The 71,954-nt window shown below is 38.5% G+C and overlaps 2 protein-coding genes across 6 annotated transcripts; both read left to right on the top strand.

The window, feature by feature from the left end:
* The first annotated feature begins 2,435 nt into the window (after positions 1-2,435).
* LOC149813621 (phragmoplastin DRP1E-like) lies at positions 2,436-27,556 on the top strand. Of its 2 annotated transcripts, none has more exons than XM_089992392.1 (15): positions 2,436-2,727; positions 2,831-2,894; positions 3,042-3,149; positions 3,963-4,064; positions 5,753-5,803; positions 5,912-5,973; positions 23,476-23,566; positions 23,715-23,779; positions 24,322-24,516; positions 24,603-24,722; positions 24,811-24,881; positions 26,172-26,397; positions 26,519-26,569; positions 26,684-27,052; positions 27,166-27,556. In XM_089992392.1, exons 1-15 carry the CDS (start codon positions 2,590-2,592, stop codon positions 27,292-27,294), a joined length of 1,842 nt encoding a protein of 613 aa, XP_089848518.1. In that variant the 5' UTR covers positions 2,436-2,589; the 3' UTR covers positions 27,295-27,556. The 2 variants fall into 2 exon arrangements, with proteins under 2 accessions (XP_089848518.1, XP_089848519.1); XM_089992393.1 differs by having other exon boundaries at positions 2,438-2,727; positions 26,172-26,268.
* A 31,899-nt stretch (positions 27,557-59,455) lies between these two features.
* Positions 59,456-70,171, top strand: LOC149813622 (protein TOPLESS-RELATED PROTEIN 2-like). 4 transcript variants are annotated; one of them, XM_089992249.1, is made up of 27 exons: positions 59,518-59,783; positions 60,078-60,486; positions 61,152-61,377; positions 61,532-61,711; positions 61,850-61,963; positions 62,040-62,198; positions 62,300-62,477; positions 62,565-62,688; positions 62,810-62,919; positions 63,091-63,229; positions 63,369-63,478; positions 63,585-63,654; positions 63,735-63,808; positions 63,885-63,980; positions 64,296-64,391; positions 65,000-65,127; positions 65,383-65,617; positions 65,715-65,882; positions 65,963-66,070; positions 66,153-66,302; positions 66,912-67,022; positions 67,091-67,273; positions 67,366-67,494; positions 68,127-68,222; positions 68,321-68,503; positions 69,156-69,328; positions 69,516-70,171. In XM_089992249.1, the coding sequence occupies exons 3-27, from the start codon at positions 61,298-61,300 to the stop codon at positions 69,724-69,726; spliced, it is 3,405 nt and encodes a 1,134-aa protein (XP_089848375.1). In that variant the 5' UTR covers positions 59,518-59,783; positions 60,078-60,486; positions 61,152-61,297; the 3' UTR covers positions 69,727-70,171. The 4 variants fall into 4 exon arrangements, with proteins under 4 accessions (XP_089848374.1, XP_089848376.1, XP_089848375.1 ...); XM_089992253.1 differs by having other exon boundaries at positions 69,519-70,171; XM_089992248.1 differs by lacking the exon at positions 60,078-60,486 and having other exon boundaries at positions 59,456-59,783.
* The last annotated feature ends 1,783 nt before the right edge of the window (positions 70,172-71,954 follow it).

The raw sequence follows: 71,954 nt of genomic DNA on the forward strand, positions 1-71,954 counted from the left end.
GGGTCGGCGATATAAACCAAAAAAGAAAATCATTTTGGGTCTTCCACATGAATCCTTCTCCTCCAATCATTTCTATCCAATGACATGTCCTCGGTGAGGTTCAAAGCATTCATATCCTTTCCTATCACCTCCATCCATGTCTTCCTAGGCCTACCCCGGCCTCTTTTAACTAATATATTTTCACATTTCTCCATCCTTCTAACTGGAGCATCATTAGGCCTTCGCCGAATATGTCCAAACCACCGTAAATGATTCTCTCTCATCTTATTTTTAATGGGTACAACACCTACCTTCTTACGTATCTCCTCGTTCTGAATCTTATCTTTTATTGTATTTCCACACATCCATCTCAGCATACGCATCTCAGCTACACTCATTTTTTGAATATGATGTCTTTTGACAGCCCAACATTCCGTACCATATAGTAAAGCGGGCCTAATAGTCATCCTATAAAACTTTCCCTTCAACCGCAATGGCATTCTACGATTGCACAACACTCCAGTTGCACTTTTCCATTTCATCCACCCAACCTTGTTAAAAAGATTTGTCAACCATTCTAAACCTTTCTCTCCCAAGCATTTCCAAGCCTCGATAGGTATACCATCTGGGCCAACTGCCCTTCTTGATTTCATTTTCTTCAAAGCCTCTGTAATTTTTTTCTTTTGAATATTGCGCATGAAGTCACGATTCATCTCATGAAAAGGAATGGACAAGTCTCCAAGATCATGAGCATGCCTTTCATTAAATAGCTTATCAAAATAATCTTTCCATCTCTCTTTAATCTCCTCATCTTTGACTAAAACCCTTTGCGTTTCATCTTTGATACATCTAACCATACCCAGATCCCTCGATTTCCTATCTCTCATCTTTGCAAGCCTATAAATATCCTTCTCGCCCTCTTTGGTATCCAACTTATCATAAACCTCCTTATATACCTTATCTCTCGCGTTCCGAACTACTTTTTTAGCTTTCTTCTTTACTATCATATACTTCTTCAAATTCTCATTATCACGACTCTTACTTAGATTTCTATAACACTCTCTTTTAACCTTAATAGCTAATTTGACATCCTCGTTCCACCACGATGTATCCTTACCTAGCAGTGCACCGCCTTTAGACTCACCTAATACCTTCTTAGTCACCTTTCTCATGCCACCCGCTATCTTTTTCCACATTGATTCTGAATTCTCCTCGAGACACCAATCAACTTCCTTAACTACCTGCTCTACAAACATTCCTTGTTTAGCTTCTTTCAGTGCCCACCACTTAATTCTAGGATCTATCATATGTCTATTCCTTTTGCGGCATTGTCTAATTCTCAGATCTAAAATTAAGACTCTATGTTGTGTAGCTACACTTTCTCCAGGTATAACCTTACAATCGATGCAACAACCCCTATCTCTCTTTCTAAGTAGGAAAAAATCTAACTGGCTCGTATTAACCCCACTTTTAAATGTTACTAAGTGAGACTCCCTCTTCCTAAACCAAGTGTTTGCTAAGATCATATCATAGGACAAACCAAAATCTAAAATCCTTTCTCCACTTTCGTTTCTTTCTCCTATACCATAACCTCCATGGATACGCTCAAATCCATCCCTACTAATGCCTACATGCCCATTAAGGTCACCGCCGATGAAAAACCTTTCTCCATAAGATATCTCTTGTACTACTCCATCTAAATCTTCCCAAAATTAACGCTTAATGGAATCATCTAAACCTACTTGAGGTGCATAAACACTAATAATATTAATAATATCCGTACCTAATACTAATTTAATAAGTAAAATCCTATCACCCTTCCTACGGACCTCAACTACATTATCTATAAACTCACGACTCATAACAATCCCTACTCCATTCCTATTCCTATTTATTCATGTATACCAAATCTTATATCCCCAAGGTTCTATTACTTTTGCTTTCTCACCTACCCATTTGGTCTCTTGTAGACATAAAATGTCAATCTTTCTCCTACACATAACATCTACTAACTCTACCAACTTACCCGTTAAAGACCCTATGTTCCAAGTGGCTAACCTAATTTTATGATCTTGGACTAACTTCTTTACCCCCACCCGTCCAACAAAGTGAGGGAACCCTTGCCTATTTGACACCACACCCGGGCGCTGGTGTGACGCGTCGCTTCTGGGCGACGACCTAGCAACCCTTGCCCATCTATCTCTGCCTCCGAGCCTATAGAGTACAACGCGTCGCTCAGTAGAAAACGCCTTAACGAAATGCTCATATTGGTTCATATTCATAGGGTATAACTATGTTTTTATGCTGACTGTCACAGGCTTACCGCAACCCTCCTCCTTTATCCGGGCTTGGGACCGGCACAGGCGGAGTTTTTTTTTTTTTTCCTTATCCAATAAAAAAAACTTCATCATTTGTTTTACTCACCGACGTTTTAAGCTGACATTTTTTCCTTACTCGCACGCTCCACGGACAAATCAAAGGTAGCGTTGGACTCACGTTTACTTCCCAAATCTCTCTCTCTCTCTTAAAGGGGCGAGCGAGAGAGCGGGAGAGCAAAGAGGCCATCGATCGATCGTTTCGTGGAAGGGGTTTCGTTGGGGGAGAGCGGAGATGACGACGATGGAGAGCCTGATCGGCCTCGTCAACAGGATACAGAGGGCCTGCACCGTCCTCGGCGACCACGGTGGTGATGGCGCCCTGCCCACCCTCTGGGAGTCCCTCCCATCTGTTGCCGTCGTCGGTGGTCAGGTGGGTACTCGTTTTTTCCGGCAGTTTCTGCCTCGTTTCCTTCCTGGGGATTCCTCCCTTTCTGATGGTTTTGTGGTTTTTTTTCGGGTCGTTGCCGTTTCAGAGTTCTGGGAAATCTTCGGTTCTGGAGAGCATCGTCGGCCGAGATTTCCTTCCGAGAGGATCCGGTGAGATTTTTTTCAGTCCTCTTTTTCACTTTTTTGTTTTTCTCTGGAATTCCATCTTCGTTGCGTTGCGATCGGTTGAGGGTGGAGGTTTTTATGATTTTTTTGAGTGATTTTTCTGTGTTTTGTGCGGAATTTGAATGGTTGTAGGTATTGTGACGAGGAGGCCTCTCGTGTTGCAACTGCACAAGACGGAGGAAGGGCAGCCCGAATACGCGGAGTTCCTTCACTTGCCGAGGAAGAGATTCACCGACTTTGGTATATATATGATTTTCTTGTTTTTTTTTAAGAATGGAAACTGAATTCGCTCTTTCTTCAGCTAGTTTTACGTTTTCAAATAATTGATGGCGGGAATTTGCTGTACTTGTTGTTGTTAAGAATTACATGAATCGGTTTATTTGAAGAATGGCGGGAGTTCTAGTGGTCGGTTACTTTGGGCCTTTGGCATCAGTGACTTTTCTGAATGAGCAACGGTAAACACGTCTACAGGTTTGGATTAAGCAAAAAACGACTGCAACTATGTGTTCTTAAGAGTGTTTGGGATGTTTTGGAGCAACTCACACGCAAACAAGTGTGAATTTTAACATTTATATGATACCCTTTTTGCAACTTCTATTGTGATGAAGTTTGGACAGGATCTTTGTTATCTTTTTCAAGGAGATACCTGTTTTAGATCAAAATCAGAATCTCATTCTATAAGTGAAATTCTTAATGTGTTTTCGATCCTTGAGGATATTGCGACTAGAGGTATTTTGTTCTTCCCGCTGAGGCAACAATGTCATAAAGAGGGGTCTTAAAATATCACTGCACTCTTGTCTGATATTCTCTTTGGATGGATACATACATTGGTGGGCGCCAATCAATTAAGTTTCTGTATTTCCTTGGATTCATTTCCATTGTAGCGAGATGATACTTAGGCTGAATAATCAATTATCTTGTGAACTGCATAATCATTCTTTCACATTTCTTACCATTATTTTCCCTTATAGAGTTTTGTATTCCTACGTACATAGTTGTACATGCTTAGTATGGCTTGGTTGTATCTGATGACCATCTGAATGGATCATGCAGCTGCTGTGCGCAAGGAAATTCAGGATGAAACCGATAGAATGACTGGAAGATCTAAAATGATCTCTACTGTTCCCATCCATCTCAGTATTTATTCTCCAAATGGTATGTATTGTAATCATGCTGCTGGTCATTGCAAACAGTTGACTTGTTGATGTTTTATTTTTTTTCCTGTTAGTTTTGAACTTTGTGTCCATGCTAATCAGATAGATCAATGTGAAGATTGAATTTTATAAGCTGCATCCCCTTAAACTCAAAATCCTATTTAAAGGTAAAATATCTCTATATGTTCAAAATATTGGCAAAATCGATGTCATCCCAATATTTGGCCTTATGAGATATGATACCATTGCAAATATACCTGACTATGTTATGCTGTTAATTGATAATTTGGATTATTTCACACACATTTTCGATATAATAATATGTTGTGCTGTTGGGATATATTTTCAGACGTTTATTCACACTCTGTCTTGTGGTTATTATTCATTTGATTATGGCTGGAGTATTGGATTGATGTTAAATAATCTGCACCTACTTATGGGTACATGTTCTGTTTTCCAGACGAGATAACGGCCAAAATGTTATCTTTTCAAAATGACTACAAAAGAATGGCATAAAGCATCTTATGAACATTAATGGAACAGCTCAATCTATACTAGAATTTGAAACTATGGAAGGATGGGACTGGTTATGTTTGCATAAAAGTATCAACTGTGGTTTCCAGCAATAGAAGCTATGATGCGGCTTTGCTATCATTGCTGTATGCTTTGATGAAATAAAAGTGCACATCTCAAAAAATTCCGTGTAAACATTGAGGTAATGAGACACATAAAAAATATAAAATCATTATATTTCTTAAACAAAATAATGAAAGCGCTTCCACTCCTTCGTATGGTTTGATATTTCCGGTATAATATTTGATGAGCTTAAAATTAAGCATACATCATGTATCTCCCTTTTACTTGCATGCAGTTGACACCCAGTGGTACATTTTTTGCTTGTAAATCCAGTTTACATTAAATATTGCAGACAAACATGCATACAGTTGTGTATATCTGCAAAATGTTTCGTCTGTTTGTTTGATATGGATGACAACTATATTAGAGATGCATCATTGAGATGATCCACATAATGCAGGAAAATGAGATCTTGAACCTCAGTCCATTTTGGTTGATTATTCTGATTCTTTGCTTTAAATGGTTTCAGCATTGAAGTGATTATGTAGGGATAGAAATCAAATACTATAATTGAGGAGTGGAAGGAAGTTTGCTGCGAAATGAAAGCCTTTGATGACTTCTTGGTTGTTATCTGGGGCCTTATCTTTATGAGAAATCGTGACAGCGTTTGGATCATTCATCCATTGTCTGTTGGATTATTTTTGGCCGGATATATGATTAGTCATTACATGATTGTTCAGTTTACATATCTGCAGTTGTGCATGTATGGATCACAGTTTCTAATAACCTTTTTTCTTTTGGGGGTTTTTGTACTTTGAATTTTCCCTGAATTGGTTGGTAAATTATTCTTTGGTCTACCGAACAACTGTGCATAAAGGCCATTAGGAGTTACAATAGCTGTTTTATTGGATTGATCTGTTATCACCATTATGACATGTTTTTATAATTTACAGCCCTCTAACCAAAATTGACACAAAAATAGCTGCTTGGACTTTTCTGTTTAGCTTGTTTGTTGGATGATTACTACTTTGGTCACGTTTACTATTAACACACTTTTCTTTTTCCTCCACAAATCATTAACATGCCTTTACCTTGGCTTACTTTATTTGACAGTTGTCAACTTAACATTGATTGATCTGCCTGGTCTTACCAAGGTTGCTGTAGGTAATGTTTCTTTATCTGAGCAGTTGACTAATATTCATTTACCTTGCGTGTAATGTGAAGGAATCTATCTTTGGTGCTTTTAGTTATAGAGTTTTTTTTTTCTTGCAGAGGGACAGCCTGAAAACATTGTTTCAGAAATTGAAAATATGGTGCGATCATATGTTGAAAAGGTAATTGCATGCCACATGTTTATCATTATTTGCGACAGTGTGTACAACATTGTCTATTTGCTCTAAGTAACGTGTTTTTGTTTGCAACTTGTTAATCTGAGTGGATTTGGTTAAACTCTAAGATGAAAATCGAGGTGATCAATTGATAATTGAACCAATTTAAGAAAAACATCAACATTATATGAGCATTGACAAGTTTGAGTTGAATTATGCCTTTATCACTGAAACAGATCGGGTAGATCCAGATCCATATGCCCAATATGCTAGGCAGATGGGCTTGGTGGGGACCACTCAAGGGGCATCCTCCCCTAATTTTGGGCAGGCTAGAGGAGCATGAAGGTGAGGTTATGAAGGTGCTAAGAATAGAAAATAAGGTGATTAGGGCTTGGTTATTTTTGGAGGTATGAATTCCAAAAATAGCCTAGTCAAACTTAACCAGAATTATGAGCTTTTTAATATTTCCTGTAATTTGTGTAGAGAACTTATGAGGGCCTCCTATGCCTGTATAAGGCCATGTATTTTCCTTGTTGAAGCATCCAAAAAATGAAATCGGAATTCTCTCTCTAATTCTCGCCCCCTCTCTATCTCTCTCCCTCTCTCTCACGTCTCTCTCTCTCTCAAGGGCTATCCTTTCTCTTCCTCTCTCTCTCTCTCTAGTTAATTAACCTTCCATAGGTCGTTGAAGCCTAGCTTGATTAGTCTTTGGGTGCTGCCCAAGGTCTATTCAAGTCGGTGCACCCCAAGCTCGTTACGATGTGATCCAGCTTTCTCAAGCCTGCCTTGGGTGTGTTGACCTCATTCTAACGAGTTCAACCTTCTTGGGATGACCCGCACATGATCCTGAGGTCTGTGTAGGTCTGAGTCCCTTTTAGTAATCTCCCAAACCAAGTTGAACCCATGGGAACCCAGTCCAACGTAGCTAAACCCTTCAAACCCTAAAAACTCGTTAGCCTTTAACAAAATCCCCAGCACAAATCATATGGAGTCTGGCCCTGATTATTAGACCCAAGGTACTAGAGTGTGTCCTTGGTCAACCTTCCGAATTTCAGAGTCCAGTGCCCTTAAACAACAACAACAACAACTACGCCTTTATCCCAAAACAATTGGGGTTGGCGATATGAACCAAAAAAGAAAATCATTTTGGGTCTTCCACATGAATCCTTCTCCTCCAATCATTTCTATCCAATGCCATGTCCTCGGTGAGGTTCAAGGCATTCATATCCTTTCCTATCACCTCCATCCATGTCTTCCTAGGCCTACCCCGACCTCTTTTAACTAATATATTTTCCCATTTCTCCATCCTTCTAACTGGAGCATCATTAGGCCTTCGCTGAATATGTCCAAACCACCGTAAACGATTCTCTCTCATCTTATTTTCAATGGGTGCAACGCCTACCTTCTTACGTATCTCCTCGTTTCGAATCTTATCTTTTATTGTATTTCCACACATCCATCTTAGCATACGCATCTCAGCTACACTCATTTTTTGAATATGATGTCTCTTGGCAGCCCAACATTCCGTAGCATATAGTAAAGCGGGCCTAATAGTCGTCCTATAAAACTTTCCCTTCAACCGCAATGGCATTCTACGATTGCACAACACTCTAATTGCACTTTTCCATTTCGTCCACCCAACCTTTATCTTATGATTTACATCTCCATCAATTTCTCCATACTTTTGAATGATAGATCCCAAATATTTGAAACAATTATCCACCGGTATTTCTTGCTCACCAAGTTTCACTACACTCCCATCACTACTTTGTTGCTTACTAAACCGACATTTCATGTATTCTGTCTTACTCTTACTCAACTTAAAACCTCTTGCTTCCAATGTCTGTCTCCACAATTCTAACTTAGCATTAACCCCAACTCTAAACTCATCAATCAAAACAATATCATTAACAAACAACATATACCACGACACATTTTCTTGAATCGATCTCGTAAGCTCATCCATCACTATAGCAAATTGGAAAGGGCTTAAAGCAGATCCTTGATGTAACCCAACCGTTATAGAAAAATTGGTTGTCACCCTTCCACAAGTGCGGACATTGGTTACTACTCCTTCATACATATATTTAATTATACTAATGTACTTGATAGAAACACCTTTCTTCATCATTGTCCACCAGAGAACGTCTCTAGGTACTTTATCGTATGCCTTCTCCAAATCAATAAAAACTATATGCAAATCTTTGTTCCTCTCTCTATTTCTCTCAATAAGTTGTCTACGAAGATGTATAGCTTTCATAGTTGATCTTCCAGGCATAAAACCAAATTGATTTTCCGATATCATGACAACCTTCCTCAACCTAGACTCAATCACCCTCTCCCAAAGTTTCATAGTATGACTCATGAGTTTTATATCACGATAGTTTGTGCAATCTTGTGTATCACCTTTATTCTTATATAGAGGCACCAAAGTACCCTTCCTCCACTCATTAGGCATCTTATTTGTCCGCCAAATCTTGTTAAAAAGATTTGTCAACCATTCTAAACCTTTCTCTCCCAAGTATTTCCAAGCCTCGATAGGTATACCATCTGGGCCAACTGCCCTTCTTGATTTCATTTTCTTCAAAGCCTCTGTAATTTCTTTCTTTTGAATCTTGCGCATGAAGTCACGATTCATCACATGAAAAGGAATGGACAAGTCTCCAAGATCATGAGCATGCCTTTCATTAAATAGCTTATCAAAATAATCTTTCCATCTCTCTTTAATCTCCTCATCTTTGACTAAAACCCTTTGCGTTTCATCTTTGATACATCTAACCATACCCAGATCCCTCGATTTCCTATCTCTCATCTTTGCAAGCCTATAAATATCCTTCTCGCCCTCTTTGGTATCCAACTTATCATAAACCTCCTTATATACCTTATCCCTCGCGTTCCGAACTACTTTTTTAGCTTCCTTTTTTGCTATCATATACTTCTTCAAATTCTCATTATCACGACTCTTACTTAGATTTCTATAACACTCTCTTTTAACCTTAATAGCTAATTTGACATCCTCGTTCCACCACGATGTATCCTTACCTAGCGGTGCACTGTTAAAATGTAAAACTGTACATATATGTATATATAATAATATTATATTATTATATATATATAAATACATTTTTAATTTCTTTCTTTTCTGTATTTTTTTTCCTTTATTTTTATTTTTTTGTCTTTATGTCATCTAGTTCAGTTTGAACTAGAATGACTGTTGCTAGTCAAGTCCTGTCCAAACTTGACTAGCAATAGAGCTGTTGGACTGACACATTCCAACAGCTCTAAATAGAGCTGTTGGACTGTGCCCAACAGCTCTATTGAGTCCTCTTTCAGCTGTGTATATAAAGGGGTGCAGCCCCTCTTGTATTTTACCCCAATGCTTCTTAAGCAATTGGTTTTTCATATCAATAAAGAATACATTTTTATTTTTATTTTGTTTCCAGTTATACCCTTTTTAAGGGTTATGCTTTAGTGTCATTCTTGACACTTGCTCTTGTTAATCAAAGCACGTGTTTCGAAGATCCCCATTTCATTTCATGGTATCAGAGCCGCGGAAGTACTAAATCTTGAGGAAAAGCTGCCTCGGTTTCCGTGCCCGTTTGCAAAAGTGTTCGCCACTTGAAGAGAAGTGTTTTATCACTTCATTGGAGAAGATTTCACATCTTGTTGTATTGTTTTTTTTTCTTTCTTTCTCATTTTCCTTCTTGTTTCTCTTCTATCCCTATTCTTTCTCTCCTTCTAATCGATGGATGACAATGATAAAGTCACCGTCATGCCTATGAAACTAAGCGATACGAACTATGTAACATGGGCTTCAATCATGAAGCACCATATATGGGGAAAAGGCTTATGGGGGATTGTGGATGGTTCCGATTCGGAACCTAAGCTATCTCTTACTAAAAAGGAGGGAGATAAAGAGGTCCCTCTATCGGAAGAAGAGAAAATCAAGGCTATTGCCTCATATGAGAAGAAATGGAAAGAATGGAGAATATCTCATGCGAAGATAATGTCATGGCTTATCAATAGCGTTGACATTAAAAAATGCTCAAGTCTTGCCAAATTTGATCATGCCGATAAGGCATGGGAATACCTTAAGAATATGTATTCCCTTAAAGATATTGCACACGTGTGCAACCTCCAAGAAAAAGTTCGAATGATGACACAAGGAGACAAAACTATTCGTGAATATTACAATGGGTTGTCCGAACTTTGGGAAGAACTTTCCCTTTTAGAACCAAAGTGGCATTGTGCCGAAGACATCGAGCTTCGTCAGAAATAACTCGATGCTGAACATTTTTACCAGTTTATCACTGGATTAAGGCCGGAATTTGAAACCACTAAATCGGCCCTACTTCACCGGGGAAAAATTCCTTCTATTGTTGAAACTATTGAAGAGTTAACAATGGAAGAAAATCGTCTCCGGAAAGGTTCTTTAAAAATTGAAGATGATTCCGTTTTAGCCGTGTCTAGACCAGGGAATCATGTTCGATCATATAGGCCTCCTCACTTTAACCGACAAAATGGTGACTATGATAAGAAGAAAGTTATTTGTCATCACTGTCATGAACCGGGACACTACAGGCCACAATGTCCCAAACTTAAGGAGCTGAGAGAAAAAAGAGCTGCAATTACTGGATCGGAGCCTAAAGATCAGGATGCACCAGTTTCCCTGGCCCAACTAATGGAGATTCTTCAGCCTCTCATCAAAGGTGCCTCTTCCTCATCTGAAGCTTCAACCGGCGCAGCAGCCTCATCTTTTTCTGATTTAGGTAAAATTTCTTGGCTTCTTGACTCTGGTGCATCTTTTCATATGACCCCAAATAATCAAAGTCTATCCAAATGTGTTAAAAATAAAACAAGTGTGTCAAAGGTCTTTACTGCTGATGGGACTTCTCTTGAAATAGAAGGAATAGGAAATTTTGAAAAAATTTATAAAACAAAAAATTTTTTTATTCCAGAAATTAGACATGTTCCCAAATTAAATTTAAATCTTTTATCTGTATCTCAAATTTCTGATTATGGGTGTAATATTTCTTTTTCTTCTCATGGTTGTTGGGTACAGGATCGCCAGTCAGACAAGCTGATTGGGGAAGGCCATAGAGAAGGAGGACTCTATTACATGGATTTTTTGGAAATGCCGAAGAAAGCTTTTTGTTATAATATTCAAAAAATAGAGTTGGAACTGTGGCATAAGAGACTTGGTCACCCACATATAGCCAAAATCCAACATTTTCCAAATCTAGGAAAATTTTGTAACTCTGAATCATTTGATTGTAAAGATTGTATTCTCGGCATAATGAAAAGATTACCATTTCAGAACAGAACCTTTTTCTCTTCAAGACCACTTGAATTAATACACTCGGATGTTTGGGGTCCTGCACCAGTAATTTCTAAAGGAGGATTTGTTTACTATGTTATTTTTGTCGATGATTTCTCCCGACATACGTGGATGTACTTTCTCAAACATAAGTCTGAAGTATTTTCATACTTTCAAACTTTTCATAATATGGTTAAAAACAAATTTCAAAATGATATTACTATTTTTCGCACAGATTCAGGGGGAGAGTTTTTATCCACAGATTTTCAAAATTATCTTAAATTGCATGGCATCACACATCAAAGATCTTGTCCTTATACACCTCAACAAAATGGACTGGCAGAACGAAAACATCGTCATATTATAGAAACCACTAGAACTTTATTAATAGCAAATCAAGTCCCTAAAGACTTTTGGGCAGAAGCTGCCTTAACTGCCACCTATCTCATTAATAGGATGCCATCTTCTTCGTTACAAAATATCACTCCCATTGAAAAACTAATGAACATTTCTCCAGACTAAGAATATTTGGGTGCAAATGTTTCATATTTACTGACAAAAATGATAAACTTTCCCCTCGTGCGATTCCCTGTGCCTTTTTAGGATATGCTGAAAACCAGAAAGGTTATAGATGTTTTGACTTCAAAAATAATAAACTATATGTGTCTAGAAATGTTTCCTTTCTTGAAAAGGAGAGCTTCTTTGATTTTAGAAAATTAAAAGACGTCACTGAGTAGTCCTTTTTGCTAGATCTAACATCAACATCTGATGAATATGACCTTGATTGTAACTTTGATGATGATCAAAGAATTATTGATCTTAATGTTGAAAATGAAGAAGTTCATAGAGATACTAGTATTCAATATTCCAGGCGACAAGAGTCTAATACTCCATGTGCACTTGAGAAATATTCTAACATTCCAACTAGACAATCATCCCGAATCTCGAGGCCTCCAGAAAAGTTTGTATCATACGAGTCTTTCTCACCCACATATAGGGCAGTTATTGCATTAATTCACTCATATGAAGAACCATCCACATATTTTCAAGCAAAAAATGATATCAAATGGATAGAAGCCATGAAAGCTGAATTAGATGCACTTGAAAAGGCTTCTACATGGAATATTCAAGATCTTCCTCCAGGGAAGAAAACTATAGGATGTCGATGGGTTTATAAAATTAAAACCAAGAGTGATGGTACTCTTGAAAGATATAAAGCCCGTTTAGTAGCCAAAGGTTATGCCAAAGAATATGGGATTGATTATGAAGAAACCTTTGCTCCGGTGGCTCGTATGACTACTGTCCGAACCTTAATTGCCTTAGCTTCTATCAAAAAATGGTCTATTTTTCAAATGGATGTCAAAAATGCTTTTTTAAATGGAAAGCTAGTTGAAGAAGTATATATGGAACCCCCTCCTGGTCTAAGTATTCCTAAGGGTAAAGTCCTTCGCTTAGAAAAAGCTCTTTATGGACTTAAACAAGCACCAAAAGCTTGGTATGATAGGTTTAGTCGTGTTATGATTGATATTGGTTTTCAATTCTGTTTAACTGACACTGCTTTGTTTATTAAGAATTCTGATGCAGGGATCATTGTGCTTCTTCTCTATGTGGATGATATGATCATCACCGGAAGCGATAAACAGGGAGTTAAAACAATCAAAACACTTCTTAAATCTCATTTTGAAATGACTGATTTGGGCTTGTTGAGATATTTTTTAGGCATTGAAGTTGCTTATTCTCCTAGAGGATATTTATTATCTCAGACTAAATTTGCTTTTGATATTGTTTTCAGGTCTGGTATTACTGATGATAAGAAAGTTGACACTCCAGAAGTTGTTAATGTTAAAATGAAGATTGATGATGGAGAACTTCTTGCAGACCCTACTCCTTACAGACAGCTTGTCGGGGCACTTTCCTATCTATCCATTACCAGACCAGATATAGCACATGCTGTTCATACAGCAAGTCAATTTCAACATGCTCCTACTTCTGTTCATATGGGAGCAGTCATGCGTATTATCAGATACATCAAGTCCTCTCTTTCACGAGGACTTTTCTTATCTTCCTCCTCTTCTCTTGATTTAATTGCATATACTGATGCTGATTGGGGAGGTGATCCCAATAACAGACACTCAACCACTGGCTTTTGTGTCTTTTTAGGGGAATCATTAATCTCGTGGAGGTGTAAAAAGCAGCAGAAGGTATCTCTCTCATCCACCGAAGCTGAATACAGAGCCATGGCAACCACGACCATGGAAGTAGTTTGGCTCCGACGACTGCTTGCTGACATGGGAGTTGAAGCAACAAAGGCTTCACAAATGTGTTGTGACAACAAAAGTGCGATCTACATTGCCAGTAACAGAACATTCCACGAACGCACCAAACACATCGAAATGGATTGTCACTACGTCAGAGAGGAATATCTACACGGGATAATTGATCTGCCATATGTCACTTCAGAATATCAGTTAGCAGACTTCTTTACAAAGCCTCTCGCTGCTCCCCGATTTCACTTTCTCCTAGACAAACTTTCGCTCATTGTACCGTAAGTTTGAGGGGGAGTGTTAAAATCTAAAACTGTACATATATGTATATATAATAATATTATATTATTATATATATAAATACATTTTTAATTTCTTTCTTTTCTGTATTTTTTTTCCTTTATTCGCCCTTAGACTCACCTAATACCTTCTTAGTCACCTTTCTCATGCCACCCGCTATCTTTTTCCACATTGATTCTGAATTCTCCTCGAGACACCAATCAACTTCCTTAACTACCTGCTCTACAAACATTCCTTGTTTAGCTTCTTTCAGTGCCCACCACTTAATTCTAGGATCTATCATATGTCTATTCCTTTTGCGGCATTGTCTAATTCTCAGATCTAAAATTAAGACTCTATGTTGTGTAGCTACACTTTCTCCAGGTATAACCTTACAATCGATGCAACAACCCCTATCTCTCTTTCTAAGTAGGAAAAAATCTAACTGGCTCGTATTAACCCCACTTTTAAATGTTACTAAGTGAGACTCCCTCTTCCTAAACCAAGTGTTTGCTAAGATCATATCATAGGACAAACCAAAATCTAAAATCCTTTCTCCACTTTCGTTTCTTTCTCCTATACCATAACCTCCATGGATACGCTCAAATCCATCCCTACTAATGCCTACATGCCCATTAAGGTCACCGCCGATGAAAAACCTTTCTCCATAAGATATCTCTTGTACTACTCCATCTAAATCTTCCCAAAATTAACGCTTAATGGAATCATCTAAACCTACTTGAGGTGCATAAACACTAATAATATTAATAATATCCGTACCTAATACTAATTTAATAAGTAAAATCCTATCACCCTTCCTACGGACCTCAACTACATTATCTATAAACTCACGACTCATAACAATCCCTACTCCATTCCTATTCCTATTTATTCCTGTATACCAAATCTTATATCCCCAAGGTTCCATTACTTTTGCTTTCTCACCTACCCATTTGGTCTCTTGTAGACATAAAATGTCAATCTTTCTCCTACACATAACATCTACTAACTCTACCAACTTACCAGTTAAAGACCCTATGTTCCAAGTGGCTAACCTAATTTTATGGTCTTGGACTAACTTCTTTACCCCCACCCGTCCAACAAAGTGAGGGAACCCTTGCCTATTTAACACCACACCCGGGCGCCGCTGTGACGCGTCGCTTTCGGGCGACGACCTAGCAACCCTTGCCCATTTATCACTGCCTCCGGGCCTATAGAATACAGCGCGTCGCTCAGTAGGGAACGCCCCAACGAAATTCTCATATTGGTTCATATTCATAGGGTATAACTAAGTTTTTATGCTGGCTGTCACAGGCCTACCGCAACCCTCCTCCTTTATAAACAGTTATACACAGGCGGAGTTTCCAGTGCCCATAAACGAATTTTATAAATCGGACTTTCTGAACAAGTATCCTGCTTTCCTAGTCCTGTCCTGAATTTTTCAACAATTTAAAAAAATCTATAACTTGTGTTTGGAATCATCCCACAAAATTTGAGATTCTTCTGCTGCACCAATTAGGTGAACCGGTTTTTTTCTCATACCCTATATGAACCCAGCTACTCAGTGTTCCCGAGTTGACTCATTTTAGCCCAATTGAGTCTTACCCCTTTCCGTGTCTGAACCCTAGTCTCATGCACACATCAACTGGTATCAGAGCGAACATTCCTACAAATCCGCTCGTTTAGTAAATATCAGAGCTGGTTCACACCAAACGCTGCAAGTTCAGGATTGAAGTGAGGTGATCAGGTATACTCAGCTGAGTGTGGAAGTGTTGTTTGAATATTGTCACTGACCAAGCCTGAACGTGGGTTCTACTTTGAAAAATCGTAGTTCCATAACCATCTAGTGTTTGACTCTGAAATTTTGTTTACTCCTTCACTCATCTGTTACCTGCACTAGGACCAATTTTCAGAATTTTTAGACTCATCTGCTGAGAATTAAAATTTCTATAGTGAAACGTGTTCGCCAACCCTGCCTTAACCTGAACCTGTTCAGACCACCAGAACCCGACTTCTTCAAAAATTCATCCGACCTACAACTTTGGGAATTTGCCCTTGAAACTTTGACTGTACCTACATCAAGGTGTTATCTAGACCTGGTCAAATTTTTAGGAATTATGGGCCCCTAATTCCTTGGATAAAAATTCTGTTCCGAGACTTTATCTACAACTCCTGTCTTGATTGTGTTGTGGTCGTCAGCTAGAAAACTGAGCCCTGTTCAAAAATCCATATTTTCCAATTCCCTTGGTATTTACATCCGAAATTTTGTCCATAGTTTCTTCTTCGTGTCAACCACCTACTGACCAAACCTGAGAATTATTGTTGCCCTATAGCTTGAGATAAAAATTCTGTACCAAAACTTGTTTGCTAGATTATGTCCAGACTGAACCTACAGTTTCTAAACCAGTTTCTGCCAGTGACCACTATACCTGGCCTGTTTCTACTTTGTAATGAAATAGTTGAAGATACAAAGATAATGCCACTAAGGGCTTATAAGATCACAATGTGCACAAGTACTAACCAATGCCACTAAGGGCTTACCAGATCTCAATAACAATGTGCACAAGTCCAAGTAGGACAACACAATAGCTAACAAAGGGAACAAAGAAGATAAAAAAAATATATCTTTATTGAGGAGATGCTTAAGCTCAAAGGCATAAAAGAATAAGGGGGAAACAGCCCTTATTTATATTCAACAAAAAAGGCGAGTGAGACTCTGAGAGCCATTGGGGGCTCCCACATAGAGACGTTAGGAGCCCCCAACGTCTCTATGGTCAAAAAGACCATAGAGCCTCCAAGGCTATTATAAATCACAAAAATAAAAATACAAAAAATAATAAAAAAAGCGAATTAACTTTTTTCTAAAACAGTTAATTATTACATATGTGAATTAACAAAAATGCCCCTAATGGGAAATATCTATTACAAAGCTATATATATATATATATATATATATATATATATATATATATATATATATATATATATATATATATATATATATAACACCCCCCTCAAACATACGGCAAAATGATCGAAAGTTTGCTAAGAAAAAAAATTTGAGGTGCAGGGAGAGCTTTGGTGAAGAAATGTATGAGTTGATACTCGAATGTGACATATGGCAACATAATAGTTCCTCTCAGGTATTCATCACGCACATAATGACAATCTATGTTTATGTGTTTTGTTCACTCATGGAAGGTGTGGTTATTTGCAATGTAGATTGCATTCTTATTGTCACAACACACTTTCGAAGGTTTTGAGATGCCACTCATATCTCTGAAAAGACTTTTTAGCCACACAAACTCTATTGTTGTTGTAGTCATTGCACGATATTATGCTTCGGTTGAAGATAATGATACTTTTTGCTGCTTCTTGCACCTCCATGATATTAGATAATCTCCTAAAAAGACACAGAAACATGTGGTTGAGATTTTCTCTCCAATCAACACTAATATAAGCAAACAAATCTAGGGAAAAAGATGAAGATACAAAATCTCTCTTTGTTATGGTGTTTTTGATATATCTGACAATTCTTGACAAAACACTCATGTGCACAGTTGGAGTATGCTGAAATTGACTGACAGCGTGAATTGCATGTGCTATGTCCGGTCTAGTGATGGACAAGTAAGTGAGTGACCCGATCAGTTGATTATAAGGTGTATGATCTTCAAGCCTTAACTTACCATTGGTCACTTCAGGGGTTTCTACTTTCTTGTCATCTAAAATATCAGACTTAGCACAATTGTCATTAACATGCTTTTCATCTTTGGTTTTGAATTCCAGACAAAAAGATTTAATTATGTTCTGATTCCCCATAATTATGACAAAAATGCCTCTTTTTTTCTTTTCATATCTCCTTTTCCTTCGTACACACGATTCTTTCCATAATTATTGTTATAAAAGTGTGGGGGTTTGTATGTATGAGTGTTGGCACCAGGTCTTGAAACGGCCAATACATTGTCCTTAACTTCTTTTGCTTCATTTTGAGACCTTAATCTAGTTCCTTTCATTCAAACTTAAGCTAAAACCTCTTGAATAAGAGGAAGCTCATCTTGTCTTCTATGTATGATGTTGCTTCTCATTTGTTCAAACTCGGGTCGCAACCCTCTCATAAATTGAAAGAATTGCTCATTGTTTATTTGTTTCTTTCTAGCTTGAGCATCATTGGGAGTTTCCCAAACGAGCTCTAACTTAGTCATTTGATCCCATAACTTCTTTAGAGAGCCAAAGTACTCTCTAATACTCTTTTCTCCTTGTTTACAGTTGTGAATCTTGTCTTGAAGCTCCCATCGAAATGCAATGTTGCATTGAGTATATGTTTGTTTAATGAAGAGTCATGCTTCATTGGCTCTTTCAAACTCCAAAATTGTTTCACATGTATCTTCGTTCATACATCCCATAAATAAGGAAAGTACCTTGGCATGGATAATTTTTCATTCCTTCAAAGCTTTCTTATAACCTATAAGAGCTTTTTTCTTTTCTTCTCCTTTAAGAACCTCCACTCTCATGTTTCATCATTTTCTTTAATGGATTTTGTGAGGGTGAATTGTGGTTCTATTGTGGAACCATCAACATACTCCCACAATCTTTTACCAATAAGGATTCTTTTGATGGTGATAGCCCATAAATTGTAATTCTTTCCATCAAATTTTATTGGAACTACCGTCACCACTTCTTTTTCGGCCATAGAACCGAAGAACACAAAGCAAGAGAAAAGAAAGAGAAAGAGAAATAAATACTTGAGCAGACTTTCAACTCTTTTTGAAGCACCAATGTCTCTATGCATTCATAAGAAGACCAATCTTCAAGAAGGTTGGTAGGCACGTTTCCTGAGGCACGACCCAATCTTCACGCAACATCAATATACGCTTGAGAAAGAGTTGAATAACACAAAGGAGTCCACTAGCTCTGATACCATATCACGAACTGAAGAATATGCCTTGATGTGCCACTTATGGGCAAAATAACACTTCGAGAATACGACCTCTTATGGGTCAATACACGAAAACACAAGAATGAGCCACTAAGGGCTGAGAAACACTCATAAAAATAATGAATATTATTGGGGAATAATCCCTTTGAGAATTACATACACATGAGAGAGGGCAGACCCCTTTATATACAGCTAAAGGCTCATAGAGTGCCGTTGGGACCTACCCTACAGCTAGAAATCTATCCGTTGGATAGGGTCCAACGACTCCCTACGAAATACCTAAAATGCCCATCAAGGCTGAGATTTATTACAATACCATAAATAAAAAAATAAAAAACAAAGATACTTTTTTATGTCATACATGTGAAAAGACCAAAATGCTCAATGAGCTATAACTATACAGAAAATGTACAGAAATGAGTAAACATATATATACATTTAACAAATCCATCTTTAGTCTTGTCTGAAACCTATATCATAGAGGTGGGTTGGAATGGCATGACTGACTTGCACAAGTCCATTGACAACAACTACTCTACCTTTAACCGAAGGTTTGATAGCTTGGAGGTTACTCTCCAAAACCTGCACCAAGCATGCTCAGAGAGACTAATTGAGAACTCCCCACCCAAGCCCTCACATGAGAAGGGTGTGAAGAACCATAGATGAGCACACGGCCTTTTTGAAAAGTTCAGAACTACATAAAGGAACAACCATATGGTAGTTGTATTGAATGTTGCAACAAAAAGATTGCAGTCTATGTAACACAAACTCTTCTAACAGGGCACCGCACCCGCGTCGCACCCGCACCCTTGCAAGAGCGACACTTGGACACAACTTCCTTTGTGTCAGGTGAAGTCAATTACACTGAGATCCATTTCTGTCCAAAAGTAGTTTCAGTTAACCCTAAACCAAGTCCAGTTTTATCTATATTATATATATAAATACATCTGCACACACACACAGTATTAACTTAAACCTGTTAAAATTTATATATATATATATATACCCTCTCCGCACCCAAGTTTTTTTAAAGTGTCGCATCTGCACCCGTATCCACACCCCCACCCGCACCTATGTGACATAGGTCACAGTTGATTTCCTCAAATCGGCCGCTGTTGATGCATCATCTATGAGAGTGAGTGCTGCCAAAGTAGGCGCTGATGCAAGAATTGCAATGCCAGTAGCAGCTGCAGCAACTGCCCCTACTGTTGTAGGGGTGGAGGTGCAGTTGCACGGTGTGTGCGCGACTCCTGCGTGCATGGCACCACTGCCGGCCACCTGCGGCAGTGGCCTTTGGAGACTCCAAACCCTATGCGACGGCTCACGGGAGTCGAATATCCCGCCAGCAGCTCAGCCACCGATGGTGATTCCTCCCTTTGCATCACCATCACCAATGCTACAACAGTGCACCACGGGCTGAGAGCACGTCCAGCTAGGCTGGCAGCTCGACCAGCCTGCAACACGCTGCTACAGTCACGGGAACACAGTCCTGTGCACAACAGCGGACCAAAGGCCCCAATCTACAGATGACTGGGCACGCCCTGTTGCACAGGACCCCCAAAATAAGCCTCTCCTTGCTTGTTCTGTACAGCAACGGAATGTAGCAAACTTGACTGTCGTTTAGTGCAAGGAAAATCGAGAACCTGCAGAAGCTTGTCACTCGTCAATCTTCTCTCATTATGAAATGCGACCAACAACATATTTTCCTGCTGCGTGCAATCACAAATGCACATTATACCAGCGAAACTCTGCTGGAGATGTTCTTGTCCTTTGCCGTGCACAAACATCGAAATTGATCGTATTGATCAGCAGTGAGCCAGCACCAAAATTCCTTGTTGAAACTTCTCTCGCAGCTGGTCAGCACTCATTTTTGCTGCATCTCACAAGTTTAATTGCAGTGATTGTTTGTGCAAAATTAGGACTGCAAGCAGAGGCATGCCCCTTTACAGGTGCAACACATCCTGCCTAGATTCACAGGCAGCGCGTTCTGACCCAGTACCAGGATCAGAAGTCCCGTAAACTGTCACCCACAACCTTGCTATGGTGACAGGTGCTACTAAAATTCTGTATGAGCAAGTGCACATAACAGCGGTGCCACCACTACTCAACAACACGATGTCACAAAAGAGGGTTGTTGTCGCATTAGGGAGGCAGATGGTGACCATCTGCAGCACTGATGCATGTGCTTCCATGCAGATACACTGCACTGATTCCTTGCAAGGGTAGGTGACAACAAACATAAGCCCAGCTGGAAGGACTTTGAGAGTGCAAGTCATCGTGTTTGGAGTAGACCCATTCACTGTTTTTTATCTCGGTGAAAACCGACAGCAGATCCACCATCAGCAAAGTGGGCTCCTTACGCTGGAAGCTCACATACGTAGACAACTGGTGTGCTGGAAAGGCACGGGTGGTGCGTGGTGCTAAATGCTGGAAGATAGTCTGCAAAAATAATAAAAAGGTGTGCGAAAAGATGGTATAAAAGCTGAAGAGGGCCATCGAGGAGTGGAGATTACTCCGAACAAGGTGGAACCCAAGAGGCCAATTCGGGTTCTCAAAACAAAGAAGTTGCGAATCAATGAGGAAAGGGTCAAGAAGCGCCTGGTGGGATGTGATGATGAGGAAGCACCAACCTGAGAGTTTGACTGTAACCTTCGAAAGCGGTACCCTGGATTTTTATTGCCTAGTGGGCTAGGCAAGACTCAATGGAGAGGGGATGATACAAATCAGGTAGATCCGGATCCATATACCCAATATGCTAGGCAATTGGGCTTAGTGGGGCCCACTTAAGGGACGTCCTCCCCTAATTTTGGTCAGGCTAGAGGGGCGTGAAGGTGAGGTTATGAAGGTGCTAAGAATAGAGAATACGGTGATTAGGGCTTGGCTATTAATGGAGCTCTGAATTCCTGAATAGCCTAGTCAAACTTGGAGTCCAAGGGACTTAACCAGAATTATGAGATTTTTAATATTTCATGTAATTTGTATAGAGAATTTATGAGGGCCTCCTATTCCCATACAAGGCAATGTATTTCCCTTGTTGAAGCATCAGAAAAATGAAATCAAAATTCTCTTTCTATCTCTCTCACTCTATCTCACGTCTCTCTCTCAAGGGCTCTCCCTTCTCTTCCTCTCTCTCTCTTTGGTTACTTGACCTTCTATAGGTCGTTGAAGCTTAGCTCGATTGGTCTTCGGGTGCTGCCCAAGGTCCAGCCAAGTCGGTGTGCCCCAAGCTCACTGTGCCAGTGTGCTCCAACTTTCCCAAGCCTGCTCCGGGTGTGTTGACCTCATTCCAGCGAGTTCAACCTTCTTTGGATGACCCACATGTATCCTTGAGGTCTGTGTAGGTCTGAGTCCCTTTTCCTAATCTCTCAAACCTAGTTGAACCCGTGATAATCCAATCCAGCTTACCTAAACCCTGTTGACCCTAAAAGCCTATCAGCCTTTAACAAAATGGCCCAGTCCAAACCGTAGGGAGTTTGATCTTGTTTATTAGACCCAAGGTACTACTCTGTTTCCTTGGTCAACCCTCCAAATTTTAAATCCAACTGAGTCCCCCAGTGTCTAGAACTGAATTTTACAACCTGGATTGCCTGAACCCGTAGCCTGCTGTCCCTGTTATATCCTGAATTTTTTAGCAACTTTAAAAATCCGTAACTCTCTGTTCCCGTGTCCTCTGGCCCTGAAAATTGGACCGAACCTACCTTAAGGTGTCTAGAACCATCCTACAAAATTCGGGAATTTTCTACTGAACCTATTTTTCTCCCAGACCCTCTATGAACCCAGCCACCTTCCTGTCTACCCGAGTTGACCCATTTTAGCCCAATTGAGTCTTGACTCTTGCTCCTTTCCGTGTCCGAAACCTTGGCTCACGAACACATCAATCATCATGCTTGCTAGAGGCCTGAGCCATGTGCCAAAGTAAATATTATGTTTCTATTCACCATTTGTTCCTTTTGCAGGACCCAGCCATACACTAAGAAGTTTTGGATTTTTATTTAGGACTTTATTTTCAAGCTAATTTTGGAGCTTGTATAGAAAAATGGCAGCTGCAGAAAAGTTAATGCAACTCAAGACAGATTCTGCTGCCCTATTTACTACGAAGTTTTAGTTGAATTTTATTTTTATAGTTGAATAAGATATCAAATGTTTTCTTGTCCTTTCATAAATGGTTATAATCAATGGTCACAATAGAAGAGAGAAACTTGAGTGCCAGTTTAGCTATGAGGTTTAGATAGCGATTATTGAGCAGGCCTTCTTTCTCCTGTTCACCGTGAGTAACACATCTCTTTGTAGTTTTCTAAAGGTTTTTCAAGCCACATCGCGGCAGGTTCCTTTAACAAAGCTATGTTGTAACACCCTCATTAGAGATTTGCATGTTAAGTGTGCAGATGTTATTGCCTGTCGTGAAAAAGCATACTGGTCTGCATTTTGTTACCAGTTATGCTGTAGTAGTCTATTGGGGTTTCCATTGCACAGTGTATGCAACACAAACACGAGTCACTAATTTCTACACAATATCAAATGAATGCAAATGCACGCATGGATGCAGAATTGTCCATGCATTCGTGTAACCACTAATATAAGCTACATTAGATGTGACTTGTCATCCTTTTGCTAAATGCAGATTGTGTGTAGTGTGTTTGTTGCGATCAGTCATTGTTTTTTTGGCATTCATTTTGTTATGTATGATTTATTGATGATATTTGTTTATGTAGCCAAATTCCATCATACTGGCAATATCACCTGCAAATCAGGACATAGCAACGTCTGATGCTATTAAGCTTGCAAGAGAGGTTGATCCTACAGGTAACTGGAGGAGTTGGTTGAAAGATTTTATGTACAAGTCCATTTCTTTGAACCTAAGGACATTTTATTTATACCTGTTCTCATTTTGTGTCCACTATTCTAGTTTTACTGATCAATGAGATATAATTTGTTTAAATTGGTGATGCAGGTGAAAGGACATTCGGAGTGTTGACAAAGCTTGATCTGATGGACAAGGGAACAAATGCGTTAGATGTATGACTGTTCATTTCTGCTTGTGGATTCTTAGAAATACCCTTAGCTTGTAGTTTCTGCTTGTGGATTCTTGGAAATACCCTTTGCTTGTTCGAACACATAAAATAAGCTTGGCGAGCTGAACATGAACAGCAGTCATTTTATTTAGCTCAGCTTGGCTCCTATAAGCTTGCTAATAAGTAATAAATATATAGATATATTTTATCATGTAATCTAGTAACATAATAAATAGTTGAAGTTTTGGGCTTGCAAACAATAAGTTTAGAATTCAAATCCTATTGCTTCCAGCTATGAAAAAACATTTTTTTTCTCTAAATAATCCAGCTTGAGCTCATCTCAATAGGTTGAGTTAAATCCTGTTACTTTCACCTTTAGAACAATGTATATATGTATATAACAATCCAATTCGATCTCGACTTGTTTAACTATGGTTCGCCATGAGCTTGAGCTCAGCAAATTAGTTGAGCTTGAACACCTCAAGCTCCGCTTCTTTGGCTAGTTTACCAGCCCTAACTGGTGCTTCTTAAATTATTACTTGTCAGGTTCTTGAAGGAAGATCTTACAGGTTACAGCAACCTTGGGTTGGAATAGTGAACCGTTCACAGGCAGATATTAATAGGAATGTTGACATGATTGCTTCACGACGTAAGGAGAAGGAATATTTTACAACAAGTCCTGACTATGGGCACCTAGCAAGTAAAATGGGTTCTGAATACCTGGCAAAGCTTCTCTCAAGGGTAATGCATGTTGCAACTTCTTGTGCAAGTAGAACAATAATTTTGGTTCCTGTGGCAGTTCTGTGATCATGTTAATCTTTCTGCAGCACTTGGAGTCTGTAATCAAGGCACGGATACCAAGTATCTCATCCTTGATAAACAAAAACATTGATGAGTTAGAATCAGAAATGGACCATCTTGGTAGACCTATCGCTGTTGATGCTGGGGTAAATTTTTGGTTAATTTTCACTCCATTTTAACAAATTGGAGCATGACAGCATTTATTAAATGTAAACATTGTTTGTGTTTTTTCAGGCCCAGTTGTACAAAATTTTAGAACTTTGTCGTGCATTTGACCGTATTTTTAAGGAGCATCTTGAGGGAGGGTATTGTCATCAACCTTTCTCTTTCTTCTTTGTCAATTGTCATTGATTAATGATGATTATGCAGCCAAAATAAGCTCAATAGCATTTTATAGTTCTTCATGTTCAGGTGTAAGAAGAATACTTAAGGGAAGCATTAAGTACCAACTGATACTTATCTATGCCTTGTGTTCTGTGTGCTTATTCATTTGTGTATCCAATAACAGTATCAATTCCACTGTTGCTGACTTGATAATTGTTAGCAATTTTGGATGCCATTCTTGATGAACCATATCTTAAGCTTAAACTTCAATACTGATGTTCCCTTTAAGAAATATAATATGAATTTTTTCCACTTTGTGTACTCGAGAAAGTCATCAAACTAATTCAGGTCAAGGTTTCTTTCTGTATAGCTGATTTGGCACAATATTGCCTAGTTGACTCTAGAACTACTTTGACAGGGGTCCTTGCCAAAGTCCTATGGCACTTGGAAGGTTCATGCCCATGTTGGATGAGACATTAGACCTTTGGAACTCACTAAAGAGGCATCATAAGAGATTTTACATATTTGCATATATGCTTAGACTTGCTTGATTAAGAAAATGTTGTACAAGCAGTTAGTCTGGTTTCTGTGGAAGTTAGGCGAAATGATATTTAAAACTATTGGTGGATTGGCTTTATACTTTTTCTTAACCAGGTGAATCTTGCAGTCTTCCTAGGCTCTATGAAAATTGTGACCCTAATATAGAAGACTGGGCCTGATTGATTTTTATTCTCTTCTCTTTTTTCTTTTTCTCAGAGAAGCTGGACCTGACCGATCTTGTCATTCTCTATGATATTTTGTTCTTTGTTGCATGGAAGTTGCATATTAGTTTCCTTAAAGAGCACTCTCATAGCTTTTGCTCACATATTCACCACAGAGAAGATCCTGTTGAGTTGGTTTAAGATTGAACAGATTGTACCTTGTGTTTTCAAATCCATGTGCTGAAAGAATCTGATATTGAAATTGAGCTAGTTTTTGTTAGTCATGTATATGTTTGAACTTTGTGTGGGCCACACAGCACATGCACACATAGAGCTCATCAGAAGCATGTCATGCCATCCATGCCAATGCTGTTCTTTGTACCATCATTAGTATCTATGTGATATAGTTCTGTCCATGCATGCATATATATTATTCCAGTACCTGTGCTTGTAATATATTTCCGTAGTTCCATACCAATGTGAAATGACTTTGTCCTGATGACATTGTGGCAGATATGGTTTTTATGTCTATTTGTTTTATTCATTTATAAATTTTATGTCCAACCTCAGACGACCTGGCGGTGATCGGATATATGGAGTTTTTGACAACCAACTTCCTGCAGCTTTGAGAAAACTGCCATTTGATCGACATCTGTCTTTGCAAAATGTGAGGAAAGTGGTATCTGAGGCTGATGGTTATCAACCTCATTTGATTGCTCCTGAGCAGGGATATAGGCGGCTTATAGATGGAGCTCTTAACTATTTCAAAGGACCATCTGAAGCATCAGTCGATGCAGTAACTACTTTTCTATGTTGCTTTTATTTTATATCGATGTAATTGATCTAGTAATAATTATTAGGAAAAGATGATCTTGAGGTTATTTTAAACTGTACTAATTGGTCTGCGTTATTGGCAGGTGCATCTCGTTTTGAAGGAACTTGTTAGGAAGTCGATAAGTGAAACTCAGGTAAAACACAATAATGTCCTCCGCCACCACGTTAAGAGTATCTGGTGTGTAAGTTTCCTCATTGGACCAGAATCTTAACTTTTTCTTTTGGGGTTAAATATTGTTAATGGGCAGGAATTGAGGCGATTCCCGACCTTGCAAGCTGAGATAGCAGCAGCTGCTTACGAGGCCTTAGAAAGATTCCGTGAAGATGGTCGGAAGACAACGTTACGGTTAGTAGAAATGGAGTCATCATATCTAACAGTTGATTTTTTCCGGAAACTCCCACTGGAAGTTGAAAAGGGCGGGAATCCTTCTGGCCCCACTATGGATCGATATACGGAGGGACATTTTCGGAGAATTGGTTCCAATGTGTCTGCTTATGTTGCCATGGTGTCCGAAACATTGAAGAACTCCATTCCAAAGGCTGTTGTCCATTGTCAAGTCCGGGAGGCCAAGCGATCATTACTTGATCACTTCTATACACAAGTTGGAAAGAAGGAGGTGCTTCTGTTTCCATCTTTTTAGTTTTCAAAATGCGTTGGGGGTGGTCTAGTGCACCCTCATGCTTGTGTTTCCGAACATGTATTTAAAAGGAATTGAATTGTTTTCTGCAGGGCAAACAGCTTGCAGCATTGTTGGATGAAGACCCTGCACTCATGGAACGTAGGCAACAATGCGCCAAGAGGCTTGAGTTGTACAAGTCTGCCAGGGACGAAATTGATGCTGTATCATGGGCTAGATGAAGATTACAAGTGCTCTTGTGCCATACTGATGTCTTAATGTTGTGAAGCTTTGAGGTCGGTCAGTGCATAACTGACCATGGGTATTGACCAACTCTGGAGATTGTACAATTTCTTTGTGAGAACAATTACCTCTGCTTTATTGGTTTTTTCAATTGATCACTTCGAGCCTTTGAGTGTACTAGTGTGCATTGCAGGAAAGAGAAATTGATTCAGCTGTGGTATGTATTGGCCAACTATGGAGATTGTATAATTTCTTTTGGTTGTTTTAGATTGTGAGAACAAGTACTTCTACCTTATTTTTTTTTTTCAATTGATTAGTTCGAGTGTTTGAATGTACAATCTCCTATTTTTTAATGAACGACATAAATCTCGTTTTTGGGAAAATATTGAGGAAGTCTTACAATATTGTGGTTTTTCTCAGGAAAACCTCTGCAAATAATGACAGTTGAAAACGTAAACTGGGTAGTCTCAGCCTTTGAAAATATCACGATTTGGTCAGTGATGTTTGTGGTGTACGTTGCCATTAAATTGTGAGCAGTTCACTCAGTCGGTCTAATAAGATGAGGTAAAGCATACTTTGTCACAATCTTGAGTCTCAATACAAGTCCCAACAGTGTATTACTGCCTTATCCAACGTTCTACTTTTTAGGGTAATTTACGTATAGGCCTTTACTTATGGCAAATTTATGTTTAACGCCTAGGGTTTCAAATATTCAAGATAGGTGCATAACCTTTTTTAAGTTTTTTTGTTGTTGTTGAAAAGACCAACCTTTTAAGAAAATTTTCAGATGATAGCTTGAGTTGCTTTTTCATGCACCTAACTCCAACCAAGTCTTCAAATTTTCAATTTAAACCTTTTCTTTCTCTTTTAACTTACCGAATGTCACTTTTGTAGCTTTACTCGAATGTAAACAAGCAATTGTAGAGAGAAAAAGCAACTCAGCGGCCATCTGAGCAATTTCCTAAATGGTTAGAGGCCTATCTTAAATATTTCAAACCTGAGGCGGTTAATCATAAATTTGTCATAAATTAGGTGCTTATGTATAAAATTATCCCAACTTTTAATATTCAATAATTTATTCATTTTAAAATTTAAAATAGTTTTTTGTATGTTTGACATCAACCTATTGCATCCCAATCGGATTCAAACCAAGTTATATACAGTACGCTTCAGAACAAACTCATGTTTAGCATGACCGTTATATTTTTTTTACCTGTTTCCAGTGGCGGATCAAGAGAAGATGAATCGTGATTTCATGCGCAAGATTCAAAAGAAAGAAATTGCAGAGGCTTTGAAGAAAATGAAATCAAGAAGGGCAGTTGGCCCAGATGGTATACCTATCGAGGTTTGAAAATGCTTGGGAGAGAAAAGTTTAGAATGGTTGACAAATTTTTTTAATAAGATTTGACAGACAAATAAGATGCCTAATGAGTGGAGGAAAAGTACTTTGGTGCCTCTATATAAGAATAAGGGTGATATACAAGATTGCACAAACTATCGTGGTATAAAACTCATGAGTCATACTATGAAACTGTGGGAGAGGGTGATTGAGTTTAGGTTGAGGAAAATTGTCATGATATCGGAGAATCAATTTCGTTTTATGCTTGGAAGATCAACTATGAAAGATATACATCTTCTTAGACAACTTATTGAGAGAAATAGAGAGAGGAACAAAGATTTGCATATGGTTTGTATTGATTTGGAGAAGGCATACGATAAAGTATCTAGGGACGTTCTCTGGTGGACAATGATGAAGAAAGGTGTTTCTATCAAGTACATTAGTATAATTAAATATATGTATAAAGGAGTAGTAACCAATGTCCGCACTTGTGGAAGAGTGACAACCAATTTTTCTATAACGGTTGGGTTACATCAAGGATCTGCTTTAAGCCCTTTCCGATTTGCTATAGTGATGGATGAGCTTACGAGATCGATTCAAGAAAATGTGTCGTGGTATATGTTGTTTGTTGATGATATTGTTTTGATTGATGAGTTTAGAGCTGGGGTTAATGCTAAGTTAGAATTGTGGAGACAGACATTGAAAGCAAGAGGTTTTAAGTTGAGTAAGAGTAAGACAAAATACATGGAATGTCGGTTTAGTAAGCAACAAAGTAGTGATGGGAGTGTAGTGAAACTTGGTGAGCAAGAAATACCGGTGGATAATTGTTTCAAATATTTGGGATCTATCATTCAAAAGTATGGAGAAATTGATGGAGATGTAAATCATAGGATACAGGTTGGGTGGATGAAACGAAAAAGTGCAACTGGAGTGTTGTGCGATCATAGAATGCCATTGCGGTTGAAGGAAAAGTTTTATAGAACGACTATTAGGCTCGCTTTATTATATGGTACAGAATGTTGGGCTGCCAAGAGACATCATATTAAAAAAATGAGTGTAGCTGAGATGCGTATACTGAGATGGATGTGTGAAAATACAATAAAAGATAAGATTCAGAACGAGGAGATACGTAAGAAGGTAGGTGTTGCACCCATTGAAAATAAGATGAGAGAGAATCGTTTACTGTTATTTGGACATATTCGGCGAAGGCCTAATGATGCTCCAGTTAGAAGGATGAAGAAATGGAAAAATATATTAGTTAAAAGAGGTCGGGGTAGGCCTAGAAAGACATGGATGTAGGTGATAGGAAATGATATGAATGCTTTGAACCTCACTGAGGACATGGCATTGGATAGAAATGATTGGAGGAGAAGGATTCATGTGGAAGACCCAGAATGATTTTCTTTTTTGATTCATATCGCCGACCCTAATTGTTTTGGGATGAAGGCGTAGTTGTTGTTGTTGTTGCTGTTGTACATAATTTTTTTATTATTTATTAAAGGGATTGCACTTTTTTTTTCTTAAATTCTTAATATCCTCCATATGTACTAATTGGGTTTATATATATATATATATATATATATATATATATATATATATATATATATATATATATATATACTATTTTTCTTTCATTGTACTTAAAAATTCTATTATTTATTAAAGGGGTTGCACCTTTTTTTTCTTAAATCCTTAATATCCATCATATTTACTAATATGAACATCGGTTATGAAGGTAAAACCACACTTCAAATGGAACTGTTGTCCAATTGAAGCATAAAATTGAAAAAACAGACTCTAAAAGAATCATAAAATCATGTAATGGGATAGTAGTGCTTTCTTTTCCTAAAATCACATAAATAGAACATTATTTTCAATACATTGCAATTCATATTATACAAATAGACACCATCAAACTAGATGAACAAACTCACACAAAACAAAATTTTCTTTTCTTCTATCTCAGTTAGCAAAAGGCAAAATGTCCTATATGCACCTAGAGTGAATGGCAAGTTAGCTTTGTAAACTCCTTCCCTGTAATAGACATCAATAAAGTTCACTCCAATTGCTTTCTTTTTTTACACGTATCTCCCCTTATAATTCTTATGAGATTTGAGGCCCCTCCAAATTAGGAGGCCATAGGTGGTGGCCTCAATTCTCAAAGAGGCCAGCCCACCCTACCTATTTCCAGTGGAACATTGCCACAAGATCTCATACCTTATCTAGATTTCAGAATTTTATTATGATTTATGAGATTTGTACCAGATCAAATTTAGAATTATACGACTCCAAAGGCTCTGTTTGGAAAGTCCAGCTGGGATGGGAGTTTGTGTATTTGGTAGATACAGGGTCAAAACTACCTTGGTATTGGGTGTTTGGAAACTGGTAGCTGGGATGGGAGTTTATGCATTTGGGAGAGGAAGTGAGTCTGTCTCCTCTTTATATTTGCACTAATGAGCGGATTTGATAGCTACACGAAAAATCAATACCACGTATAGTTATTTTCTGTGTAAAAAAAAAACACAGAAAATTGCTATGCGCGCAATGATTTTCCGTATAAAACGCAGAACACAGAAAATCGATACACATGCAATGATTTTGTGTGTTTTGTGTGGCAAGAGTACTTTACAATGTGCTCGGGCCCGATCACTGGATCTGCCCTGTAATTAAAGATGAGAATAGATTCATGCATGGCATACCTTTTCTTGTACAAGGATTGGATCTAAAACAAAGACATTTTTTCTTGTACAAAGATTGGATCTGAAACAAATATTTCTTGCAACAATAATCCAATTTGAAACAAATATGGTTGGACTTGTTTGGAACCGGGTCAGAATCGAATAAGCTTTTGTGCTAGATTAGGCTTAGAATGGATCAGTTTAACATCACTTGTTAATCCTTTTTCACTCGACAGACATTTTCAGTAGATTCATACGGCAGAGTTTCATATCTTAATCACTTATGAAGCTTTTTTTACTTGAGATGCAAGTCTATTGGATCAGGCCTGTAAACTAAAAGACTTAAAATCTGTGGCTTTGCTTCCTAACTTTTTAGGTAGTTTTTTGACTTACTTTTAAGCAAGGAAAAAGACACTTAAAAACAAGAAACAAACTTTTTTTTACTTAATTTTAGGCAAGGAAACATTAACACTTAACTATATTTTAAAAAATCTGATGCATATAGGGTCATGCCTTAACCAACACCACCTTTTGCACTTTTATTGCACCAGCACACAGTTCATGATAAAAACACTCTCTTTCATTTATAGCAGAAATTAAAAAATGGTTAAATGAAATAGCTCACAAAGAAGTTTCACAGAGACACGCTATTTTGGCCTCGTGTTCATGGTGACACGTGCAGACATGCGGATTCAGGCACTGATTGTCGCAGCCTATATTTTAATCTTTAGCAATATTTATTACTTTTTAATGATATTTCAAATATTAAATTTTAAAATACCAAAAATAGTTTTTTATTGTTTTAAAATATTAAAAAATCCCATATCCTCGTGTCCCATTTTGTGAAAAAAAAATCCACCTTTGGAGTGGAACCCGTGTCTCGTGTCCTTAAGTCCACAAATCTTGTGGCATAGCAAGGTGGCGGTGAGCCTCAAGGGCATTGATAAAAGCTTGGGGTAATTTTGTTGGAAAATTTTCATTTAGGGGCCAACCTTTTAACCCTAATTTCAAAATGGGCCATAGATTTCCTAAAAACTGCCAAGCCGGGAGGATCTTAGGTCAACATCCATCATCTTAAAAAAAGGTGATACTTTTTCCATTTCCTGTATTGTCATTTGAAATTGAAAACACCAATTAATCCTCATTAAATAACAAATAGGTAAATATTTTAAGAGTTTAATTATGAAGATTATTATTATTATTTGACTTATGACTTAACCTGAGTTCATATACAATATTTAAGCCAGGCCTCTGTTTGGCAGTTTCCATGAAAATAGAAGCTCATATCAGGAAAACCAAAACATGTGAGGTCATGGGCAAAAGGTTGGCCCCTAAATGGATTTTCTCTTATTCTCTTTGACTTGCTCATGTCTTTCTTTATATATATATATATATATATATATATATATATATATATATATATATATATATATATATATATATATATGATGTTCTATATTAAAAAGTTCAATGCTTTCATATTATTTTCCTTGGTTGGTTGCATACGATTTTTTTAGTAAGTATGCTAATGAATCGACCTTCGTTATCAATTTCTTTTTTTTTTCTTCTTCTATGATATTTGTGATAATAAGTAACATGCCAACACTGTGAGTATTTTTTTTTCTTTTAAAACTACTCTCTCTCTCTCTCTCTCTCTCTGGTTCTGTCAAATGGAACTTGAATCCATGTTGGTGTGTTTAGTGGCCCTTTTGAATTCAATAGACTAATGTCACTAATTTTCATTATTATTATATTTTATTAATTTGGTTTAAAAATTATAATATTTTTCATTACTTGGAAAAAAGAATGGCCTATAAGGGCTCTGCACACCTGGCTAGGTGGGTCGACTTAAGACTTTCAAGTTGAAAGAGGTCAAAAGTTCGATACCTGGAGTGTACATCCTTTGTCACAAGGCCAAAGCAAATAAGAAACTATCCTAGTTGGCTGGGGAGGAGTATTAGTGCAGTTTTACACTTTAGACACCAATCGGGTCCAGGATCAACCTAACACCTCTCAGCCCCGTAATGGGATCTCCCAATCATAGTGGTGGTTTCTTCGCAAAAAAAAAAAAAATTTGTTGCTGCGGATGAGCTTACCCATAGTTTTTTTTTTGAAAGACAAGCTGGGGTTAAACAGACTCCCACCAATTATTATTCAACGTAACACTGGGGTTTGAACATGCAACGTCCCACCACAAGGAGACATGCAATGACATCTCCTACCAATCGCGCAGAGCCTAGCCCCGGTTGGTGAGCTTACCCATATTTTATTTGGTGGTTTTCTAACACTCTTCTACTGGTTTAAAGTACATGTACTACAGATCGGTTCCAATCATCCCCTATGTCAACCCATCTTCACACTCATCTTAAATCTTATAATGCAAGTTGTTTTGATCAAGTCGGACCCTATAGATGGATTCAGCATTGTTGAATTGACAAGAATCGTCCCTTGAAATCGTATTTTTTTTTATGAAAATATGATTTTAAATAACAAAATTTCGTGTTTTGTCAACTATTAATTTTTAAATTGCTAAAACATCCTTCACACAAGTAGAATTTCTACTTGTATGATTTGATCAAAACAACTTGCATCAATGAAATCCCAAGAAAGGGTACCAAGATCGGGATAATTTTGGGGATGAGAGGAACCGATTTGCATGTACCATGTGATCCAAAATTCTCTGGATTTTTTCTTTCTATCAAAGCGGTTTTGTCTAATTTCAATACAAGCATGTATTATTCTCATCTCATTGATTGTGTGATACTGCATGTAGATACCATTAAAAGGCACAAAAAATAATGGGTTGGGTTGGACCAATTCTGATCCAGATCAGCACACGTATGTTTGTCCAATATTTTGTTTCGTTCCCTGTCTAAATTTGGATAAAACTTACCTAGATCTGATAATATGGTTCGATCGAGTTCAGACCACATTGAAGCTAAAAAAATACAAGTTTGTATTATTTTTTTCAATAAGCAATATGGTTTAGGCAGACCCCTACCAGTAGGGCTGTCAACGGGTGGCGTTTGAAACAAATATCAACTGTTCACTTTGCAACCACCAAAGCCGTTCATCTAGAAAAACATTGGACCCATCTAGGTGGGACCTTCCCCTAAGTGGATTTCTAGGTGCCGTTCATCTCACCTATGAACAGCATCAATATTACTTGGAGGCATCTCCATCCAAAAGGTCCCATGGATTGAGGTGTGGCTGTGTGATCGGGCCGAACACCTATAAATAGGGATGGCAGTGGATCGGGGTAGGGGTGGAGGACAAGGTCTTTACTCCCACACTGTCTCAAAATCATGCCTTCCATCCCCGCTTCCATCCTCACACGGGTTTTGATTTTAACCTCTATCCCCATTTCATGTCCTCCATCCTCGATCCAAACGGGGCGAGGCCGGGTGGGGTCCCGTTTTCCTCGGTCTATTGTCATCCCTAAAGAAGGATTGGGGATGGGGCAAGGCAAGGTGGGGATCGGAACAGGGACGAGACGGGACGGATGGGAGAAAGTGTAAGTCCATGGCCGCCTCCTTCCCTGCATAGGGTTTGATTTGAACCTACATCCCCACCTCCATCCCAGTCCAAACAGGACGAGGCGGAACGGGGCCGCGCTCGTTTTCCCCCTATCCATTGCCATCCTTACCTATAAAATTGTTCGGCCCTTTTAAATAAGGGGGAGGTGTAGGGCCCCCTTCTTTTTTGGGATGAAGGCGTAGTTGTAGTTGTAGTTGTAGTTGTAGTTGTTGTAGGGCCCCCTTCTTAATAGTGGGAGGCGACCATTGACTAGGAAAGATTTGATCAGGCGTTGACTCAATGTGATCTTGAGTTGAGTCTACCCAATTTGGTATATGGAGGATTGCCTTATCTCATTATTACACAACCCAGCCTATCACTTCACGCTGAGACAGCTCGAAATGGATGGTGAGAACGCAAGGAGTAGGTGATTGCAACATTGAAAATTTGAAATGGGTTGGGTCCGAGTGAACTGTGAGTGGGGCCCATGCAAATCTCCATCAAGTGAGATGTGTGGTGGGGATCGAATATAATCGATAAATTGGTTATCTACAATATGACCCGATGACTACTATATTTTGAATGGTGGATGTATGTTGTTTTTACTTTTATTTTATTTTCCCTCTCTCAGTCATTTTATATCCTTTTGTAGCCAACCAATGCATAGTTAAATTGATCTTCTTTAGCGGCGGCCCTAGCACATGTCAATTTACCAACTCTTTCTTAGTGCTTACTTAACCGGAAAAGGATCCCATCATTTGAAATAGGATGGGTTCCATCATACATTCAATCCTAGCCATCCAAATGGTTTTGCTTGATGGTTAGGATTGAATGTACCTATTTCAAATGATGGGATCCGTTTCCTACTTAACCTCCTAAAAAGTTCATCTTTCTTTCATCAAACTATAGATTTTTGGCATTAATGTTGCTTTTCTTTTTTTTCCCCTCCCTTGGATGGGCATACATGCTTACTTACAGGAGGGTCAGGCAGACCCCTACCAGTTTATTAACCAATAAATTAAGAACAAATTGCACATCAGCTACCATCAGAAAACCAGTCCCTTGGTTTATCTTTTCAAGATCTATTATGTCGAACTAGAGCTAACTTGAATATGAGAAGCAAAATGTCTACATCGCCACCTGAAAAATTATGGAATGAATACAGGAGGTCAAATTAATCTCTGCCAATCATCCAGTAATCTCTATTAGCTGAACATAGTGTTCTTTTATTAAAGAGTTTTTGGATTGCCTTAAATTCGTTTTCACTGCCGAGGTGAAGAATTAAACTTAATGAACTCATAACTCAACCATTTTAAATCCTTTTGTAAAACCCAAAGAGCGCAGTTCTGTGTGATTTGAAGCTTTTGATGAGAAATTATGATCAACACAATAAACTTATACCTCAACAATCTTAAATGCTGTTGTTAAGAGTAAATTTTAAATCCTTTTGTAAAACCCGAAAAGCGCAATTCAAATGCAATTTGAACCTTTTGATAAGAAATTACGATCAACAGGTTCATTGATGCCCAAGGGCTGCCTTGGTAATCCGAAGTCATCGTTGATTGCACCAAACATGAAAATGCAATTCATTTACCATACCGTGGGACGTACAAACAAAACAAAAGAGAATGGAAAATAGATAGAAAAGCTCCTTTACAGAACAGTTTTCATTCTAACAAGCATAGGCGATCACCATCCACTAGGCCCACTACCATGCCCAAACCTATATATATATATATATATATATATATATATATATATATATATATATATATATATATATATATATATATATATATATATATATATATATATAGATATATAGAGAGAGAGAGAGAGAGAGAGAGAGAGAGAGAAATTGGTAGCTGCTCACACTTCAGGTGCGAAACATGTTAAATGGGTTTTTCTGTCATTTCAGTGTTTTTTTCGCAGTTACGACCACTTAAATGTGTTGGGCATGGTCAATTTACAAGGAATCCATACCTGGATCGTGTGTTTTCAATAAAAAATGATATTTGGGGAGGGAGGGACGGTTTCCCCCATTTATTGAGAGAAGGGCGATAATGGGGAGGGACACTAACCGAAGCCTCCACCCATGGTTATAAAAGCTATGAGAAAGTTCATCCTCTCCCCATTCGAATCCAAGTTCAGAGAGAGGGAGAGATGTTGGGCGAACGGGAGAGGAAGAGAAGGAGGCATCCTCTCTCTCTCTCATTTTCTATTCAGAATGAAGGTTGCCGGCAATCATGAGGTTGCCGAAGAATTGCAGAGATGCAGGGACAGGAAGAATCTTATCCCAGTCTCTTGTAAGGTGATGGGGTAGCAGAAGGAAGGATCAACTCAACTAAGTCAGGTCGATGGAATGCACAGACCAACTCGATCTAATCGGATCGAGTCAAGTCTAATTAATGTGAGACCGATTTGGTTGGAATAAAGTCAGATCCATTCACATGGTTGGGCTCAGTCATACCAAGTCGGATCCAATCTGACGACCCGATTTAGATCCAGACAAACCATTTCGAGTGGGTTTAGATCAAAATACTGAATTCAGGATCTAAATCAGAATTGAGTTGATGACCTAAGTGATCCATTTTTAGTATGGATGTGGATCTTAAAGTAACATAAGGTAAAGATGACATAGAGGTTACTATGATTGATCGAAAGAGTAAAAAAGACTATTTTACCTTTGATACGCCTACATAATAGACCTGACATAATTTGGTACCCTGAAGTCGAATTCAGGTAATTCTTGAGTCCTTGGATTCTACTATTTGAGTAGAATCCATTAGTAGGGAAAGTGAGGACAAACTCTAAAAGAATTGAGTCAGGATTTGATAGTTAAGTCTAAGGGTATTTTAATAATTTTGACAATGATACGAGGTATTTATTGATTTCAGATCAAAAGCAGTGCGAGAATAAGAATTAAAATTTAAGCATTCCAAGAAAGTGAATATTTACAAATTTCTCCTTAATTGATTAAAACACATGCTAGCTAGTTTAGGCATCTTTCTATATAATTTTAAGTGCTTAACTATGCTAGTCTTGTTAAATATGAATAGACAATGTTTTGCATGCTTAGAAACCTATAAAGTTCAAGTGTGATGCTTAAACCTGATCATGCATATTTTCTGATTTATGATATAAATATGACATGACATAATTGATGTAAGAGATTGATGAGTTATGTGAGAATTGAAGGTAGAGTTTCAGAGTCTCAGGGTAGGTATTACCCTGAGAAATGTCACGCTTATGCCTTGGGAGGGGCATTGTAAGTGTTGTTAATTACTCTGTGGGGGGTTGTCGTCCTTAACAGTTCAGACAAGTGAATATGTGTTAAAAAGTAGTTAGTGAACATATATTGATAATTAGCCCCAGCCTCCCATAGAGACAACAGAGAGAGAGAAGAGGGGGAGAAGAACCAGAAGATGGGGGAGAGGAGGAGAAGGGAGAGGCGCAGCGGGGGGCCGATGGCATCCTGTCGGCCTTCCGGCAACAAAAGAAGAAGAAGAGAAGGGGGGAAAGAGCGTACTTGGGAGGGGATCAATGTTGTCGCATGCAGGGTACGAAAGAGGTGCAGGCGTACCAGTGAGGTGGCCGGCCACTGCCGCTTCGTGGGTTGCAAGAAGGGGGAGCCAGCACGAGAAGAGCGATTAAAAAGAGGGGAGGAGTGTCGCTGAGAGAGATAGGTGAGGAAAAAGAAGAAGGGAAGGGAGGAGGTCGCCGGCCACTGCTGCTTCGTGGGTTGCAAGAAGGGGGAGCCAGCGCGAGAAGAGCGAGCAAGAAGAGGAGAGGAGTGTTGCTGAGAGAGATAGGTGAGGAAAAAGAAGAAGGGAAGGGAGGAGGTCGCCGGAGAGGGAGGCGGTCGTCGGAAGGGGAAGAAGGGAGGGTGAGCAACGGGGTGAGAGAAAGGGATGAATGAAACATAAAGGAAAAAGAAAGGGGGCTCACATTAGGGTTTTACGGGAAATTTAGCGACGAATTAGCGATGACAAAATTCCATCGCAAATGCCATCGTAAATTTACGATAGAGTAGAGACGAAAAAAATGGTGTCGCTCATCCATCGCGAAGTAGCGACAGAGTGTGAGACAAAATTCTTTCATCGCTAATTCGTAGCAAATTTACGACGGATTTTTTTCGTTGCAAATTCGGCAATTAATTCCAATTTTAGGGATGGATAGTTTTCTCTCTCTAATCCGTCACAACTTTGCGATGGATTATTTTTGTCGCAAATTTTGGTCTCTAAATAACATTTTTCTTGTTGTGTGGACTCAGTGTAAGCATATCCAGACAAAGCCAAACATAATATATATATATATATATATATATATATATATATATATATATATATATATATATATATGACCGACTCGTTTGGGATGAAATGGGTCTGCATCGGGTGACAGATCGACTCTGTCTGTCTAGACCGAATCAGGGTTTGTACACCTTCAAGAGATCAGTTTGGTCTGGACGATTGAGCCAGGTCAGCGAGGTTAGACAGACCAGCTCGGTCTGAAAAGACCAAGTCGGGTCTATAGTGTTTTAATAGACCAACTCGGTCGATGATCAGACCGAGTCAGGCCTGTGATAATTCATTAATTGACTCAACCAAGTCAAGTCGATAGAATGCATAGACCAACTCGATCTAATCGGATCGAGTCAAGTCTAATTAATGTGAGACCGATTTGGTTGGAGTAGAATAAAGTCAGATCTATTCGCATGGTTGGGCTTGGTCATACCAAGTCAAATCCAATTTGATGACCCAATTTAGATCCAAACAAACCATTTTTAGTGGGTTTGGATCGAGAATACCGAATCTAGGATCCAAATCAGAATTGAGTTTATGATCTAAGTGATCTATTTTTAGTATGGATGTAGATCTTAAAGTAACATAAGCTAAAGATGATATAGAGGTTGCTATGATTGATCGAAAGAGCAAAAGAGACCATTTTACCCTTGATGCGCCTACATAATAGACCTAACATAATTTGGTACCCTGAAGTTAGATTCAGGTAATTCTTGAGACCTTGGATTCTACTGCTTGAGTAGAATCCATTAGTAAGAGATGCGAGGATAAATTTTGAAAGAATGAAGTCATAATTTGACAGTTAAATCTAAGGGTATTTTAATAATTTTGATAATGATATGAGGTATTTATTGATTTCAGATCAAAGGTTGCGTGAGAATAAGAATTAGAATTTAAGCATTCCAAGTGAATATTTACAAATTTCTCCTTATTTGATTAAAACACATGCTAGCTAGTTTAGGCATCTTTCTATATAATTTCAAGTGCTTAACTATGCTAGTCTTGTTTATTGTAAATAAACAGTGTTTTGCATGCTTATGAACCTATAAAGTTCAAGTGTGATGCTTAAACATGATCATGCATATTTTCTGATTTATGATATAAATGTGGCATGACATGATTGCATATAAGAGATTGATGAGTTATGTGAGAATTAAAGGTAGACTTTCAGAGTCTCAGGTAGGGGTGGCAAAACCTGACACGACCCGCCAACCCGACCTGCCAACCCGCCTCTTAGGCGGGTTTGGGTTGGGCTTAAACTAACCCATTTAATAAACAGGTTGACCCACCTAACCTGTTTATTTAACGGGTCGGGTTCGTGTTAGGGGTATGCCAACCTGCCAACCCGGCTGACCCGTTTAATAAACCAGTTAGGCGGGCGGGTCAACCCGCCAACCCGCCCGCTAACCCGCCAACCCGTTTACCCGACCAAACCCATTTATAAACGGGTTGGCGGGTCGTGTTGGGCTGCCCGTTTAATAAACGGGTCGGGTTCGTATTTGCCATAGCCGACCCGTTTAATAAACGGGTAGGGTTCGGGTTGAGGTATGCTGACCCGCCAACCCGACCTGATTGTCACCCCTAGTCTTAGGGTAGGTATTACCCTGAGAGATGTCACGCTTATGCCTTGGGAGGGGCATTGTAAGTGTCGTTAATTACTCTGTGGTGAGTTGTCATCCTTAACAGTTTAAACAAGTGAACATGCGTTAAAAAGTAGTTAGTGAAGATACATTGATGATTGTATAACATACTGACTTCAAGATGTGAATATTGAGAGAAAGTTGTGTATAAGATTACAACGCAGAATATAATGGAGAACTCTATTAGGAGGCATGGTCTGGGCAATATTGAGGTGCGTACCTCATGAGTAACTTAGAAATAGCTGAGACGTTCTTAGGTGACCCTTGGGGTTAAAACATTTTACACTAGAGACATGTAGAATGCAACATGAACCACAAAACCTTGGGGGTAGGTATAGCTCATTGAGACACCTTTGAGGTAGGTATAGCTTCTTAAGACACCTTGGGGGCAGGTATAGCCACCTTATCTCTTCAGCTAGCTACTGATTAAGTTCTTTCGTTCTCGGCTTGCAACCGGCGAGCAGTTGCAGTACCTGTATCCGTAGTCTGGGCTGGTTTGGACTACGTTGTTGTGGGTGGTTCATATGTCTGGCAAACACCATAGACTCTGAGTTGTCTACATTGGTTGTTACGGTCGATGAGGCTATGTCCGAAATAGCCGACTAGAGTAGAAAATGTGCTTGAGAATAATATTAGAAATATTGAAAATGAGGTAAAACTTATAAATAACATGTGTGTAAAATAATAAATTAAACTAAAACTATGAACTTAGAGCTCACTACAGTTGCAACGGTCGTGTCTATTTGTGAATGAAATCTTACTGAGTTGTATACTCGCCCCCTTTTCTTTGGTTTGCAACTGTAAGTTCAGGGATTGTTGTCATCACTCATAGGACTTAGTCCGACTCTACCACATTATAAGTATGGTTTGCCTTTACTCTGTTAATTTGCTTATGCATTTGAATAATTATTGTAAAAAATGGCAGTATGGGCCTTCAATTATTAAATATAAAAAATTTGTTATTGTTTGGAGTTGGTTTTTAGATTATTGAGTAATTTTTCTTTGAAAACTAACATCCATGAACCTGAGCTCGAGAGGCCGTGAATCGGATCGTTATAAGGTGCTTGAACATCAGCGAAATTGGGCCGACCCCGTGGGACACCTTTAAGGGAGGTCCCTACATAGTTTTCACGATGCAGAATGGGGCATACTGGGAGTTCCAGAATGCAGACTCCATGATTAAGGTGAGCAACTGCTTTGCGTACCTTGATGGTGGGATCAACACTGAGAATGCGGTAGTTATAGGGACGTACCAGTTGAAGGAAAGGTTGCCGATGTTCGACCTCGTTTCCCACACTGTGGTGCTTACTCATAACATGAACTACGGGTACCGTTGTTTGGGCGCCCTCTTTCTCTGTGCCCCATTGTTTCTCGAGTTTTAGGTTTAGGCTGTTTATGTGTTTTTTCCAGAAGATCGCTGTTTGGTAATCTCTCATTGGTGTTGTAGTTCTGATCAACATGTGACTGGTGGTGGCAATGGTCAGATGGTTGCGTCTCCAGTTTGCTTGCACCATTCTTTTTGCAGCTTTTAGTGGCGATGGTCGGATGCTTGCATCTCCAACTTCCTGCACCATTGCACCATTCTTCTTGGAGCTTTCAGTTTGTTGTTCTATTTCCTTGTGTCCCCGCTATGTTTGGATGGCTCCATTTATTTCTGTCTACGAGATTGTTTTGGGAGTTTTCAGTTTGGTAGTGGCAATGTGTTGGATCTTGGTATTGGATTCGGTGTGGTTATAGGGTTTCACTTAGGGGTGTCAACGGGTTGGTTTTACCCGGACCTGACCCAAACCAAACCTTATAGGGTTCGGGTATGGTGATAAATAATAAGATCTGGGTTCGGACTCGAAAGTCCAATTAATACATGGACCCGGGTATAGTTTGTAAAATTTTATACCAGACCCAGGCCCAACCCGAATTTCGATTAAGACCCACAAATTTTCAATGTAAAAATAATAAAAAATATGGTTTTACTGGGTCTGGTTCTTGTAGTTCTTATCATGTCTGGCATGATTTTTCTTATAGTGGACTCGATTAGACCCAGGTCCGGATATGTTACTATACCCGAAAATCAAGCCCAAGTCTGGTTTCACCTAAGTTCAAACCAAACCCGACCCGATAGAACTTATGTTATATATGTATTTTAAATTCAGGTATTAGATCTAAAGTATGAATTTATGTATTAGATCAAGAGTTAATCAATAGATTTCACAAGAAAATCCAATGACCTAGGTCAGGAATCCTATGACCCATTTACTTAATTGTCCATTGAAATGTGAGACACCCAAAGAGTGGTCTAACACAACTCATGGATTCCAAGAAACAGTTGGGATAACTATATTTAATCGGCTGGAACCCGTGACCTAAGAGAAGCTACATTTACCCAGCCCATGCACTTTATAGGATAATGGATGACATCTTGGATGAAGCAGGCTTTTAATCGCTATCTACCTTTCCCTTCTCCATCTCTTTAGGCCTCCTCCCTTGCACTGGGCACACCTAATCTCCGAATTCCAACACGATGGTCATGTGGCTGGAGCCGCGTTTATGGGAAGAAAAGAGTAGACTAATTAAGGCTAGGAATGAAATTGTGTTCTCTTTCCTTGCTTTTATATTGGTAGTGACTTGTGTAGATTTGATGTGTAGGTATGTTTTTTTGAGTGGAAGTGTTTGGTTTTAATGGGTTATCAATTTGTTTTCTTGGCATCTTATTTTGTGTTTGAATTTTTTGTCTTTGACTCTCTATGCCACTTTCTTCTCTCTCTATTGTTCACTCTGGTGTCCACCGTTTGATGGCTCCATTTGTTTCATTCTGCCTCATTGTTTTTTAAGCTTTTAGTTTGGTGGTGAAGATGGTTGTATGGTTTGAGCCGTGTTTATGAGAAGAAAAGAGGAGAACAATGGTCATAGAAGATTAAAAAAAAAGGAATTTTGAATCAATCAAGGCAAGTAATTGTGTTCTCTATTTTTATGTTTGCTTTTGTATTGACAGTGGTTCATCTAGATTCTATTTGTTCTCGTATTTTTTAGTAAAAGCGATTGTTTTTTTTTTCTTATTAAATGTATCATATATATCTTGGTTATATTATCAATTTGAATTCTTGGCGGGATGTTTTGAGTGCAAGTTTTATTATTCAGTTTAGTTAGTGTGGCTTTTAAAGTGGGTGGTGACTGTTGATTCTTTGTTGTCTTTTCTTTGATTGTTGCTTTAATTTAATAAACTTGAGTTATATTTGCCAATATTTAACTTTGTCTTTTGTCATTATAGGCTTGATTATTTTCGTTAATGTTCTCAAGCTTTTTGATATCACAAGGTTTTAAACATACGGTGTTATCATGGTTTGTGTTGAGGATTTTTTTGCATTTTTGGGGTTTGATTGACTGGTAAAAGAAAGATTCTGGCATCTGGTTGCACATAGTGGTTTCTTTATTTTTTCTATTTGAGTAATCTCATTGACCGCTGCAGAAAACTTTTGATCATCGATGGATTGGACATCTTTTCTTATTTCTTTTTTGTTAGAAGAAACTTTTTCATATATGACATAATTGTGAGATGATGGATTGTCGAACTGCAGGACATTGTAACGTTTTCTATGGATTGTACATTGATATATTATTGTGGTTGGGCCCGGGTGAAATTTTGTGGGCAATTCTTTTCTTTTCTTATGTTTGTTAGCTTTTATGGCTGGTTTACTACGTACAGAATAACCTTTATATTATCTGTCCTGTACATTTTCTGCTTTGGTGGAATCAGGACATCTTTGTTTTTATTTTCTTTTTGGTTTAAGACAGTCCTATCAAATATGGTACAATTGTTGGATGATGGATTGTCGAGCTGGAGCATGGAGGAGCAGGCCTTTGTAACCTTTTTAGTGAAACTGGTACATACTTGTCTATTGAGGTGAATATACAACTTTTGTGAATTTTTTTTGGTAATTCTTTTCCTCTCTTTATTTGCTTTGTGAGCTTTTCCAACTGGTTGACTAGTGTAGAATAACCTCATATATTGTTCAGTATGTTTTTTTTCTTGGTGAAATCAGAGGACATTTTGCATTATTTGGTAAATCCTTGAATGTTGCGTTTCCTGAAAAGTAGTTGTTTGAGAATGGTCCTTAACAAGTTTGTTCTTGATAATTCTATTTGATGAGCAGAACGATTTGATTGTGTTTTAGTTTCTTGCTTCCCTTTTTTATGTAAGGAATCGCTGGCCTGACCCTTATATTAACATGCAGGAGCATTTTGTTAGGACAGTTTGATCTTATTGAGTAGTTGGTGTTCTTGTCAAAGACTGCAAAGTATTTTGGGAAGGTGAGACCAAGGTGGTAAGCTTTATGGTTGGAAACATGAAGTCTTTCTCATTCCAATTTGTCAATCTTTTCATGTATGTTAGCTTCTCTCTTTTTTTTGCTATAAAGTGATGCATGTAGAACACATTTATATGGTAGATTCGAGGAAAACATGGAAAAAAATGCTTCAAAAGCCCAGTCAACTGGTGGTAAGCCAGAAAAATGGTAGGCAACTACTTAGCTCTAAGGGGGTTGGCTTAGTGGGGTGGGGGCTTGGCTGCTAGACGGGCAGTTAAGGTTAGATTCCCATGGGCGTCACCCCTCTGCGCAAGACAATGCGTAGCATAGGCTCCGGGGGCAGGGGTCTTAGCTTCAGAGTTTTACACTGCAGACACGATGACCGTAGGTATGGTAGGCTGAGCCAGTGCGATCAGGTCTTCGTGATGGGTGCGGTTTCTTCGGGTTATAAATCTAAAAGAAATACTACCAACTACTCCATAAATTTACGTTTATACTTTTAGATATAAGACTTCATATTTTGATTAGGTGTAATCTTTTCATATATTGTGCGTGTGAACATTTATATTTTTTTTGCTTTACCGTCCTTATTTATAACACTACAAGAAAATTGCTAATTAGCGACGAACATTTGCTTACATGGATCACCTGGTTTCTGTTTCCACCAACCATCTCTCTCTCTCTCTCTCTCTCTCTCTCTCTCTATATATATATATATATATATATATATATATATATATATATATATATATACACACACACACACAACCCTGTTATCATTTCATCGATTGATCGAAATGAGTTTTCTTCGGCTGTTTTTGAATTCCATTGGTTGCTTCATAATTCATGTTTTTGTTGTACGAATTGGGGTTTCTGAAAATGATCATTTTGGCTTTGTTGGGAAGAAAGAGTTGGTTTTCTATGAACTATGAAGGCATGGTTACCTCTCTCTTGAGCTTTTTGTGTCCAATTTTTTTATAGGGTATGCTCCTCAATACCCACAAGTTGTGTACCCCTCCACCGACGTGTAAAGAATGTAGCCATGGTTATCAGCAATAGTCATCGCCGCCTCTGCCGCCACCACCAGGTTACGATCAAGGCCACTAGGGTTACTTTAGCCAGCGCCGCCTCCACCATCGTACACATCTCCTCTGAATTACTATTACCATTATCGGGGACGGTTTGATCATACCTCTTTTCTAGAAGGATGGTGGGTGGTTTTACCAATCCTTTTTTTTTGTTGTTTTCATTCATTTCCCCCCCTTAAAAACTTATATATTAATGGTCATTTTGTTTGTATGATTGAATGTGCCTTTACTCGTTGATGACGGATTGAGCTTAACATTTCGAGTGTTAGTTTTGTCCTTGATTAATTGATCTTTTAATTGCTAAAATTTGTGTTTGTGCTTTCTGGTAATAGGAGTGAAAAGCGAATTGGATGGATTGAAACTGGTGTAACTTTTGGTTGCTATAGAATTTTAAAACAGTATATCACTTAAGTAGTTTACCTTATTTGAAAGATGTGCTAAATTTTCATAATTAGGGGATTTATGAATTAGTAAAATCCATAAGTACTACTGAGTTCTTTGTTGGTGTGGAAGTGTTTTTAATTTGACTTTCTAAGGTTTGGATTATTCTTATTAGTTTTTATGTTCATATTGTTCTTGTTATATATAATTGTTTTGTTATTTATGTCTTATAGTATGTATAATGTTGTGTTTGCCTTTTATGAACGACTAATGATTGTCAAATGGCATTGGTTTTTTATGCATTTTCTTTGATAGAATATGCCATTCGAATTGCATGTTTAAGTTTGATCTAAAGATTGCAAAAGATATGCATGCAAACATCCACAAATGTGATTATATATAGGCATGCATTCACATGTACACGTGCACATAGAGATGCATTATACATCAACTAAGGTGAAGCATGCATTCATATTATTAAGGAGAATTTGTCAAAAACTATAATATAATATATAAAAATGTAATGCTTCAATTTTTAAACTGAAATTTTAAGGATTAATTTTTTTAAATCTCTTTACATAATTTTCAAGAAAAACAACGAAAACTCTTTTAAACGTAGTTTAAGCTTTGGGTGAGTTATAGTTCTCAACACACACATGTAAGACTAGAATTATCGGAATCAAATCACCAATTGAATTGAAATAAATTAAATAACTAGTCTCACTTAATTAGAGTTTACAAGTTCAAAGAATTCAAGTCATAACTATTAAATAGTTCAAATCATCTCAGAAGCCCTAAAGAAATGTCTCTCTTGGCATCACCACAAGCCCCTCACCATCACCAACCAACTTATTCATTACTTGAAAATATTAAAAGTATGGGGCATTAACAACAACCCTGTAAGAAACAACCTACAACATATGCATAGAAAGAATACAAACACATAAAGCATATCTCTTTCTCAAAACAGTTAATTCATAGCATGCCATTAACATAACATATAAAAACAACAAGGATCATGATTACTACAATGATAAATATAAGCATGTACAATTTCATAATTAATTATTCTTACCTTCAAGTAAGGAATCAACATCCATAATATTAGTAATAAAGATCATAACAAGGCAAAGCTATAGATGCCAACATATGCATGAATTCAAAATCATACATGATATACATAGACATTTATGCCAACATTCAATAAAATACTTAAACACTTGTGAACATCATCTAATGCATTATTACATTATTACTCTTTCTCTGTCCTATAAGGATATACTTCCAGAACTTAACTCTAACTCAACAGTTAGATAGAGTGTTTATTATGTTATGTATTTTAGTTTTTTCATTAATACAAAGAGTATGAAAAATATTCATTGAAGCAGTCCGTGACCGAAAAAAACTCATAGTGGTCCAGAAAATCAATTTTTAATCTACAGAGCTGCCTACTTAGGCCTCTTTGACAGTCCAGACCCCTTAAAACCAATGACTGGGGACCACAATAATGTCTTTGCTCTCCAAAAAACATAATTGCCAGTCAATCATGTGTACCTCATATCCTCTCCAAAGTAGGACAATGTTCAAATGAGCTAATATGTGTTATGACACTGGGCTTAACTAAAACACTGAGTGCACTGAATACCGCGCTCTTTAGCCCTAATTAAGCTCACCTCTGGGTAGCTTATTACATTGCCTCACAAGGCATAAACTCATACCCTTGAACTTTCTTGAGGAACAACTAGATATAGCCCATTTGATTTATCTCAAGGTACATACTCATCTTTAAGAAGCACCCAAGAGTTGTGCCTCTTTAAGACTTAAGTGTGTATGAACATGTTTATTATAAACTTAACTTGGTGCTCACTGTCACCCTAGTTGCATTGAACCTGACTCACCTGTGAGCCCAGTGAATGCATATCTTACATGACTTACAATACATCACATGCCACATATCACATTACTTGATGCATAAGACTCATTTCAATATAGCATAAATCATGAATTACATAAAATAAAATATATATACCTATGCACACTACATGACCCATTTATCATGCTTAAAACTTATGTGTTAACATGCAGTCTCATATATCATCATACATAAATAATCGACATGCTTGCATACATCATAAATATAAAATATTATATATTAAAAAATACATGATTAATATTTTATATCATAAGCAAATATAAGATTTTAAACAAAACAAGTTCACGAGACATAATATTATCCCAAAATAGAGACTGCATATATTAGAATTTTTATGTTTTATTTACGTGTCTGTTAGACTATCATACCAAATATATCTGAACCCATAAAAATTCACAGTCATACCAGATGGTATTAACTCTCATATACAAGTAATAGCTTAAAGAAAAATAATTTTGTTTGCCTGTAAAAATTCATGGACCAAAAACTATTTTTTGATTCTATAAAAACCTAATAGAAATTTGTTTCATAAAGAAGCAGTCACCAGACCCAATCCCAGAGAGATCTCAACCTCTCAAATTTTCTGGTGTTAGTTATACTTGTTATATTTTAAAAGTATTCAAGTTTACAAAAAAACTCTATGATATGAATTTTCTGAATTTTTTGGACCAAACCATGTCTAAGATAGTTCTAAATCTAAATTTTATGTAAAATCCTAAATTTCACACAACATGTGTGAAACTCTGAGACTCATAGAAAATAAAACATCTTTTGGATCCACCATAGCTAAAATATTCCCTCACCAAAAATGTCATTTTCTTTGTCCAAGTAGCCAGCGATACTCCACTGTAAATTATTTCCTAGTATATGACCCACAAACAACTAATCGATATCCCACTGAATATTAATATTTCAATTGCCAATATTGGCAATATCTTGTTTGCGATAAATCTAAACAACAAATACCAACCAATCATTAATTAAGTATTTAAAAATAATATAATATTAGGAAGGATTGACCGGTTAGACTAGGCAAGACTATTTCTTTTGTTGATGACGTAGGCAAGAGTATTTCAAATTTCAAAGCTATATTTTATGATTTCATATGTTGCCCTCTTGGAAATTATGAATTTGAAAACTGCAGAAATGACTCGTATAGCCTAATAGATTTTGAGCCAACATAGCTCCTTCTTATTCAACTGTGAAGTTAGTGAACTCAGCTGGATGTCAATGGGTCGGGTTTGGTTCGAACCCAGGTGGGACTAGACTTGGACTTGATTTTTTGGGTATGATATTGGGTTCAGACCTGAGCCTAGTCGAGTCCACTATAAGGAAAACCATACTCCCCCCTAAAAAATAGGCAACATAGGGATTGAAAACCCCATTACAATCTCTCAGGAGGAGAATCAGTGATGGTAGATGAACCAGATATATTAAAAAATTGAGGGGCTTAATTGGAACTTGGGTCAGGTTCGGGTTTGGTATAAAACTTCATAAACTATACTCATGTCCATGTATTAATCGAACCTTCGAATCCGAACCCGGGTCTTAATCAGATCTTCTTATTTATCACCATATCGGGACTATAGGGTTTGGTTCGAGTCCGGCAGGTAAACCCGACCCACACCCCTTAATTTCAAGTGATGCCAATTATAAAAGAAATTCACTGATATGTTGTTGCTTTTAACCTAGTGGTGATGGAATAACCTAACCTCTCTTCCCAGAATTGATTAGCATAAAACTAGAGCAAATCAGGTGATCTGTCAAATAGCTTTAAGGGATCCATTGAATCATCTCACTAGGACCTCATGATCTTTGTCCATATTATAGTCAGTGAATTTGCCAAATCATTAGCATAAAACCCTAAATCCCAACCTCAGCCTCAGGACAAATGAAGCACGATTGTAGGTTTCAAGCCCGTGATGTAACATCAACCTGATGGCCTTCACAAGTGGCTCTTATAACGTTTATATTTCTCATGCAGAGGCCTCCAATCAAAAAAGATATACAGTGAAACCCTTGTGGTCAAAAAAGAAAAACTATATTTTAATGTTTATAAGAATCACAACTTTCTAAAATGATTCATGTTTAGAGGAATTGTACCTATCTTGCTCCAAAATGAGCCACAGTTTTCTATCAATCATCTGTCAATGTGTTCAATCCAGCAACGACGGCTTGAACAGTTTGTTTGTTTTATATAATTGATTCTCCAAATTTTCTTTTGAGTGCTTCTTCAAAAGACTCATCATCGCAACAAATTCTGATCTTTTGGTTGGATTTTCTCAGCTTTTTGTGATTATAAATCACAATCATAACACTTTTTCAAGTTTTCTAAAATATGAGAAAGTGTAAGTTGTGTTTGTGTTCTCAGTTCTCAACTGAGAAAGCTTTTCCCTTTCACTTGCATGAAAGTTGATTACAAGACTGACCTTGTAATCAATAAACATCTTTTGGATCCTCATCTACGACCAAAGCAAACATGCACTTAATAACAATTTACAGTGTCAGAAATAACAAATCCGCTACAGTTTAAGGTTAAATATTTGGTACTAACGAATGTACAAAACTATTTAGAAGTTACCTTTATATATATATATATATTGTAGATCAGACCATATGGATGTAATTTAGAATGTTTGTTTAGCAGGAAATGATTTTTTAATCATGTGATTATGAGAAGTTTTTCAAAAGCTTCAAAAATCAATGGGACAATGTACAAAAGTTTCACAACCCAAACATTTATATCTCCACATAAAAAAAATACAATCCAAAGTCTGATTCTTAGTTAACAAATCATGCTGAACAGTTCCATGCCTTAGTCCTATTCTCAGTAAACACAATCAAATTGAGTGGACACATCTTGCATCTTTGATTTTTAGCTCAACAGTTTCATACCTTCGTTAGTACCCAATATAAACCTTAATTTATGCCATCGAGAGATCATGGCCACACATAGTAGAGATTGGCAATAGATAGGGGTGTCAGTGAGTCGGGTTTACCCAGACCCTACCCAGACTAAACCCTATATGGTCCAGGTATGGTGACAAATAAGAAGACCTGATTAAGACCCGGGTCCGATTAATTATACACAGACCCAGGTATATAGTTTGTGAAATTTTATACCAGACCCGGGCCCGATCCGAGTTCTGTTTAAGACCCACAATTTTTCAATGTAAAAATGCTAAAAAAATATTATTTTATAGTGTATGGTACGGGTCTGGTTCATGTAGTTCTTATCGGGTCTGGTTATGATTTCTCTTATAGCAGACCCGATTAAACTTGGATCCGGACCTGATACCATACCCAAAAATCTGGTCCAAATCTGGTTTCACCTGGGTGGGAACCAAACCCTACCCGTTGACAGCCCTAGCTATAGAGTATTGAACTATTGCGAGAATGAACGGAAAACCAAGTTAATTAATTAAAGATTTGCAGTGAAAACGAGGAGATCAGCTAGTAAATTTGGCAAAGAAACCTTTTGCAAAAAATTTTGTACTTTTGGGGTAGGATATTGAATTTTATAAACTTATGTATCTTGTTGTTTTTTAAAAAGGACAACTCAAGGTATATGTATGTGAACAAAAATATGAGCCAATGATGCCCTAAAAATTGTCCTTTGCCCCCCTCTCTATATTCTTAGAAGTAAGTTCATAAATTGCACTTAATACTTTTTTTTTTGTTAGGGATGGCAGTGAACAAAGGGGGGGTGGGGTGGCCCCGCCCCACCTCACTCCATTTGGATTAGGGATGGAGGTTAAAATGAATACCGAGGGTGGAGGCATGGATGGACTTACTCTGTCCCGTCGCCCCGCCCCATTCTTGATCCTCACCTTGCCCCGCCCCGCCCTGTCTCCGATCCTTCTTTAGAGATGGCAGTGGACCGAGGGAAAATGAGGCCCTGCCCCGCCTCGCCCTGTTTGGACAAAGGATAGATAACATCAAATGGGGATGAAGGCGGGGATTGAGGTTAAAATCAAAACCTATGTGGGGATGGAGACGAAGATGGAGGGTAGGATTTTGAGAAGGAGCGAGGGTGGAGACCTTGTCCCCCGCACCGGTCCACTGCCATCCCTACTTTTTGTTTTTCACTTTTACCTTCAATTGCAAAATGATTTTAAGTTCTTTTTCTAGCAAAGGTAGGTAGTGGTGTTCACAAGATCCCAAAATTACTAGATATTCTTTTTTCCTATTTTAAACAATAGACTTCCAAATTTCCTCTTTGGTTTACACAACATTATCCATGATTGCCTTGAAATTCCGGAAATTTGGTGAAGTATCAATGGCCTCGGTTTTCTATAATTAGGATTAATATATAATTAATTTAGAGCTCAACCCTATGGCACAAAAAAATCCAACTTGAGTTTTCTTAATGTCGATATTACCCTTGGAGTGTTTTCAACACCAATGCATGTGCATGTCGATGTTCGCGGACTCGGTTTCTGAACAGAACGGTTCTTCCAATAGACTCAGAAAAACGGCTGAATCGGATAGGATGGGATCAGCTTCAATCGGTCTATTTTAAGAACTGTTTTTCAAAAAAAATAAAAACTATAAAAAAATAAAATTCGAGAAATTGATCCAAATGGTGAGTTCGATTCAAATTATAAGACGTGCATTTAATGCATAAGGAACATAATAGCGGACGGATATCATGATTATCACAAAATTTTAAAAAATAAAACAAATTCAAGATTATTTGCATTCGATGAGGAGCTGAATCGATTTAAATTGGCCAATTCAATTTGAATCGAGCCAATTTAGGGTGATTTAAATCGATTTTGAAGACACCCGTGTGTGCATAGCACGCATGTGCATAAGCATAGGGGTGGCAATCGGGTCAGATTGGCAGGTCGACCCGGTGGGTTGGCGGGTCAGCATACCTCAACCCGAACCCGACCCGTTTATTAAATGGGTCGGCTGTGGCAAACACGAACCCGACCCGTTTATTAAACGCGTAACCCGACACGACCCGCCAACCCATTTAATAAACGGGGTGGGTCGGGTAAACGGGTTGGCAGGTTAGCAGGCGGGTTGGTGGGCGGGTTGGCGGGTCGGGTTGGTGGGCCGGGTTGGCGAGTTGACCCGCCCACCTAACCCGTTTATTAAACGGGTCAGCCGGGTTGGCATACCCCTAACATGAACCCGACCCGTTTAATAAACGGGTTAGGCGGGTCGACCCGTTTATTAAACGGGTTAGGCGGGTCGACCCGTTTATTAAACGGGTTAGTTTAAGCCCAACCCGAACCCGCCTAAGAGGCGGGTTGGCAGGTCGGGTTGGCGGATCGTGTCAGATTTTGCCACCCCTACATAAGCATGAGTTTGGTGTGAATTCCATTGGATTGAATCTATGTTACAAAATTAGGAGTGTCAACGGGTAGGGTTTACCCGGACCAAACCCTATAAGGTCCGGGTATGGTGACAAGTAAGAAGACTCGGTTCCGGACACGAAGATCCGATTAATGCATGGACCCAGGTACAGTTTGTGGAATTTTATACCTGACCCGAGTTCTTATTAAGACCAGCAATTTTTCAATGTAAAAATGATAATAAAAAACTTTTATTTTACTGGGTAGACTATGAGTCTGGCTCATGTAGTTCTTGTCGGGTATGGTTTTTCTTATAGTAGACCCGATTAAACCCGAGTTCGGACCCAATACCACACCCAAAAACCTAATCCAAGTCTGGTTCCACCTGGGTCCGAACCAAATCCGACCCGTTGATACCCCTACACAAAATCCTAAAGGGTTTGGGATAGTGGGAGGGGAGCCTTGCTGCTAGGCAGGTGGTCAGGGTTTCATTCTCTAGGATGTCAGCCCCTTGCATTATAAAGGGCAAGAGTATAATGCAAGAGTATTATGTTCCTTGCTCATGCCTAAGCAGGATATCGGAAGGCATTGTCAGTGCCACTAGGTCTCTGATCCTGAAGGTGGTTTTTCCTGTTTGGCATGGAAAAAAAATCTACAAATTCTTGAATTTTGGCAAAACAGTATGAGATAACACAGTTTAAAAAAAAAATCAATTAAAAATGTTCTTGGTATTTTAATAAAAATACATTTTATTGAAGTATAATTAAAATTTATTAAAAACTATTAGTTAATACCTGTACGTGTTCGAGGTACATCTCCAAACTGTGTTCCCTGCCTGGCGGACACTAGGTAGCGTGTCACTGTGGCATGCGAAAAATTATGATAAGCGTTTGTTGAGCAGTCTGGTGAAAGAATGGACAAGTTCACGAATTTCAACTTTGTAGCACTACCTGTATGGGTGACTATGAAAGTGATTCTTTAACATATTCCAAGTAGAAAAGTTGGAATTGAATGACGAGAAGTTTTGGAATCAGAAAATCATGGCCTGACTTCTCTTGTTGTTTTTATATGATTTCTACTATTCATTTGATAGTGAATCGACTGGTTGCAATATTTCTAGCAAGACAAGCTCTTGTGAGTAGTCAGGACTCAAATTAACCTACTGATACCCAACACAGATTGTCTCATGAAGGTGAAGTGGTGCAGCCCAATGTTGTCAGTATCGGTATAGGCCCTGAATCGCGCCGATTCATGAGCTGTACCGGCCGATACCAATACTCAACTGAATCGTTCCGTATCGGCCCAAAAATTATAATGTGTCAATCATAACGTGACAAGTGTTAAAACCATTAAAATAATATTAAATTTTATTTTTGGGTATTATTTTTACAATTATTAAAAAATAACCGATTCAGGCCTGCAGCGTATGGAATTTCTAAGGATACCAGATACTGATAACATGGTGCAGCCCTTCTGTTCCAATTGTACTGTACAAGGACTTGTTTGTTCATTCTCCTTGACATGGTTGCATGTACAATCGATATTTAATTTGGTTTCACAAGTAAATCCTGATCTATGGGGACCAATTCAATTTGATCAAATGAAAGCTTGTAAGCACACAAGGGTTATTCATACCTCACTGAGTGGGTCGGCTTAAACCATTCAAGTTGAAAATTTACAAAAGTTCAATACTCAGGGTGTGCATCTTTTAGCTTTAAGGCTAAAGAAGCAATCACTGTTGATCAAGGGGGTGGCCTGAGGGTTTTTTTACTTCTTGAGAATGGATCATATAGCAGAGCATCAATCTCTCATTGACCCCACCATTTAATCAGGTCCGATGCAATTCGGGTTCAAGTAATCCATTGGATCTGGTTTTTAGTTTAGGTTTTATTTGAGTTTATATATAGATATGAATCTTAATTATGTAATAAATCTATCCGGAATCCAATTTTGGATTAGGGTTTCTTATGTTTCCTATAAATTCTCATTATAGGGATTATATATGTAGTTATATTGATTGTGATCTCTTTCTCTTTCTTTCAAACCTTGAACCCTTTTCTTTTCTCTTGTTGATTTCCAATGTTACTGTTATTTTATTTATTTCATTAAACATTCAGTTTTCTTTAGTATAATCATAGCGTAGTTATGCATCCCCGGATTCAAGGGTGCATTAGTTCCCTCCAATTTACACAAAAAAAAAATGAAAAAAGTTTCAGAAAACTAGTGCCCTTGAATGTTTTTAGTTGGATCATTTGTAGCATATTGTATCCTAATCGACACGTATCCAAACCCACATACTGGACTGGAAAATACATGAGTCTGGATTTAGCTATATATGATTTGGATCGGATATCTTACATGATCCGATTCCACCTGAGTGTTCTGGCTTTAATTATAAATGCATATTTTGGACACTATTCAACTTATGAAGCTTACCCACCCTCCACGTGATGCCCAAACATATCTTAAAGTAGATCCATTGACTACTATATACACAACAATATTTAAATAATGATGAGCATCTATGTGATATCCCTTTATACTTTGAAAAAGATGTGGGGAACAAATTAATAAATGCAAACATGGCCACACTCCATCTCAAACAAATGGAATATATATTGTCTATCTTTCTCCTAGGCTTATAGGACATTAAAAGGATTATTATCACCTTCTTTGCATTCATTTCAAGGTCTCCTCAATCAATTATTTGCCTTTTGAAGGTTGGTAAAAGTATTATCTGTCATTTCAAAATGCTGCTTCAGTTATTCTTTGGTATTTATAGACACGTGACTATATGTGGTATCGATCAAACATTTACTAAAATCCAAACTTGAAAGTGCTTTATGACTATGTCACCTTGATATGGATGAAGATACCGGGATATTACTATTTTTGTGAAATTTTCAATGTAACTAATATGCACGAAAAGGGAGTAAAATGAAGTATTCATGTGACATAACTTTATGATCATTTTCTTTCATTAATTCTGATTGACATGAAGACACATTTTTTATGATTTGTTATTAATACAAATATATTTATTGAAATACAATAATTTTATTTTAAATAATAAGATAATGATTGTATTTGTCATAATGTATTAGCAGTAAGGATGTCAACGGGTCGGGTTTTGCCCGAAACCGACCCGGATCAAACCCTATAGGGTCCGGGTATGGTGATATATAATAAGACTCGGGTCCGGGCTTGAAGGTCCGATTAATACATGGATCCTGGTATAGTTTGTCAAATTTTACCCGAGTTCCAATTAAGACCCGCAAATTTTCAATGTAAAAATGTAAAAAAAAAAATATTATTTTACAGGGTATGTTCTGGGTCTAGTTCATGTAATTGTTATCGGGTCTGGATATAGTTTCTCTTATAGTGGACTTGATTAGACCCAAGTCCGGACCAGATACCATACCTGAAAATTGGGCTCAAGTCTGGTTCTATCTGGGTCGGAACCAAACCCAACTTGTTGACACCCGTAAAATTTTATATATATATATATATATATAGAGAGAGAGAGAGAGAGAGAATTAACAATTTTTATAATCTTATATATGCAATTATGCATCTAATTGGTTACACCAAAGTTTTCATGCCTTTGAAGTAGCTACCCAATAACAAAAACATGCTATATATAGCATGTAACAATTTTCATACTCTTATACATGCAATTATGCATCCAGTTGGGTTACGCCAAATCCTTAAACCCATACTTTTATTAGCCCTCTTTCATGTCCCTCTGACATAGCTATACCAAATGACAAAAAACACGCTATGTATAGCATTTAATAGTTTTTATAATCTTATACACGCAATTATGCATATGGTTGGGTTACACCAAAGCCATAAACCCATACCCTTTCTCTCTCTCTCTCTATAGACTCATCATTCCCCTCTCCAATGCATTATATATAATTTTTCTTTGTTATTATATTTTCATGATCCATTTGGAACTATGTATATCTTCACCGAGTTTGTGTAATTCCATTATGCATTTGGCACAATGTGAATGTTCACCAAGTTAGTGTACAGTGGTTTCACCAACCCTGATACTAGTGAAAATAAAGGTTATATAGTTCACGAACCTGATCACTTTCATGTAACTAGAATTAGGGCTATTGATGGTTCAGTTTGTATCGGGTTTGGATTCGACCCAAACTCGAATTTTCAGGCATAAGAGTGTCAACCTGAATCCGACACCAGCTATATGAGGGCTGGGTTTGGGTCATGATTTTTGCCAGGTACAAGACCAAACCTGTTTTTTTTTTTTGTTGGGTATCCAACTTCATCTTTGTATGTTATGTATCTTTTTAATAAAAATAAAATTCTAAAATTATTAGGAACTGGGTATAGGATTCTATTTTCATGTCCTTGTAAAACCCAAACCCGGTTGTTAGTTATATGAACGAGTCTGGGTCATCCCTGACCCAGCCATGACCCGACCCGTTGACAGCCCTAACTAGAATTAACATTGTCCTCGAACTTTGTCACATTTTATGCAATTAGTAAGCGAAGCAGGTTTTCATTTTTTGATAACTTGGAGAAACCCCCGTTATGCTTCTGATCGGATCCGGGTCGGGATGGACACACTCCCGACCTGATGGCACTCCCGTAATTTGTCGAAACGCATCAGCCCCTTCCGTAATTACGCTCGAGCTCAGAGCCCGGTCGCCATCCTCACAGTGGGCCCCGCCTCGTCTCTTCCGTTTCGTACTTGCGAACGAGTCGCGTCGCGGTGAATGTCTCGTGTGGACCATGTGAACTCCACGTGTCGATCAGTCACAATCTCTCAAAATTTCCCCGACTCGTACGGCGCTCCCTCCGCTTTCTCGTTGCTTCCTCTTCACTCAAGAAAAAAAAAATCAGGAGAGAGAGTGAGATAAGCGCTGAATCTCAGATAAGCGTATCAATCTATCAGCAAACGTATAGATACGTTGAACTGCTTTTCGATCTGACTGGACAGCTACCGCGCACTACACACAAGAAAACGAAAGCGACGGGTTGATTGGTTGACAGGATCCCACGAATAAAAAAAAAGGAAAAAAAATTAAAAAATAAAAGAGAGGAGGGAAGCCCTAGGGTTTTTATTTTTTAAACAATTGAGGAAATTATTTAAAAGGCAGGAAAATAAGGAGAAAATAAAGGTCATTGTGTACGGAGAAAGATGACGTGGCGCTTTAAGTTGAGAGATAGGGCGAGAAAATGACGGGACGGCCCACACCCGCCATGCGGGTGAACCTTGTCTCCCTTGACAACTTGAATCTGACGAAAATGACCTTGGTTGGAGAGGGAATGCCGGAATGGGACCAGAAGGAAAAGAATTAAAAAAAAACTAGATTTGGATTAGATTTGATCTGGATCTAAAGATAAATCCGATACGAAAAATTGATCTGACTCCAACTAAATGAATCCATATCCGATCTGGATACCTATTCCAGCCTTATTGAAAGGTTATTTCAGGAAATAGTGTAGTATACGGATCGGATATCCGACAAAACCCTATCGTTCACGACGCAGCGTGTGTGTGTGGGCATTTCAGATTAGAATGGTCTCGTAAATCTTGGAGGAAGTCAAGGGTAAATAGGGAATTTCATTGCCGTGTGTTTTTTTGCTTTTCCCGAGACGGAGAGACGACCTAATCGGGAGGGGGTGGGGGGTTGCCTAGAAAAGGCAGGCAGTCAGTCTGGACGGGGGCGTGTAGAAAAGGGCGGAGAGGAGTGAGAGGAAAACGGAATTTGTGGAGAGGGTGAGAGAGAGAGAGGTGGAGGTGGAGGCGGAGGAGGAAGAATAAGCGAGTTTTATTCTTCTTTTTCTTCTTCGTGTTTTTTTTTTGTAGAGAAAAAATATCAGAGCGAGAGAGGGAAAAGAGGAGAAAGGAGGAAGAAAGCTTGCACAGGACTCTACTTTGCCTTTTTTTGTCTTCTCTCTCCCTCTTTCTCTTTCTCGCTTTCTGACAGGCGCGGGCGCACGCAGTGATACTGTCTCTCTCTTTTCGAGTAAGCCTCTCTCTCTCTCTCTCACTCCTTCGGTTGCCTATTGTTTGAATTTGATCCGGTTTTCTAGTTTATTTGAACGGCAGTCTTTATGCTGAATCAAACTCTCTCTCTCTCTCTCTCTCTCTCTCTCTCTCTCTCTCTGTATGTTCCTAGGGAAACGCGCCTCTTGAAAAGAATAAAGGACTCGCTCCTTTATTTTCTTACTTTTTCTCTTTACGATATTGTTTGTTTACTTGTATAAATTTTGTTTTTGTTTTGCTATATTCGCGATCTTCTTTCGATCGGGGGAACCAGGGGAAATTGAGAGGCGATCGTCGAAAAAGAGGGGCAATTTCCCTGCATTTTCGCCGGGAAAGACGTCGGATTCGCGGCGACGGGGGCGTTTACCGGTGGATTGTTGGCGGAGCAGGAAATTTTGCGGGCTCGAGGGTTGAGGCTGGAGGGAAGTAGCGGAAGGACGGTTCTTTGTTTCACATTTAGGGGTTTTGGTTTCTTTTTTTTTCAGATCTTTGACGTATCTGGCAGAGCTAGGGGTGCGGGCTCGTAGATGAACGGAAGAAGGGGGCTCCCTCTTCCTCTCTCTCTCTCAAATTGTTGGGTCGTTTTCCTCCCTTTTCTCCGCGTCAGATCTCTGGAGGCTTTACGGAAAGAAATTAGAATCTAGGGTTCTAAACAGAAGGCTAAGAAATGGAGGGTGATTGTGGTAAGAAATTGCTTTGTTCTTTTATCAAGGCGGAACCTTGTAATGAGCCAAAGGAAGGTTGAGTTGAAAATTAGAGGTTAAGAGACGATAAAGATGAAACGCCGTTCTTTCTGCTTCTTTGCTACTAATTGAGCTTCTTCCGATGGCTCAGTACCTTATTTTTAGTAAGAAATATTCGAAATAAAGTTTTCTCTTTTTTCTCCTTTTTGTTTGAGGCAGTTATTTCTTTGGCTGGAAGAGGAGGAGTTTTGTGACTCTTCCTTGTTGGTGTATAGCGACCTCTTATTTCTGTTATTCTAAGGCATTTTAGCCGAGAAAGATCTGAAGTTGCTATTTTGGGAGTACTTGAGGCATTGAAATGTGGAATCGGAAGAAAATCGGGCTTTTGCTTTTTAATTTTTGCTTTTCTCCTATTTAGCTCCTCTTGTTTTTTCCTTTCCTGTTTCATAGCATGTTATACCACAAAGAGCTTTCGTTGTTATTTGGTGAAAAATAAGTTAATACTACTTTCTTTTTCTATTTTCCCAACTATGTGTAACTTCTAATAATTTTTCTTTTTGTCTTCCATTTGATTAAGGTTTTTAACTCATCGGAATGAGCTTGTTTCATTATCGCTTCCTCCTTTTCTTGTTTCCATAGTAATTGTCTCTTCTTGATTTGCTTAGGAATAAGTTTTTAGTGGAAGTGAAAAAGGACATCCGTTGCTACATCCTGCTTCATTTCCTAGGGCAACTGAAGTTTGAAGGCATGAAGTAGGAAACAGGATCCAGCCGTGTAGTTTGTGCTGGTGTGATTAAGAATTCAGGGAATCATGTCATCCTTGAGCAGGGAACTTGTTTTCCTTATTCTACAGTTCTTGGATGAGGAGAAATTCAAGGAAACAGTGCATAAGTAAGTAGTCCAAAATTTTCTTATTCCTTAGTGTCTTCTGACCCCATTGCATCTTATTAGTCCCATTGTAGCTGTTGAGTTACTTTTGTTGTAGATTTTTGTTATTTATATTTTACTGTGGTTAGTAACTTTTGGAATGGCGGATTGGTACTAGGCTTGAACAAGAATCTGGGTTCCTTTTCAATATGAAACACTTTGAGGATCAAGTTCAAGCAGGGGAATGGGAAGAGGTGGAACGTTATTTAGGTGGATTTACAAAGGTTGAAGATAATCGTTACTCTATGAAGATATTTTTTGAGATCAGGAAGCAAAAGTACCTTGAAGCTCTTGACAGGTGTATATAATTAATATACGTGTTCTTTGTATATGGTTCTTTCTTTGGAAGAGAAAAATATCCTTTTTGAGAAAATTCTCTTGTCAATGTGAGCTGTTAAGCTGTGAACTTTTTTGTTGTATTGCTGGTATATTCCAGGCAAGACCGGGCGAAAGCAGTTGAGATCCTTGTGAAAGATCTTAAAGTGTTTGCCTCATTCAATGAAGAGCTTTTCAAGGAAATAACTCAACTTCTTACTCTTGATAACTTTAGGTACTTTCTAGATTGAGTTGATTGTTTATGTTACTCTATATTCTGTTTTATCTTTGCTTACATGAGCTTTCTTCAGGCAAAATGAACAACTTTCTAAATATGGAGATACAAAGTCAGCACGAAGTATCATGCTTTTAGAGCTTAAAAAATTGATAGAGGCAAACCCACTATTCCGGGACAAGCTTACATTTCCATCATTCAAAGCATCTCGTCTTCGGACATTGATTAACCAAAGGTCTCACAGATTTTCAGGCCATTTAATTTTTTCAGCATGTTAAGTGATCTGCTCAAGTTGTTGGAATTCCATGGGCTACTAATTCTGGTTTGTGTTTTCAGTCTTAATTGGCAGCATCAAATTTGTAAGAACCCACGCCCTAATCCAGATATAAAGACACTCTTTGTTGATCACTCATGCTCACCTACCAATGGCACACGAGCCCCACCCCCTACAAACAGCCTTCTTGTTGGAGAAATCCCCAAAGCTGGGGCATTTCCTGCGATGAGTGCACATAATGTAACTTCCCCTTTTTCTATACCTCCTTAAGGTAGTGTAAAATTTCTATTTTTAGCCTCCTGACCTGTGTTATACTTCTCCTTCCAGCCATTTCAAGCTGTTGTTTCCCCTTCTCATGGTGCAATTGGGTGGATGACAAATCCTACTCCCTCCTTGCCACATGCTGCAGTGGTTTCTGGACCACCAGGTCTCGTTCAGCCCCCAAATGCAGGCAATCAACTTCTTATTCATCTCTATCTTCACTTGTTTGCTTTTGTTCACAAGCTCAGATATGTGTGTTTTTTTTTTGCAATTGATTGTTTGTTACTTATGTAAGTCTGTCCTATCATCAGCTGCATTTCTGAAACACCCTAGAACTCCTATTGGCACAACTGGTGTGGATTATCAATCGGCTGATTCAGAACATTTGATGAAGCGGATGAGGACTGGCCAATCAGATGAGGTGTGAAAGAGTGACAACTACTCGCTATAATATAATGAACAATGACTGGTTATTAGAGTTTTGATAAATGGTCTATGATATCACTCATCTAAGTCACCTTGTGTCTGATACATTTGCTTTATCTAGTTTTTCATCTCATAGCCATCATACCAACTTTAAGTTGCACTTTAGGTCTCATTCTCCAGTTCTGCACATCCTCCAAACATTTATTCACAAGATGACCTTCCGAAGACTGTCATGAGGACGCTTAACCAAGGATCGAATGTCATGAGCATGGATTTTCACCCATATCAGCACACCATTCTTTTAGGTGACTGATTTCAGGAATTCTTTACTGTTTATGAATTAGTAATGCTTTATCATTTCATCTTTGTAAAACATCATGTGGATTATATAAGGTCATTACTATGATATACCAAAGATTAATACCACATTGTATTTTATATCAGTTGGAACAAATGTTGGTGATATTGCAATATGGGAAGTAGGCTCAAAAGAAAGAATAGCACATAAAACTTTCAGGGTGTGGGATGTCTCGGCTTATTCTTTGACGCTGCAGGTACTGTTCTTTCAGCTGTATGGTTCATATTTTGCCCCCATGTTCTTGAGAATTAGTAGAGAAAGCAACAAACCAATTGCCTGTTCTAAGATAAGCTTTTTTTCAGAAATCACTGATGAAGGATGCCACTATATCTGTAAACCGTTGTGTCTGGGGACCAGATGGTTCTATACTCGGTATGGCTTGGACTTCTCTTCACAACTTTATTGATTTTTAATTGCATCTTATGTGCTGTTTTGCTGTACTCCTCTCACAGGTGTGGCGTTCTCAAAGCATATTGTTCAGACATATATGTACACACTAAAGGGCGAGCTGAGACAGCACTTAGAGGTCTGCCTGGACCATATCATTTTTGTTTCCTTGTAAACTATGATATATGTATTCTCAGTGCCTACTATGTCTTCAGATTGATGCCCACGCTGGTGGAGTCTATGATATTGCGTTTGCTCTACCCAACAAACAGCTTTGCATAATCACCTGTGGTGATGATAAGACAATAAAGGTAAGCTTTTGAGGGCCTAAAGCTTGAGTTTTATGTTTCCATGTGCTTGTGTTTCCTTCAGTCGTGCATCTAATCATCTATTCATATGTGTGCTAGCATGCTTTATACATTTAGATATCTTTTAGCTTTGAGTTCAAGCTTCTAGATGTGCATAGTTAACTGATGTTGCTCATATTGCTCCATGTATGTGGTGGGCATAGTGTCTTCTGCACACATGTATCTGCTTTTATTTTCTTGCTTGTATGTTTTGTTTCTTGTGTTCTGGTTGCACACATATGTTGGCTTTTGACATTGTAAATCGTGTCATGTCAGCAGGTTTGGGATGCTTCTGGAGGTCGTAGGCTTTATATTTTTGAAGGCCATGAAGCCCCAGTCTATTCTGTTTGCCCGCATTACAAGGAAGCGATCCAGGTATAATTGACTATTGAGATGCATGTCTATCCAAAGTTACCGGAAGCTTCTTAGATAGGTGGGAAGCACGCTTCGCGGAAACTCGCTTCCGAAGCGCGATACTTTTTGCTTTCAAAACTTTATGAGAATCTCGATTCTCCCACGCTTCTTCTATTCTTTCCACATGCTTCATCTATTCTTCTTATATGTTTTCTCACTCTACTTTTCATGTTTTTTATGTGTTTTCTCACACTTCACACTCACTTTCATGTGCTTTCTCTAAATTGGCAGTCAGCTTTTTTAAATTTTGTTAAAAATTTAATTCTCACACTAAAAAATTATGAATTTAAAGAAGTCACTTTTATTTTAGTTTTTATTTGCATTTTATTTCGATTCTCATTCAATTCTTACATTGTTTTTTTAATTTCTCGCTTCCCGCTTCCTATACATTTTAAAATGCATCGCTTCTCGCTTCTGCTTCCTAGTCTGGCAACCTTGTGTCTATCCAAGTTAAACTTTTATCTCGGAATGCATATTGGTAGCCGAATCTGAAAATTTTTGATACAGGGAAATCCCCTTAAGTTTGTATCAATTCCATGACCGCTCTTCATTGCTTTGCTCATGTGCAGTTCATTTTCTCTACTGCTATTGATGGAAAAATCAAAGCATGGCTATATGATAGCATGGGATCTAGAGTTGATTATGATGCTCCTGGCCACTGTTGCACGACTATGGCATATAGTACAGATGGAACAAGGTGAACTTGCTCATACTTGAACTGGTATTTATTTCTTTGTCTGCATTAGCTGCAACTCTTAGATGGACCTCTTTCTGTGCCGTGTTTCCTCTGTGATTGGCATCTATCTTCACATTTGTTCTTTCCTGTTAGGTTCCTGCGACTTCTTGTCCTAATTTATTGAATTACTCTTGTTGCTTGTAGATATGATAGCCTGTGCAACAAGCTAGATGTAAATCTTCTTAGTGAAATAGTTTCTTGTTGATCTTCTGCCAGGCTCTTTTCTTGTGGGACTAGCAAGGAAGGCGATTCACACTTAGTAGAGTGGAACGAAAGTGAAGGGGCAATTAAAAGGACATACTCTGGGTTTAAAAAGCGTTCTTTAGGTGTTGTTCAGTTCGACACGACACGAAATCGATTCTTAGCAGCTGGTGATGAATTTCAAATCAAGTTCTGGGATATGGATAACAGTAATATTTTGACAACAACAGATGCTGATGGAGGATTGGCGGTTTGCACTACCAATTCTTATTACAGTAGTTTCAAAATTGATCTGCTGGAAAATTATAGGATGATTGCAACTTTTTTTGTTGCACTTTATTTTGCAGGCTAGTCCTCGATTGAGATTCAATAAAGAAGGTTCCTTGCTTGCAGTTACAACTGCTGATAATGGCATCAAAATCTTGGCAAATAGTGACAGGCAGAGACTTATCAGGATGTTTGAAAACAGGGCATTTGAAGGGTCTAGGAGTGCCTCCGAATCAATGACCACTAAGGTCAGACATAGATCTTATCTCTTGTCCATTTATTTGCAGTTCTTTTGCATGAGTATGTAATGCTGATTTTTTTTGTGCAGCCTCAAATTATTAATGCACTGCCTGCTGTTACAAATGTCAATTCGCCTCTTGTTTCTGTTCTTGAGCATCCCGATAGAATTCCAACTGCAGTATCTATGAGCAATTTGGTATGTCATTTTGTTAGATATCTATTTTGTTTAAGAAGGTTGTCTATTTTGATCTGATTTTTTAGACGTATATAAAATGCAGAATGCAATGGAAAACAATAGAACACCTGATGTGAAACCAAGGATTTCAGAAGATGGATTGGACAAGATCAAAAGTTGGAAACTAGCTGATATTGTAGAGTCAGCACAACTTAAGGCTCTATGGTTGCCTGACCCCTTGGCTACAGGCAAGGTAAGAATCATCCAGATTCAACCAAGCCTAGGATTATTTTGTGCCTCACTTCACCTGTGGTTGAACCGTGCATGCTTTTGTTCTGTGTTTCACATTGGGTTCAGACTTCAGATACTGGTATATGGTGGCTGTGCATGTCCATGTCCATGTGTGTGTGTGTGTCCATAGTTTTGAAACAACACCATTGAACTAATTCAAAAGGCAGAAACAAACCTAAAAAAGAATTGAAGACTTTCCTGTTTCAACCCCTAATTTTATCAACTAAAAAATCTTTTGGTGGCATTTTCCTGGTGCACTTGTTTTGATTTTTGGGGAACTCAGACTTGATTTGGGTTCGATTCTTTTCTGGATCCTGAATAAATTGCAAATTAAAGAAATGTTGGCCAATCAGGAAGGGTAGTCATCACAAAAAATTCAACTTTTTGGATTCCTGATTTTTTCCTCTCTTTTTTTTTCATCTGACAACTTAGAATATGGCTAAGTTGAACTGGTTCTGCTGATTTTCCTTTTTTTTTTGCACCCCTATTGTGAAAATTCTATATTCTCGGATATAGTATTCCTAAGTTTAAATAGTCCAACTAATATGGGTTATGCAATGTACTTTTGCAGATAGTGAGGCTGATATACACAAACTCTGGTATGGCCATCTTAGCTCTTGCCTCCAATGCTGTCCATAAGCTGTGGAAATGGCAGAAATGTGATCGAAACCCTTCTGGGAAGGTAGAGTTAATATTTCTTAGAGGATTATTGCTCTCCATTTTATGGTTGCTAACATATGTTGTCTGCAGTCTACTGCTGCTATTGCACCTCAGATGTGGCAACCTGCAAGTGGAATTCCCATGACTAACGACATAAGTGATGCTAATTCATCTGAAGAATCTGCTGCATGTATAGCACTGTCCAAGAATGATTCTTATGTCATGTCTGCGTCTGGTGGGAAGGTTTCTTTGTTCAACATGATGACATTCAAGGTCAGCGATTTCTAGTCTCCTGCTGTTTTGCTTCTAAGTTCTAAATAATAACTTCAATTGTCTTAACAAACTCTTGTCACTTATGATTTTAGGTTATGACAACTTTCATGCCACCACCTCCAGCTGCCACTTTTCTAGCATTCCACCCTCAGGATAATAATATTATTGCTATAGGAATGGAGGATTCAACAATCCAGATATACAACGTCAGGATAGATGAGGTATTTTCATATATTCTCTGTCTAGGGTGGATAATTGTTGTTCTTGTAAGTACAAATAGTCACTGGTTCTTGTAAACTTCGAAGCATCTTCTGTCTTCACTTCTAATAGTCATGAAAATCAAACAGTTTTATCTTTGGTGAATCGGACAAAGTATATGATAGTTTCTTGGATTTTCAATATGAAGATTGTTTGGAATAACAATTAGAGTTCCTTTTTTTTCTCTGACAATTTTGATAGGCATCATTAAGTTTTTTGAAGGTGTAATTACAGCTGAAACCAACATAATTTATTTTTACAATACTAAATGATGAACTCATTTGGCATATTTTGGTAGCATGTCATTCAGTTTGAGAAAACGCCAGAAGTATGTCCTCGTTTTGGGTCCCTTTCACTATACATGGAACGGTTTAATATATGCCAAATTGCTAGCTATTGGCATTATTCATCTATTCTATGTTGAAATTATTAGTCTTCTTCAGTTATATATTTCGAAGAATGATCCCAAGACCCTTGGCCGTGTTTTCTGTTAAATGAAAAGCTGAGACATCCCCATCTTAGCACATTGTCCATTGATACCAAATACATTCTTCCTGGCATTTAATGTATTAATTGGATTATGTCTTATATTCAGGTCAAAACCAAGCTCAAGGGCCATCAAAAAAGGATAACTGGTCTTGCATTTTCACAGTCCATGAATGTCCTGGTATCCTCTGGTGCAGATGCACAGGTAATTGAACTGTCCAGTTGAATGTGCAGGAGGCAACTCCTGTATTTATGGTACTGGCAACTTTTAAACCTTTCAATCTTTCTGTGTTTTTGATGCAGCTGTGTGTGTGGAGCATTGATTCATGGGATAAGAAGAAATCAAGGTTTATACAGGCTCCTGGCCGGCCAGCGCCATTGGCTGGTGAGACAAGAGTTCAATTCCACAATGATCAGACTCACTTATTAGCTGTTCATGAAACCCAGATTGTCATATATGATGGAAAGCTGGAGTGTTCACGATCTGTAAGTTTTCACTCATGCAACTGATGCATGCATTGTTGGTCAATACTAATGTGATGCCTTGTTTAATGAGATTTTTTGTGAATTGACTTGATATCCTGAAATGTGGTAACATAATTAGAGCCTGCTATCATCTTATTTGGTGTGTGCGTGTGTGTGTGTGCATGCCTTTAGCATTGTAAAGCATGCCGCTACACATTCAAGCAATGGGAAACCTATCTAATAGGAAATACAGATATGAATTGGATTCTTTTTGGTAACTTGATTGTTGTGAAGTGCCTGTCAAATTCCTAGATTTTAACATTCTTTCCTTCAATTCAAAATTCCTTTTTTATTGAATACCATTTAGTGAAAGGCCAAAGTTCGATGCACATGATTGTTTCCAAAATTAGTGAAAACCATTTTGTTCGCCCATAGGCTTGGATTTTTTTTTTTTGGAACTTGAATCTGGCCTACATGATTTTTTGCCAACTTCTAGTTAGGTTTATTGTTTGAACTTGAAAGTGTTCCTTTTGTACGCAATCATAAGCTATTGTGAACATCACGTGTTCTTCATGCCATTGTTCTTGTGTCTTGTAAGAATTACATTTCTCATCTTTTTAATCTGTATATTTGCCGGTTAGGGAATCTTACTGGTGGTTCCTTTGCTTTACAGTGGACCCCAAGAGACTCGCTCTCAGCACCCATTTCAAGTGCAATCTACTCATGTGACGGTTTACTAGTCTACGCTGGATTTTGTGATGGTGCAGTTGGAGTCTTTGATGCAGAGAATCTAAGGCTCAGGTGTCGGATTGCACCATCGGCCTATATTCCTCCGTCAGTTTCTAGGTGAGTGACGCCCTTTTGCTTTTATTTTCATTATCTACTCTGTTGGCAGTTTCCTCTCTCTCTCTCTCTCTCTCTCTCTCTCTCTCTCTCTCTCTCTCATGTATCGTTGCTCAAGGATATGGACATACACCACCATGGCCCTGAGTAGTTTCTCTTAGTGTTTGATGTGGGGTTTAATCTTTTGCAGCAGTAGCAGTGTCTATCCTATGGTGATCGCATATCACCCATCTGAGCCTAACCAGATTGCTCTTGGCATGAGTGATGGAGCAGTTCACGTAATCGAACCCTCAGATGCTGAACCAAAATGGGGGGGCTCAATTCCTCAGGACAATGGTGCTCTTCCCCTTCCCCTAAATCCGTCACTGACCAATCCAGTATCAGAATCTCCTTCCAGATGACAAACTACTCATACTTTGGAAACAAAAAAAAATCAATCAGCAGATGCATCAAAAGATTTCAAGTGGCAAAAAACAGCCAGAAGCTACTCTGGTGCAATTTTTCTTGCTGGCGATCACCTTTTTTGTTCCATCGCCATGCTCCAAGAGGGCCTTTTCTATGCCCTGTCTCAATCACCTCGAAGTGTAAAGTTTCTAAGTAAATGATAAATAGGTTGGCTCCTCCTTCCATGTTTCTAATGTACATCAAAAAATGCAATATATCCCTGTAGGTCTTAGCATAGAGCATTGGTCTCTTGTTTTAAACAATCTTGAAGTTTTATTGTGTTATTGACCTATGGTGGCGGTTGAGAGCTTCCAACTGACAGTTTGATAGGTTTCAATTGCCAAATGTTTGTTTTTTAACATATTCTTGGGTTAGTACACGACCAGAACGTCCTTTTCTCTTTTATGATTGTGTTTATCATTGGTTTGATGATCCCTATTTTGTATTGCTCTCTCTCTCTCTCTTAAAGTCAACTGTGAGCTTCTAAAATGGTGGTGGAGCTGACTGATACGTGCCTCTACAATGGCCGTGTGGTTGGAGGTTGGGACTTTGGCAGGGGTCCCCAATGCATGAATGGTGCAGTAGCAACAACCCTCCACCACGAACAACCGGACGCACTTTTGACTGTCCAGAGTACCTTTTGCTTTTTCCCTTAGCCTAAGTTCACAGGCTATCCTCGCCCGTTTTAGGCCGGGGACAACATTGTCTTTGGAATGGCCTTTTTGTCATTCCAGATTACCTCACCCCACAGACAGTTGATGGGGGGTTGGACAGTGCCTGTTGTCAACTTCAGTATTGAGGAAGTGAAGAAAAGTCGCAAATGCCAGAGCTCCTTACCACCAAAAAGCAAAAGTTTCAGTTTGGCGTAAAAAGGTATGTTGGCAGTTTAAATAAAAGCAGAAAAAAAGCCCAAGATGCAATTTGTGAGTGAGCGGCATAGCGAAAGAGAAGAATTCGATGGGATGGTTCCTGATTGACATAGAAAACACAATTCTTTTGGCAATACGTTCGTTGGTCAGAAAACAATCCAAAAAGCCTGAAAAGGACCACCACTTCGTAAGAAAGCCCCAGTGATTTTATTGCGAGATCACATTTGTTTTTGTTTTTGAAAGGCAAACTGGGGTTAGGCAGACCCCCCACCCACTCGTTATTATTCAACGTACCACTGGGGTTTGAACCCACCACAAGGGTGACATACACTGACAGCTCCTGCCAACCACGCGGAGCCCCCCCCCCCCCGTTGGTGAGAGCACATTTTCTGCGACACCACCTTCACTGTAAACTTTAGGTTGTACGCCCTCCTCATCGGTGTATGTCAAAACAGTGCGGGAGGAGATTCGGTCCAAGCCTCAGAAGACTATCTACGACCGTATCTGAATTAAAAAAAGACACCCTCGTGCAGCTGTCACCCTGAGATGGGCCATCGAAGGGCGCCTTCTAACTCCCGACTGGCTACATCGCCTGGTTTTCAGCTTCCCGAGTCAATGCCCACTATGCAAAGAGAGCACGGGAGACCCGGTCCATCTCTTCCTTCAATGTCCTTGCAGTATCAGATTGTGGAAGACACCAATTTATTGGAGGTGAAATGGAAAGTCTCAGGCTCAATCAAGGATAGCTTAGTCTCATGGTCAGCAGTCAGAATGCAGAGCAAGAGTAGTGGGAGGTTACGTTCCAAATGGTAGTCTGGACGAATTGAAAGCAAAGAAACATCAGGATTTTTTTGAACAGCCAAAAGTCACCAGAGAGAATGCACCGTGACTGTATGATTCTGGTGAGAGAACAGTTGATGCGTCAACTTCGGGATTCCACGGACCCCTGGCCCATAGATGGCGTCGGCTTCTCTGTTGGTACCCCCACCCCCCAACAGGGCTGGGTGTAGGTATGCATCCACGGCATCTTTTACTGCGAGTGGAATTTTGGTTACACGATTCGTAACCACTAGGGTTCATTTATCTATGCGGGGTGTTTTAAGAAAAACGGAAAACTGGAAGCAAATGAATGGTGCGGATGGGCAGAGGTCCTGAAGCTGGTCCAACCTCTGACAAGAGTTATAGTGGAATCCAATCGTCCAGACATTGTGACGCAAGCCTATCATTTTTTTTTGAAGGGAGATCAATTAACCAAAGGTATGCACGTCATCCCCTTCAAATTCTATATAGATTTCATACAATTGTTGTACATATAG

This window comes from Nuphar pumila, chromosome 16, assembly GCF_984573655.1.
Source record: "Nuphar pumila chromosome 16, dmNupPumi1.hap1.1, whole genome shotgun sequence".
In the NCBI taxonomy this organism is placed as follows: domain Eukaryota; kingdom Viridiplantae; phylum Streptophyta; class Magnoliopsida; order Nymphaeales; family Nymphaeaceae; genus Nuphar; species Nuphar pumila.

What these genes read in the sequence shown, in the direction of transcription:
- LOC149813621 (XM_089992392.1), top strand. Translation starts at nt 2,590, where the DNA reads ATGACGACGATGGAGAGCCTGATCGGCCTCGTCAACAGGATACAGAGG. An exon ending in TCTTACCAAGGTTGCTGTAG is followed by an intron (nt 5,804 to 5,911) that starts GTAATGTTTCTT and finishes TTTTTCTTGCAG; the next exon opens with AGGGACAGCCTGAAAACATT. An exon ending in TGCGATCATATGTTGAAAAG is followed by an intron (nt 5,974 to 23,475) that starts GTAATTGCATGC and finishes TTGTTTATGTAG; the next exon opens with CCAAATTCCATCATACTGGC.
- LOC149813622 (XM_089992248.1), top strand. Translation starts at nt 61,298, where the DNA reads ATGTCATCCTTGAGCAGGGAACTTGTTTTCCTTATTCTACAGTTCTTG. An exon ending in CTTACTCTTGATAACTTTAG is followed by an intron (nt 61,964 to 62,039) that starts GTACTTTCTAGA and finishes AGCTTTCTTCAG; the next exon opens with GCAAAATGAACAACTTTCTA. An exon ending in CCGAATCAATGACCACTAAG is followed by an intron (nt 65,883 to 65,962) that starts GTCAGACATAGA and finishes TTTTTTGTGCAG; the next exon opens with CCTCAAATTATTAATGCACT.